This window comes from Bos grunniens, chromosome X (assembly GCF_055505025.1).
Source record: "Bos grunniens cultivar Pamir isolate PY7600 chromosome X, Bosgru_T2T1.0, whole genome shotgun sequence".
Taxonomy (NCBI): Eukaryota; Metazoa; Chordata; class Mammalia; order Artiodactyla; family Bovidae; genus Bos; species Bos grunniens.
The window spans coordinates 63,593,946-63,661,203 of NC_141194.1; the positions used below are offsets into that span (position 1 = coordinate 63,593,946).

General features: G+C 50.7%; 5 protein-coding genes across 35 annotated transcripts in view; 3 read left to right on the plus strand and 2 right to left on the minus strand.

Annotated features, from left to right (window-relative positions):
- Positions 1–4,302: 4,302 nt before the first annotated feature.
- Positions 4,303–11,433, plus strand: FOXO4 (forkhead box O4). Of its 2 annotated transcripts, XM_086389945.1 has the most exons (4): positions 4,303–5,114; positions 8,602–9,306; positions 9,536–9,667; positions 9,992–11,433. In XM_086389945.1, exons 1-4 carry the CDS (start codon positions 4,650–4,652, stop codon positions 10,070–10,072), a joined length of 1,383 nt encoding a protein of 460 aa, XP_086246071.1. In that variant the 5' UTR covers positions 4,303–4,649; the 3' UTR covers positions 10,073–11,433. The 2 variants fall into 2 exon arrangements, with proteins under 2 accessions (XP_086246071.1, XP_086246070.1); XM_086389944.1 differs by having other exon boundaries at positions 8,602–9,667.
- Positions 11,434–11,854: 421 nt separating this feature from the next.
- On the minus strand, positions 11,855–13,761 carry CXHXorf65 (chromosome X CXorf65 homolog). Its single transcript, XM_086387127.1, has 6 exons — positions 13,737–13,761; positions 13,530–13,616; positions 13,182–13,316; positions 12,786–12,854; positions 12,209–12,315; positions 11,855–11,991 (listed from the first exon to the last, which is right to left on the minus strand). The coding sequence occupies exons 1-6, from the start codon at positions 13,759–13,761 to the stop codon at positions 11,890–11,892; spliced, it is 525 nt and encodes a 174-aa protein (XP_086243253.1). The 3' UTR covers positions 11,855–11,889.
- Positions 13,762–14,331: 570 nt separating this feature from the next.
- On the minus strand, positions 14,332–22,190 carry IL2RG (interleukin 2 receptor subunit gamma). Of its 5 annotated transcripts, none has more exons than XM_086389977.1 (9): positions 22,104–22,190; positions 19,650–19,739; positions 17,464–17,617; positions 17,027–17,214; positions 16,688–16,827; positions 16,136–16,298; positions 15,455–15,569; positions 15,123–15,192; positions 14,332–14,812 (listed from the first exon to the last, which is right to left on the minus strand). In XM_086389977.1, the coding sequence occupies exons 3-9, from the start codon at positions 17,523–17,525 to the stop codon at positions 14,636–14,638; spliced, it is 915 nt and encodes a 304-aa protein (XP_086246103.1). In that variant the 5' UTR covers positions 17,526–17,617; positions 19,650–19,739; positions 22,104–22,190; the 3' UTR covers positions 14,332–14,635. The 5 variants fall into 5 exon arrangements, with proteins under 5 accessions (XP_086246103.1, XP_086246101.1, XP_086246102.1 ...); XM_086389975.1 differs by having other exon boundaries at positions 20,846–22,171; XM_086389976.1 differs by having other exon boundaries at positions 21,886–22,153.
- MED12 (mediator complex subunit 12) lies at positions 22,157–44,666 on the plus strand. Of its 24 annotated transcripts, none has more exons than XM_086389951.1 (46): positions 22,157–22,494; positions 23,023–23,127; positions 23,335–23,526; positions 23,663–23,819; positions 24,993–25,174; positions 25,362–25,472; positions 25,599–25,853; positions 26,223–26,369; positions 26,528–26,627; positions 26,758–26,894; positions 27,259–27,390; positions 27,730–27,856; positions 28,318–28,547; positions 29,075–29,155; positions 29,296–29,466; positions 29,669–29,813; positions 29,980–30,030; positions 30,353–30,471; positions 30,663–30,806; positions 31,240–31,403; positions 31,607–31,738; positions 32,159–32,386; positions 32,563–32,707; positions 32,874–32,994; positions 33,352–33,453; positions 33,554–33,667; positions 33,916–34,091; positions 34,272–34,451; positions 35,508–35,579; positions 36,025–36,158; positions 36,327–36,488; positions 36,723–36,834; positions 37,003–37,092; positions 37,527–37,636; positions 37,864–37,999; positions 38,237–38,398; positions 39,279–39,740; positions 39,959–40,109; positions 40,265–40,470; positions 40,629–40,703; positions 40,796–40,850; positions 40,926–41,013; positions 42,738–42,960; positions 43,776–43,907; positions 44,079–44,160; positions 44,387–44,666. In XM_086389951.1, the coding sequence occupies exons 1-46, from the start codon at positions 22,396–22,398 to the stop codon at positions 44,428–44,430; spliced, it is 6,543 nt and encodes a 2,180-aa protein (XP_086246077.1). In that variant the 5' UTR covers positions 22,157–22,395; the 3' UTR covers positions 44,431–44,666. The 24 variants fall into 24 exon arrangements, 21 of the variants coding, with proteins under 21 accessions (XP_086246077.1, XP_086246079.1, XP_086246080.1 ...); XM_086389953.1 differs by having other exon boundaries at positions 43,779–43,907; XM_086389954.1 differs by having other exon boundaries at positions 40,265–40,461.
- A 1,732-nt stretch (positions 44,667–46,398) lies between these two features.
- NLGN3 (neuroligin 3) overlaps positions 46,399–67,258 on the plus strand; it is a 22,606-nt gene continuing 1,746 nt past the window's right edge. The window contains exons 1-8 of one of the 3 annotated variants that reach the window (XM_086389969.1): positions 46,411–46,534; positions 49,037–49,693; positions 50,317–50,376; positions 54,271–54,330; positions 55,972–56,121; positions 62,795–62,980; positions 65,643–66,432; positions 67,070–67,258. The exon at positions 67,070–67,258 is cut by the window's right edge and continues 1,746 nt beyond it. In XM_086389969.1, coding sequence (XP_086246095.1) covers positions 49,237–49,693; positions 50,317–50,376; positions 54,271–54,330; positions 55,972–56,121; positions 62,795–62,980; positions 65,643–66,432; positions 67,070–67,258 — 1,892 coding nt within the window. In that variant the 5' untranslated portion in view covers positions 46,411–46,534; positions 49,037–49,236. Of the gene's footprint in view, positions 46,535–49,036; positions 49,694–50,316; positions 50,377–54,270; positions 54,331–55,971; positions 56,122–62,794; positions 62,981–65,642; positions 66,433–67,069 lie in introns of all 3 variants that reach the window. The other 2 variants (XM_086389970.1, XM_086389971.1) reach the window with 2 other exon arrangements.

Sequence of the window (67,258 nt, forward strand, 5' to 3'; positions counted from 1 at the left end):
GTCAGGGAACTAAGATTTCACATGCCTCAGGGCAACTAAGCCCTCTTGTCACAACTAAGAGCCAATGCAGCCAAATAAATAAATGAAAAAAAAAATTAAAACTCAGTAAATGTTACTTATTAATAGTAGTGCAATTATTATCATTATTCAACTAGTTTGTGACAGAACTACAATGAGGACTCAATCTCCCAACTCAATCTAGAGCTCTTCTCACTACATCAGACTGACTTCCAGGTTTGGAAAGGACTGAAAGCTGCCTCAATCTTAGTAGTAGTGCCAACTCAAATCTACTTGGGGCTAAATCTTAGGATTTTAGTCTGGGGTGTACTTTATGCAAAAGCACGTAGCCTAGTGTCTGGAAATGTAGGCTCTTACGAAATGTTTATTAACTAAAAAGATTTTTAAAAACAACGACAGGGTTGGGAGGGTATTGCTGGCTTCTAAGAGAAGAACATGAAATCTTTCACAGAAACACATAAAGAAGGACTTAGGGAAGAGGGTTACAAAAACATGTATGTTCCATACTCGTCCGTGAAGACCAGGGACAAGTTGAGATTCTTTGAGCTTTCTCATTGTTATTTTTGTTAACCCCTGCATCTTTCACTATAGGTAATAGCAAAAGTCCTGTACAAATCTTAGATAGGAGGGGTTTTTTCCAAAGCTGGGTATGGTAAGAAGAAGTGAGGAAATGTTTATCTCAATTCGGATGAATAAAGCTGGTTTGGCAGCAGGCTTGGGGGGTGGCACCCAGGTAGAAGAGTTGGTGGTAGCGGTGAAAGAGGCAAGAGAGCCAAGCCCTTTGACAATCAAGAGGGAAAAAACAAGTGGGTAAAGGGGAGCCAGTTGAGATCATCAACTTTGGGCTTGCAACTGGGAAAAAGGCCTTCCCCACCCATATCCTGCCATATTTCTGTTCATAATTTATGACTATGCCAGTTTTCTGGGGACCTGGTGTTGGTTCTCTTTTTTTTTTTTTTTTAATTGAAGTACAGTTGACTTACAATGTTGTGTTTAATTTCTGAAGTACAGCAAACTGACTCAGTTATACATGTATCTATTTTTTTCATATTCTTTTCCATTATGGTTTATCACAGGATATTAAATATGGTTCCCTGTGCTATGCAGTAGGTCCTTGTTGTTTATCTATCCTGTATATAGTAGCTTGCATCTGTGTTGGTCTTCTATCCTGAAAGATGTCTCTTCTATTTTCCAAGGTTACCTTGTTAACTTTCTTTCTTGACTACTGCTGTGTATTCCAACACAGCAACAGTAATAAAGTGCATAACTCTGACCTCTCTAGATGCATGCTTTAAAGTCTTAGTGCTCTTACCATTCCATCGATCCTTCAGCTCACCCTCCCAAAGCATCTGGTCCGATGGTTTATGGTCATTTTCACCTGTCCAGAGTCCCAAGGTATACCCTCATCTTAACAGTCAATAAACATTTGTGGATTGATTGCAGAATTTGTATTCTAGTTGGGGAGAGAATATGCCCTCATGAAATGAAGAGCCATGTAACCACCAGCACAAAATGAAAGAATACAGAGTTCATAGAAGCTTGGGAGGTGTAGAGTTGTTAAGTAATCTGTCAGGTTGGGTTAGTTGGGGAAAGTTTCCAAGGCATGTAAGTTTTTAGATTTGAATTTGAAATTTAAGGTGATGGACATGAGTTGGTGGAGAGGTGGACATTTTCAAACAAATGCACAAAGGGAGATAATGCAAGATATAACTCAAGCCAGGACAAGTACCTGCCCCACCTTGCCATTTCCCTATCTCAGCAGCTCTGCATGGTCTGCCACCACACCTGTTTCAGTTAGAAGAGAGCTCCTTGTGACCTAGTGCCCAAAAGGCTCCCCCCTCTACCAAATTCACTGTTTGTGCAGCCCTTACCAAATATCCCAGGCGTGGACAGGAAATGTCTGCAGTCATTGTGAGCAACTGTCTCCTATCTCTAGTCTGGACCTCAGGTGTGAATACACTGTCTTCTGTTTACCCCTTACATGACAAATGCATGTTGGAGTAAAAGAAGGTGGAAATATGTAGAATCAAATGGTTATGTTACCATGAGCAGACTAATATCACTTTGAAGGTCCAATGTGCTGTGGCCTCTGAGAAATTCTGGCTTGTATGGCTCTACAACCTTGATGGGAGGTAGGACTAGTCATCACAGTGCATGTATCAAGCCACACTGCCAATGGTGTAATTCTAGGCACTATATAGATAAGTTACATTACAGTCCCTATCCCTAGGAACTTTATGTCTAAGGAAAAATGGGACACGGCTAGGCGGTAAATAAATATGATACACTTATTAAAACGTTCTCAAATGTACAAGTGCAATGTGATTTGATTCCTTATCTCATTCATTCGACCAACATTTATTGAATGTCTACTATGTGGGGACGCAGAGATACATAAAACTTGTCTCTGCCTTCAAGGAGTTCACAGTTTAGTGGAAGAGATACCTAAAAGCAAGGAATTACAGTATGATACAGTTTATGGTGTATAACATAAGCCTGCAAAAAATGCTTGGGAATGCTTCCAGAAAAGGGAGAACTAATTGTACCTAAGGGAGACCAGGAAGGCTGAATAGGAGTTTTCCAGAATAAGAGACTTGGGGAAAGGATAATGAGAAGGAAAACATTCCAGGATGAGGAGGGAAAGGTATAAAAGGGTATGTATGATATTTCCAAGAAACAGTGCAAAACTCGGACTGATTGGAACTTAATGTGCCCAGTGAAAGAGAAAGCAGGAAAGGTAGCCTGAATCTGAAGAGCCCTGTATGCCTTGCTAAGGAGTTTGAACTTTATCACATAGGGAATAGGGAAAATCAAAGGAAGTTTTAAGCAGGGAAGTGCTAAGATCACATATAAGTGATACTTCAGTTCTCCTGCCTGCTAACTGTGTGACTTTGGGCAAGTCACTAAATCTCTGAGCATTAGTGTCCTTGTCTGTAAAATGGGTATAACAGGGGTATCTACCTCAGGGATGATTTGAGGAGTAAAGGAGCTAATGTACATAAAGCAATCAGCACACTGCCTGGCACATAATAAGTGCTCCATAAATTTTAGTTGTTATTACCAGGAGTGTTTCTTAGAAAAGTTATTTTGTTGACAGCAAAGAACATAAACAGCAGTTGGGAAAAACTTCATGGTAGGAGGTCGGCTTAAGGCGATACTGCAATTTAATCCACTGATAAATAAGATTTTGAACTGGGATTTGGATGTGGGAGGTTAGGGAGATGAAAAGACGAAGGGTAAGTCTAGCTTAGGAGACCGGGTACATTAGGACAACCATTAACCAAATTCAGAGATAAGAGTATCCAGAGGATAGGAGTGTGGGCGCAAGAACAGATAATGAGCTCTGTTTGGAACCTGTTGAATGAGAAGCGAAGCCGCTGAGGATGGGAACCTGGAGAATATCAATATTTGAGAAGAGGCCAGAAGAGTCAGTGGAGAAAACTGATTGGTCAGCAACCGCACTATCGGTGGGAACTGCGTATGCCGAGTGGAGGGCGGTAGGGGAGACACTACGATCAGCTAACCACTCGTTTATGTTCCCCAAGCCCTCTGACCAACTCTTCAACACTAAAACAACTCTATTTCCTCGTTAGTTCTTTGCTTCTTGCTTTTCGGTTTTCTGCTTCTTACAGAGACCGCATTTTTTTTTTTTTTTCCTTTTGCCCTCTTCTGACGGAAAGAGGGAACGGTCTAGCATCTCTCCACACGCTCATCTAGCGATCCTGAATCACTAGGGAGGAGGGAGGAGGGGGGAGGAAAATGATTTTTAACGAAAAGAAAAAGTCCGAGACCACCTCTAATAATAATAATTAATGTTCCCCCTCTCTATATCCTGCCACGCCGCTCTCCTGCCACCCTGATCGGGCTGACCGCGAAGTAGGACGGGAGATGTAGTCCCCATGCCGGACCAGGGTGGCACGACTAGAGAACTCGGTTTCCCAACCCGCTCTTCAGGCGCGTGCGCAGATGGCTGCCCTGGCGAGTGGTAAACAGAGACGTCAGGCGGGGGCCGCTGCTTGGAGCAAAACAAAAGGGAAACCCGGGGGGCGGGGGGTGGGGGGTTTGATAGGGGGATTGGTGCGGGAATTTGAGAGGCTGGGGCCGCGGAGACCTGGACCCGATAAAGAGGGGGGGAGGGGAAAGGCGGGGGGAGAGGGAGTCAGGGGAGGGGCAAGTGACGCGAGGGAGCGGGGCGTGGGGGAGGGCAGTGATCCGGGTGGAGGAAATTCAGGAGGAGTGTCCGGGGGGCAGCAACTTAAAAGGGGGAGGGAACTGCGGCTAAAGAGGCGTTCTGTGATGGGAGAAAGATTTGTGAGGGGATACGGAGCCTCAGGTTTAAAAGAGCAGGAAGCTGAGAGGTTAGGAGAAAAGTGCCTTCGCTAGGCGGAGGTTACAGGTGGTGTCTCAGAAAGAGCTCCGAGGCTGCAGCCTGTAGCAGAGAAGAAACGGAGAACTGTGTGCAAGGGACAGCTTAGGATCAAGCATCCAGGGGTGAGGGGAAGTTCGAGACTTTCTGAGGACTGGCAGGAATGTGCCCCCTGGCCCTCGTTGCTTCCCCCCTGAGGGGAGGCATCGCTAGGGACTGTGGCAGGCTCCTCTGAACGCTGAGCGGCGGAGGTCCAACTTCACGTATGGATCCAGTAAATGAGAATTCAGCCAGAGAGGCTGCCGCGATCGTAGACCTCGATCCCGACTTCGAACCCCAGAGCCGTCCCCGCTCCTGCACCTGGCCCCTTCCCCGACCAGAGCTCGCTCCCGAGCCGTCCGAGGCGTCCGAGGTGGAGTCAGGTCTGGGAGAGAAGGTACACCCGGAGGGGCGCTCGGACGGGCGCACCCAGCCGACCCTGTTGCCCGCCAGGCTCCCAGACTCGGCAGGGGGTCCCCAGCCCGGGATCCTGGGGGCTGTAACAGGTCCTCGGAAGGGAGGCTCCCGCCGAAATGCCTGGGGAAATCAGTCATATGCAGAACTCATCAGCCAGGCCATTGAAAGCGCCCCCGAGAAGCGACTGACACTGGCCCAGATCTATGAGTGGATGGTCCGCACGGTGCCCTACTTCAAGGACAAGGGTGACAGCAACAGCTCAGCAGGATGGAAGGTAACTATGATCCCCCTCAATACCTATCTGCCCCTGGTTCCCACCCGTCTCCTTACTTCTACTCTGCCTCCCCTTTTATACCCCTACCCCAGAGATCCACCTTCCGCGGTCAATTAGACAAGCGTTTACTTAGGACATAGTATATGCTGCTAGGTGCTTGATGCTGAAGGATCACAATGAATAAGACATTGTCCTTGCCCTGGAGAAAACTGAATTCTCTGCTCACTGCTCAACACTCCCAGCACTTTGGCTTGGGCTGCCCAAAACACTTATCCCCACAGAGAAGTCTTTATCCTATGTACAGCGGGAACTGTGTGGATTCCCTGCAGGAACCTAGCCTTCCCTCCTCCCCCACCTCCCACCCCAACACCTTTTCTCCCATTCCTGTGGGATTACTTGGATTCCCTGCTTGCCTCCCAGTACCTCAGGGTAGAAGTACTGTTCTAGGATTCTGCTACCCAAGAAGATGGAATGAATTGGCAAAAGGTAAAGAGTGATACCCCCGTGGGAAGGAAATGGATCTGACACACTAAGAGAAAAAAAAAAGGAGGGGCTGCCTCAGTTTACCCTATATAATGCTAAGAAACTCTCCCTAGTCAGGAGCTATCCAAGTTGTGGGGGGAAGTTTTCATTTGCTGTTGAGGAATATTCATGGGAAAAAATAGGGCTCTGACTTTAGAACACAAGGTCGGGGGTTCCCTTGGCCTCCCATGAGGAAACTGCGAGGAGGGATTGCACTAGATGCTCCGAAAGATTGTCCTGAGAAAGATGGGACTCGAAAAGTTAGGGAGCTTCAACTCCTACTGACGCCTTGTACTCCAGTAGGTGGTGAGACCAGCGTGCAAGGAAATACGGAAGGTTGAGTGAGCAGAGGGTCTTCTTCTAGGTATAAGAGATCGAGGGATTGAGTCTGCAGTATCCCTTGGGGTTGGGCAGAAAAGAAAGCAAGACAGCTGACTGAGACCCTTGGCACTATTTCTGGGTAGACTGCCACGCCACAGTCGCAGCTCATAAAGAGCTCCCCTCCTTGGACCCAGCCTGCACAGCTGTTTTTCTTTTCCCTTAGGTTCATTTTCCAGGGTAGAAGAAATAATCATGAGTTGTTAGTTATGCTGTGGGAGTGTAGTCCCTCCTTATAATTTACACTTATATTGGGTTTTCTTCATTTACAAAGTAGTTAAAAATTTTAATCTTCACAGCAGTTCTGAGATTCCACATGTTACGTATTAGGAAACTAAGGTATAGAATGGTTGGGAAACTTGCCAAAATCGGTAGAATGAGGACTTGAACTCAGGTCTAACTATAAATCATATGCTCTATCTGCTAATCCACGCTGCCATGGAATGATGGCAAAGCCAAATCAGGCCGAGTCTGGAGCCTACAAGGCTCTCACCCCTCACTCCCTACCCCCAAGCCTGAGCTGGCTTCCCTGGTGATATGCCAAGGTTACCACCACCCCACCAGGGGGCGGCACTCACTTAGAACAAGAAGGCTTAATTTAGGTGGCTTGGGGAGCAACCAGCAGGTGCCCTCCTTCCAAGAGGTAAAAACGGTAGGCTTCTAGGGAGCCAACCTCTCCAAGTAAGAGCCTGTAGGAGGTAGTAATTCCAAGGGCTAAAGAAGAAGGGATGAGCAAATGGCACTCATGGGTACCGAGTATAGGGAAGGGAATGAACCTTCTCAGTAGACGCAGAGTTAGAAATTGGAAAAGCAGGGGGGAAGTGGGGAGGGGGTAGAAATCACAGTGCCAGAAGTAACTGTGGCTCTTAGTTACTAAGAGCCCAGGCTGGATGGACAAGTGTGATTCCCTGAAGGAACCCAAAACATTAGTGCGGCCAGAGTAGTTGGAGTGCTGTTACTGCAGGGTCCCAGGGAGACAAGGAGTTCTTCGCTAGAGAGCCCTGGAGCAAGAGGCCACTTAAGAATATTTTCCCAGGCAAAGGCTCTCCTTATCTAGAGCATCTGGCTGAAACACATGAAGTGATTTCTGACTGTCCATAGCCTTAGCCTCCTAGTTGCTCCAAGGCCTCTGGGCTCTTCCCAAGTTTCTAAACACTAAAGAGCTTCATGTGGGAGGTCAAATGCCCCTAAGTTTAGAGTTCCTATGCAGAAGTTCCTGACGAGAAGTGGGGAAAAGGAGGTAAGAAAGAGAAGGGAGGTTCCTGAGGGGTGGGGGTGGGGTGGGGGGGGTGCGGGGGTGGTGGAGTGGGGGGTGGGGGGGTTGGGGAGGCCCTGCGGATACAAAGGGATGGTGCAACTAGCCTGGAGCAGCCAGTAGAAATAAGCTGCTCTAGGGGTTCAAGAAGCTGCCAATCTCAGCTCCCTGGGCCCCTGGGAAAAAAACTTATCTCTAGCAGAATATCAGCAGCGAGGGAGGAAGGAAAAACAGAGCTTCTAGTACCCAAGGCACTCAAGAGCTGACGGAGCTTCAAGGGGAGATTCGCCATTCTTCACCCAAGGGCCACCTGTCGATCAGGCAACAGATATTGATTATGTACTGGGAGCTTGGCACTCTGAGGGGGCCACTGCAGGAGGGCTGCCTACCTGGACAACATGTCCTGGCATTTACAATTGATAATACAAATTACTTGAAACTATAAACAACATAATATAGATTTGGGGAAATTTTGTGTGGAACAGATGAAAAATACTGAACAAGAAATCTGGCTGCAGAAGTCAAGCAACCACTTTAGGAAAGCAAGAGGACTGAAGGTTGATCTTGACAAGCTAGTAGAATTGAGAGAGGGGAGCTCCTCCAGACAAGGAGGGAGGGAGGGGCCTGGTGTATTTGAGGCACAGGGAGAAGCCTGGCCAGAATGTAGTTGAGGGTGTGTGTCAAGGAATCTGGAGGGGGGGGCGGCGGTGGAGGGAATCAGAAAAAAAAAAAAAAGGAATCTACAAATCCTGTAGAGTGCCAGGGCCCAAATGCCCTGTGTAGAGTGGAGCACCAGCCAGGCTAAGGTTCTAGCCCCTCAGCCTGTTCAGAAGACTGACTCAGGACAGGGTGGGTCTGTCCTGGGCTGCTGCTGTGCCACTGTCCTGTAAACTCCACCCAAGCTTGCACTCAAGGAAAGGGGTGGAGCTGTGGAATGCTCTTTCCCACTGGAGCCTAATTCTTGATGAACTAGGAGTGCGTCTTTCCAATGCTTACAAGCCCCAGGCAGCCCCCAGAGACTTGGGTCGGGTAGAGGGCTGTGAGCTTTTCAGGGGGAAGTGGGTGCAGCGCCCTGTGAATAGGTCGAGGCTCTGGTTGTCTCCCCACCCTCTGTGCAAAGAGGTCTGGCCAAGAAGCTTGTCTTCAGGTGGGAATTGTGTGTGGTCGCCTCCCCTGCCACTACTTCCCACCCCTACTGTTGCCTGTTTTCCCCTCAAATTTGACTAACTTTGCATTTCCAGGACTGCCCCCGCCCCGGCCACGCCCCAGTGTCCTTTTTGACTGGACTGCTGACCACTGACCTCCCTTTCTTGTTGCCTCTGCCCCCTCCAGAATTCGATCCGCCACAACCTATCCCTGCATAGCAAGTTCATCAAGGTTCACAACGAGGCTACTGGCAAGAGCTCCTGGTGGATGCTGAATCCGGAGGGAGGCAAGAGCGGCAAGGCACCCCGCCGCCGGGCAGCTTCCATGGATAGCAGCAGCAGGCTGCTCCGGGGCCGCAGCAAAACCCCCAAGAAGAAACCAGCTGTGCTGCCCGCTCCACGTGAAGGTGCCACTCCAAGGAGCCCTGCTGGCCACTTTGCCAAGTGGTCAGGCAGCCCTTGCTCTCGAAACCGAGAGGAAGCCGATGCATGGAGCACCTTCCGTCCACGAAGCAGTTCGAATGCCAGCACTGTCAGCACCCGGCCCTCCCCCAGGGAGCCGGAGCCTGAGGTGCTGGCAGAAGAAGAAATGCCAGCCTCAGCCAGTGGCTATGCAGGGGGTGTCCCTCCCACCCTGAAAGAAGATCTGGAGCTGTTAGATGGGCTCAATCTCACATCTCCCCACTCGCTGCTGTCTCGGAGCAGCCTCTCTGGCTTCTCTTTGCAGCATCCTGGGGTTCCGGGCCCCTTACACACCTACAGCACCTCTCTCTTCAGCCCAGCAGAGGGGCCCCTGTCAGCAGGAGAAGGGTGCTTCTCAAGCTCCCAGTCTTTGGAGGCTCTGCTCACCTCTGATACACCACCACCTCCTGCCGATGTCCTCATGACCCAGGTAGATCCCATTCTGTCCCAGGCTCCAACACTTCTGCTGCTGGGGGGGATACCTTCCTCCAGTAAGCTAGGCACGGGGGGTGGCCTGTGTCCTAAACCCCTAGAGGCTGCAGGCCCCAGCGGTCTGGTTCCCACCCTCCCGATGATAGCACCAGCACCACCTCCAGTCATGGGGGGGGGGCCGGTCCCCAAGCCCCTGGGGGCTCCTGTGCTCACACCTCCTACTGAAGCTCCAAGCCAAGACCGAATGCCTCAGGATCTTGATCTCGACATATACATGGAGAACCTGGAGTGTGACATGGATAACATCATCAATGACCTCATGGATGGGGACGAAGGACTGGACTTCAACTTTGAGCCAGGTATGGCCCATCTTAGTCATGGCAGCATCTCACAACCTATTCCTGTTCCTAGGTGTCCAGCTAGTCCTGTGATCTAGCAAGGGGGAGATTGAGAACAAGGGGTAGCTGGAGGTCCCAGGGAATTAGAGGGAGGACGTCCCTTTAGAGTGGCATAGTTTCCAGATGGGACCCCCAAGGCCCCTCAGCAGTGCTCACCGCTACACGGAAGCGCGGGAGAGATGGGGGACGGGCTGTCTGTTTTCCTTAATGTGGTTCTTGCTGATGGAAAGTTGTCATGCCCCCAGATGAGCCTCTGACCTTGTCCTCTGTTTTTTCTTCCCACAGATCCCTGAGCCATGGCTGGAAGCTTCATTCCCTGCTTCAGAGACAGAACCAGGCGTGCCCATATCCACTCTTTACCCTTGACCCCTCCCAGGGAATTTGGGACCCTGCTTTAGAGCTAGAGTAGGGTCTGCTCACCTGGGTACTGAGAAAATTATAAAGATATAGCTGGGGGGTGGGGAGGGAGAGGGGAGGGGAAGGGGAGAGGGTTTATTCTCACTGTGCCAATTAGGGAGCCATCCTCGGCTCCCCACCCCACGCATTCCCACCCCATAGATTTTGTAGCATGGGCGGGCAATACTGTTGGAAATGTGAAGTCACCAGTGGCCTTACCCCTGCCTTTGGGAGCAGGATTTTTTTGTAGAGTCTTATCTGAGCTGGTCCAGGCTGGATTGAGCTTGAGATTTTTATTCAGTGGCCTCTTGGGCCAGTGGTGTGGGATTGGGGGTGTAACAGGGATCTGGAAGGGCCAAGGTATGAAGCCTGGAGTGGCTGTGGCTCACCAAGGCAAATCACCCTTGGAAGACTACAGATAACAGAAAGGCTTTTTGTAAACCTTTAAAGAAATATAAACACGTAATAGGGAGATGTTTAACAGTGGCAAGGTGTTAGTGATGGGGAGAATGATTTTTTTCTTTTTGGAAGGCTTTGCCATAGTCACCTGATGCAAACACTACAGATATTATTCCTGGAAACACGGGGGAGACAAGGGAGAGAACCCTAGGCCTGCAGAGAGCAGGGGGCAAGGGGAAGAGCTCCCATGAGGACCAGGTCTAGAACATGGTCTGCGCTGAACTAGCTTGGAGTTTCCCTGAGGAAAAGCTAAGCCAGGTGCCTTCATCCTGTCACCTTGTGCCTGGGAGTGTGTGGTGGTGGGGTGCAGCCACACTCTCTCATGACCCCTTGTGGGTTAGTGCTATGGTGGGAGAGTGCAGTTTAGGGCCTGGAATGAGTCTGTGGCCTGGGAAGGGGATGGGAGGGGGGAGAAGAGAAGGAGGGAAGGATTTAGGGTGGTAAAGTTAGGCACAGAGACCTCCCTGTTCCAGGCCCCAGACAGCTGTCCCTGCCCTTCTTCCCCTTGCCTGACTGCAGGGGTTATGGGGAAGTGTGTGTGGTGGCAGGCAGGGGGAGGGGCGGAACAGGGCAGGGGGAGCTGGGGAGCTTGGCTGAGGGTCTGGGAAATGAGCAGGGATGGAGGAGAATGTAGATCAGGTTTACTAGCACCTGCTAGGGAAGGCCATCTGGGGCTCATTCTCCACCCTAGCCCCCAAAGCAGTCCCTCCCCCAGTCCTCTTTGCATTGTCCCCTCCCCCGCCCCTGCTGTGGGTTCCCATCATTTCCTGTGTCAGCGCCTGGCCTACCCAGATTGTTTCGTGTGCTAGATTGGAGTGGGGAAGTGTGTCAAATCAATAAATGAATTAATTCAATAAATGCCTATAACCAGCTCTGGTTTCTGCTGCCTGTCTGTTCCCCTGTGGATAAGGAAGGAGCCGGGATAGGGACTGCCCAGAGGCAGACTGGTGGGGGGCAGGGGAATTTCAGCCGGGGACTTGGTGGAGTACGGTGGGGGAGGGAAGATGCCCATCCCATCACCTAACCCCAGCAGGAGTAGGCGGGCTGTGATAGGCCTCCCAAGGGGAGGTTGTCTGGTCGGAAAAGACCCCACCCCCTACTCTGTCCCTCAAAGGCTTATTGTACTACACTTCGCTGCCTTTCCTCACCCCCCACCCATGTGCTTGCCCCTGCCCTCTCCTGCTCCTACGGATCCTGAGAGCCTCCACAATGCCTGGGGCAGATTTAAGCCTTGGTGTCGATATTGGGAGAAGTCTTTCTTGAAAAAAGGAACCTCACATTAAATGCCAGTGATTTCACTGCAGCTCTCACTTGGTCACTTTATTTTGTTAGCGATGTTTATCCTTCCTACTGACAAAGTCCGCTCTGGTCTTCAAGACGGGAGCCCTGCGAGTGGTCCCCTCTTCATCTGATCGTCCTGATGATTTGGACTGGAAAAGGAAAGGGTCAGTAAGTAAAAAGGCCCCTGCAGAGAAGTTTTCTACAAACTAGGGCCAAAGGCAGGACCAAAGAGGTGAGAGGCAGATCTTGGGCATGAATGTTGGATTTGGGAAGGAAATTTACCCCAGAGAGCTGGGGCAGAGGAGCCTTCAGTAGACAGGTGGGGAAAGGAGGCTCCTGGGACAGACCATGTTTGGTAAGGCTTACTGTGAGGTTCACAGAGGATTCAATTGGAACGACTTTCTTGGCTTCTTGGATTCTAAGCATTTTCACTCGACTCCTCTCCAGGAGGTCACATTGTGTACGCAAGGCATCTAGGAACCAGGGAAAGTCACCCCTCCACCACACACACACCTCTGAGTACTAGAGACCTTCCCTACCCATCCTGGCCCTTCCATCATTCACAGGATCACTTGGAGTAACCGGGCGTAAAGCTAGGCTGAGAAGTAACCCAAAGGTGCCTAAGCTTTACTCTTTTCAGTGGGAAGCAGGACACCAAGATTCCAAAAGCAGAAGATGAAGGGAAAGATGGAAATGAGATGGTGGGGATAGGGAGATGTACTGAGAAGATGGCTGAGAAATGGCAAGGAGGGGTGAGTGAGACACACACATCCACGTGGTTTAAGCCAAGCACCACTCCTGAAGTGGACCTAGATGCTAGACCCCTTTACCTAGGATCCTGTGATCCTACCTGACAGACTACACCAGCCCCAGCCTATATTCTCAATCACCCAGCTGAGTCCAGTACCCTCCACGTTCCTCCTTCCTCCATCATGCTGCTTACCAATAAGCTCGGGTTCTGGGTTCTTCAGGAGGGGCACAAATGCTTTGTAGGCACTCTCAACTCTAGTTCCTGTGAATACAGTAGTGCAATACACCCAGCCCCGTCACCCAGCCTCTCCCTTCCAAAGCCCAAAGTTTCAGGACCCTAATACTCCATACTACCTTGGGCTGGTGTAACTTATTTCCTCCCTTCGGGTCCATCCCTCAGCCAGGTCGGGGTGGGGGTTGGGGGCACAGAATGTGCTAACTTAACCACTGTCACAGAGGCAATGCTCTTAGGCTTGACTAGAGACAGTCAATTTGGATCTGGTCGATGGGGCCCTTATTTGAAGGATTGGATTCACAGTCCAACTGTGGGGCCTTGCTCTACCTCTGGGGAATGCTCCCAAGTCTCTACCTGGTGCCCCACGCTCCACCTTACAAATGTAGTAAGTGTTTCGAGCTGTAAGGAATTTGTTGGCATAGTCTCCAGGAGTCTTCATCAGAAAAAACAACTTCATTGTCCCCGTTTCATCACATAAATCGATGGTTTCTGGAGGGAGGCCACAGAGTAATTAAGGCAGCTAAGGAAGGGGAGCAGGAGTGAAAGGCGCCAGTGATCCTATCCAGAACAGGCTGAGGAAGCTGCAGGGATTCAAGGAGCTCTCTTCTTGCCACCAGGAAGACTCGGGGGCTCGAAGTAGTAGGCTTGATGACCCTACTACTTCAGACCCTTGGCCATGAGTTCCCTCCCCACACTCCTCACCTGTTTTAGGCAGCCCCACTTTACGGCGGGCATAATGCAGCAGCAGCAGGACAGAACAGTTAATATTGGCCAGAAACTGCTGATCATCTGAGAAGAGACGGGATGGGGCATGTGGCCCTTCCCCAGTTACACCATCCCTGTGCCCTCCACTGCCCCTCCAACACCCCCAACCCTACACATAGACTCCAGCTCTGTGATACCCCTCACCTCCATGTTTGATAAAGATGAACATGCTCTCAAGATCTTCTCACTCTTCAAAGAGAGTCTTGAGATGTCATGGCAGAAGGAGGGTGTCCTAGAGGCCTTGAGGGGCCAAGTGGGCCCATAAGATCAGGGGGCTGGAGAGGCAGATGGATTACATTGACTGAGGAGGCCCAGACTGGGCAGACAGGAGAGAGCTATGGGCAGTTGTGGATAACCAACATTCCCAGGGGTGGGGCCTGAGGCTGCAGCTGAGGGATTATGAGGTCAGAAGTGCTATGTGTGGCAGAAGGTGGAGGAAGGCTAAGGGGAGAAGAACCTGGGTAGGGTCTATAAAAATGTGTTGAAAATGGGGGCAATGACAATAACCAAAGAAAATCAGGGCAGCATGGTAAATCTTACTCTAAAATGGGCCCCAGAAAGAGTGTAGGACACCTAGAGTGAAGTCTGTTTCTGGAGCAGCACTCCTTCCCAGGGAATTTGTAGAGCTGTTGCTGCTGTGGCAGAGCCCATGGCTCCTGTTTTGTGCCCTCAGTACTGTGCCTCCCACCCTCATTGGATCCCACGTTTCCCTTGTTCCCCACCCCAACAATAGACATCCTTGATGATTATCAACAGAAATTTTATTTCTCATTAGAACAATTGAAGAGTAGATGGAAATTGGGAGGGAGGGACAGCAGAAGCAATACGGTGAGAAGGAAGGGCTGGACTGGGGGAGATGAGAAACATGGATCGGCCCAAGGGGCATTTCTCAAGTAGGAGATATTGAATGAGGGGGCAGTGATAGGGGGAACAAAATTCAAAATCAGCCATGGGCGGCGAGGTGAGCATTGGACCCAGGTCGGTTGGACAAGGGCAAGTTAGCACAGTTTAGGGCTCCAGGACCCTGGGTTCTTGCCAGGGCCTCAGGGCTCAGGTTTCAGGGTATAACATGGAGGAGCCCAGTAGGGGCTGTGCTGGCTGCAGGGGGAGCCCCCAGGCCCTTCCCCTCCTTTGGGGGGAATCTCACTGACGTGGCAGAGCCGTTCACTGTAGTCTGGCTGCAGACTCTCGGCCAGTCCCTTAGATACACCACTCCAGGCCTAAAGACAAATATCTCCAGGTCAGGGGTCTGTGCCAAGGGAACTCTCCTGATTTGCAACCACTGTGATTACAGAAGGGACACACATACTCCTGGCCCCCCAATACCACTGTTTCCATCTGCCTCAACCAATCTAGGATCAGTTCTTCTCGGTGTCTCTCTGTGTCGAGCCCATCCCCCAAATGGTCGGCCACATCCTGACTGTTAGTGCAGGCCCCTCTCCCCTCCCTTCCTTCCCCCATGCTCTGTCTAGCTGGCAGGCAGTTGGTGGCAGTTGACACACTGAAGTCTGCGTATGACAGTGTTCTCACCGAGAAGTTTCCTTGGTATTCAGTAACCAGATCCTCTAGGTTCTTGAGAGTAGGAATTCGGGGCATTGTCCTGAGCAGGGAGAAAGAGGGAGTAGGACCACATCAGTCACACTCTTTTATTATCCTTCTCCCCCTTCTCCCACATGGAATGAAATGATTCTGTGTTGCCTGTGCCTGCATCTTCCTTTCATCCTCATGCCCTCTTGGGTGATCCTCTTGGGTGATTCCTTACTGTCTGCCTTCTACTTCTGGAGACCCTGTAATAACCCTCCTCTACTATTCCCAGCACCACCACCCCCCCACCTCATTTTCCTGGGATTCGGAATTCTCACCGTTCCAGCCAGCAGTACACACAGATGAGGCTCACAATCAATCCCATGGAGCCAAGAGGGATCAGCACAGCTTCCAATGCAAACAAGGAAGGATTTTCTGGATTCTCAATATTCTCTGTCAAAAAGAGGAAAGGAAAAGAGACCTAACGTTTGTAGTACCCCTACTACGTGCCAACATTTAGAGTGCCAACTTGGTGCCAGACACTGTGCTAAACACTATCTGTGTGTGTATTCAATCCTCACAACTCCTGAGGGGCCAGGGAGCAATTATTATGTCCATTTTACAAACAAAGAAACAATCAAAATGTGAGTGATGTGCCCAAGGTCAAAGAGGTAGGAAGTGGCAGAGGCAGATTTAAACCTTACATTTGCCTGGTTCCAAAAGCCATCTTTACCATGCAGGCTTTTGGGGAATGCTGCAGGGAAATCTTACACATTCTGTATCCCCTTTGAATACCCCCTCAGCCTCCTTCTCAACCCACTCCTCCTACTCTAACAACACACTGATCCAACACTACACAGAAAAATCCTGCTTCCTGGGAGTTGGAGTTGAACAGTGAGGGGAGATGGGCCACCAAGTTTGGGGTCTTAGTGGTAGGGAGGCAGGGCAAAAGACAATGGTGCAAGAAATGTTGGGGTACTCGGCTCATGGGTCAGGGTGATGCGTTAGGTCCATTTTACCTTTTGAAGTATTGCTGCCCCAGTGAATTGGGTAGCTCCAGTCACTCCAATGCTGAGCACTTCCGCAAAGTGGGTTATAACGGCTCCGAACACGGAACGTGTAGAGTTTCTGTGCATCCACGCTAGGCAGAGAGAAGCTATGCCTGTGGTCCACGGATTGTTCCTTGAGGAGAAAGAGAGTGAGAGAAAGATGGGTGTTTATAGAAGAAGGGAGAATGAAAACTGCTGCACCCACTCCCATCTCACATCATCTTCTGGTTCTTCTCAGTTTCTCCCTCCTCTCTTGACTATTCAAGTCACACTGCTACCTTCACTGACCAGAACTGAATGCTTTTGTTCACTTGTCTTTCTGGTATTGGGAAGAGTATGGGTAGGGAAACCTTAAAGAAAACTCAAAGATGAGGAGAGAGAAAGGAGTCAGAGGAGGAGGGTGGAAGGTGGGCAGGGGAACTGAGAGACAGAGAGCAGGAGCTGGGGACCAGCATTCCTATTGGCTAATTGAATCCTTTAACCCTACTTGCTGGGCCTGGGCTGCTATCCCCACTCACTCACCGTCCAGCTTCGGTCCCGGTCACTCCGGTACTGCACCAGGTGCTCCAGACAGTGGTCCAAGTATCTGTTGCTCCAGCTCAGTTCTAGCTGGAATTCACTCAGGTTGCGAAGCGTCAGGTTCTCCGGAGCCCAGGGGATTACTGGAGATATGTGTGCATGTGTGGTCATTTCCCTGGCCTAGATAAGTCAGGATCCTGAAGGTAGTGCCCCTGAGCCCTCCTCCCTTCCCCATTCTATCCCTCACCTCCTCTTTTCTGCCACATACACTGATGGTGAAAGAACACCACTTTAAATACTCCAATATCCCACGATATCCTTTGACCTTCCTTTCCAACTTACCCAGATCCTGCAGTTTTAGCATCTGTTTGGGCTGCTTCCGGTGTTCCCGTGGGTCCTGGAGCTGGACAACAAACGTTTCGTAGAGACGGATCTCCTTTTTTCCAAACCAACAGCCAGAAGTGATTCCTTCAGAGAATAGATAGTGGCCACACTCCTGGAGTTTATCATCACCATTAAAGTTCCTGTACCTAGAGAAGGTTTTCAAGGGAGCATAACAGTGAGGTAAATAAACCTGGGTACTCCAGATTTCCACAGCCCAGCCTCGGCTCCTCTAAACTGATTTATGACTTACCCCACAAGAAAATAGTGGAGAGCTTAGGGTGCTGGCTACTCTCTTTCTTGGTCCCCACACAGTCTTTTCACATCTAGTCTTTCACATCACCTCCTCCTCCCCCCACCACCCCCCGCCCCGCCCGTCTCCTCTCCCCTTCTCATACCCATAATGCAGAGTCAGGTTGTTGGGCTGGGGCTCAGAGCTGCTGTTCCAAGTGCAATTCATATACTCCACATTGAACACAAAACACTGAACCTTTGGGAGGGGCAGAGTAGAAACATCAAGGGTCCCAGCGGGTGTTGAAGTCAGGAATAAGTCTAGGTTGGAGACAAAGTAAAGTGGGGGAGGGGAAGAGAAGACAACATGGTAAGAAGCAGAAGCAGAGTGAAGCAAGGAACCCTTCCCTTGCCCTCCCTACAGTACTTTTAAATTCTGCCCGCATCCTTCTAATGCCCGGTGGCAGGTTTCAGGATTCTGTGCGACCCCCTTCCCACAGCTTCCCTTCTCACCAACCTCCTCCAGTCCCAGGTTTCCCACCAATGTCTTCATTGCCACTGGGCGTGAGGAACTTTGGGTTCAGCCCCACCCCCAGCAGAGGTAGCTGGAGAAATAAGAGGGATCTGAGTGGCAACGGTGGCTTCAACATGGCGCTTACTCTTCGTTCCCTGGGTGTTGACTGTGTCAGGAACCTGGGCCCCTTACCCACTACCCCTCCCCACCCACACATTTCCTTCTGTCATAACTTCCGGTGGAAAGAACCTTAGAAACCAGGGCTTTACGGAGGGTGTGGTAAATGTCTGCTATGACACAGGCTAAATCCTCCAGGAGATTAGGTGTTAATCTAATCTGTAGGTATAACACCACCACTGTAATGTGGTGTTAAGTAGAGACTAAAGCTGGGTATCCACTATTGTCACAGACTCAAGAATCCTCAGACTACCTAGATCCTGGGAAGGATCTGTTCACTACCACCACCATTCCCCATCACCTTCTCATCTAAATTGTTTCATCCCATAGAGTGGAGGGTCTGAACCTCCCCTCATTTGATGCTAAGCTTCTTCCTTGACTCAGTTACCCTGAAACTGCTATCAAAGCTCTACTGTCTTAGGCTGGACAGAAAATGCAGTCTTGGCTCCCATGAGCACATCTATAGCTATCTTTCCTCTGACCTAATCCAAATCAGAATATCCATCCTTAGCTGTTTCTAGAGCTGGGTCCCTGTGAAGACTGGCAAGGAGGTCTGACTTACAAGAAGATTTCGGAAATGAAAGAACAACAATGCTACCTTCAAACTCCTCATCTTGCCCTGCATCTGCTTCTCTTCCTGTGTCTGTATCTCATTTAATGGTATCATCACCCTTTCAATCACCCAAACTTGAAACCTCAAAGTCATTATCAGTTTCTCCACCTCCCTCATCCTGAGAATCCAATCAGCTCTCCTGTTGTGTGTCTCCTAGGCATGTCCTCCTTTCTGTGACCACAGCCACTGCGCTAAATCAGCCTTTTATTCCCTCTAGTTACCATTAGTACTAGAACCCACGAACTGGCCTCCCTTTCTGAAGGCCCCCTGCTCTCAAAGCCATTCTTCATTCTGTTGCCAGATGTACCTTCCCCCAAACACAGATCTAACTGGAGACTCATTTACATAAATTGATTATTTAGTAAATATTTATTGAGGCTTTCATATGTGCCAGGCACTGTGCTTATTTTCTAAACCATGTTAATTTTCTGTGGATCAAAATTCCTCAGGGTTAGCTCAAATGTTACCTTCTCCAATATGTCTTCATCTCCCCAACCAGAATTAGTCTTCCCATTGATTCAACAGCATTTTGTTATTGTTACTTTTATTTGTTATTTGCTAGTTTTATTATTTTCTATTTATTGTTGACTGACTGAGATCAAATCAGTCAATCCTAAAGGAAATCAGTCCTGAATATTCATTGGAAGGACTTAGGCTGAAGCTGAAATTCCAATACTTTGGCCACCTGATGTGAAGAAGTGACTCATTAGAAAAGACCCCGAAGCTGGAAAAGATTGAAGGCAGGAGAAGGGGATGACAGAGGATGAGATGGTTGGATGACATCACGGACACGATGGACATGAGTTTGAGTAAGCTTTGGGAGTTGGTGATGGACAGGGAAGCCTGGCGTGCTGCAGTCCACAGGGTTGCAAAGAGCTGGATACCACTGACTGAACTGAACTGAACTGATTTATTGTCATCTGTTACTTTTATTACAGCACTCTATCTTTTCTCTAAAAGGCAATATCATTATAGAAAGAATGTCAAGAGTCAAGAAAAGTACAATATCATTTATATGTGAAATCTAAAAAAATACAATAGAAAATTACCTGGCAGTCCAATGGTTAGGGCTCAGGACTTCCTCTGCAGGGGGCACAGGTTTGATCCCTGGTCTGGTCGGGGAACTAAGATCCTGCAAGCTGCTTGGTACGGTCAAAAAAGAAAGAAAGCAAAAAATACAACCAACTAGTGAATTGTTGGTTCAATTTATTTATTTAAAAAATAAATTCAACTCATTAAAAAAAGAAGCAGAGTCATAGATACAGAGAACAAACTAGGGGTTACCAGTTGGGAGAGGGAAAGAAGAAAGAAAGAAAGAAAATGAAGTCACTCACTTGTGTACTGACTCTTTGCGATCCCATGGACTGTAGCCTACCAGGTTCCTCTGTCTATGGGATTTTCCAGGCAAGAATACTGGAGTGGGTTGCCATTTCCTTCTCCAGGAGATCTTCCCAACCCAGGGATTGAAACCGGGTCTCCCGCATTGTAGGCAGGCGCTTTACCACCTGAGCCACCAGGGAAGTCCTGGGAGAGGGAAAGGAGAAGGGAAATATAGGGTAAGGGAGTAAGAGACACAAGCTTATGTATAAAATGAGCTACAAGGATATATTGTACAATATGGGGAATATAGCCAATATTTTATAATAACTAAACTTTAAAATTGTCAATCACTATATTATACATCTATAACTTATATAATATAATGCAGGTCAACTTTAAAAAGCAAGAAAAAAAGAATAGCAATGAGATGATACACTACTTAAAAAAAGAGAGAGGAAGAGAGAGTTGAGAAAAAAAAAATCCTAATCTCAAATGTTACTCAGTAGCCTAGTTTCAAATGTTACTCAGTAGCCTAGTCTCAGTTGTTACTCAGTAGCCATATAACACAGGGCAAGTGAACTTCCACTCTGAAAATCAGCTTCCTCAACCACAAAATGGATACAATAATATCCCTAACTTTGTTTTTTTTTTTTTTTGGAGGGGGGGTGGATTAGAGACAACGTCTGAAAAGCATCTGACACTTAGTAGGTGCCTCTCTCGATAGAGCAAGGATTCTTAACCTGAAGTTCATGGACCCTTAGAGGATATGTGAATAAACTTCAGGAGAGGGCCTAAGAATCTCCCTACAAAGTATCTAGTCTGTATCAGTTCAGTTCAGTTCAGCTCAGTCCTGTCTGACTCTTGGGGAACCCATGAACCGCAGCATGCCAGGCCTCGCTGTCCACCACCAACTCCCGGAGTTTACCCAAACTCATGTCCATTGAGTCGGTGATGCCATCCAACCATCTCATCCTCTGTCGTCCCCTTCTCCTCCTACCCTCAATCCTTCCCAGCACCAGGGTCTTTTCAAATGAGTCAGTTCTTCCCATCAGGTGGCCAAAGTATTGGAGTTTCAGCTTCAACATCAGTCCTTCCAAAGAACACCCAGGACTGATCTCCTTTAGGATGGACTGGTTGGATCTCCTTGTAGTCCAAAGGACTCTCAAGAGTCTTCTCCAACACCACAATTCAAAAGCATCAATTCTTCAGCGTTCAGCTTTCTTTATAGTCCAACTCTCACATCCATACATGACTACTGGAAAAATCATAGCCTTGACTAGACTGACCTTTGTTGACAAAGTAATGTCTCTGCTTTTTAATATGCTGTCTAGGTTGGTCATAACTTTCCTTCCAAGGAGTAAGCGTCTCTTAATTTCATGGCTGCAATCACCATCTGCAGTGATTTTGGAGCCCCCCAAAATAAAGTCAGACACTGTTTCCACTGTTTCCCCATCTATTTGCCATGAAGTGCCATGATCTTCGTTTTCTGAATGTTGAGCTTTAAGCCAACTTTTTCACTCTCCTCTTTGACTTTCATCATGAGGCTCTTTAGTTCTTCACTTTCTGCCATAAGGGTGGTGTCATCTGCATATGTGAGGTTATTGGTATTTCTCCCGGCAATCTTAACTCCAGCTTGTGCTTCTTCCAGCCCAGCGTTTCTCATGATGTACTCTGCATATAAGTTAAATAAGCAGGGTGACAATATACAGCCTTGACATACTCCTTTTCTTAGAAAGTATCTATTTTGTATATCTCTATGCGCATTTTTTTCTGGGAAGAAGGGCCTTAGCTTCCATCAGCATTTTAATGGGATTGTGAAACACAAGAGGTTAAGAACCTCAGTGATGTACCATAAAGACCTTGAGGGATTAGAGCCGACCTTTCAGGGTTTAACACGTGCTTTCTCATGCATATATAGTTTCTAATCTTCGCAACAGTCCCTTAAAAGAGGTGTTAGTAGTATACCTATTTTTCAGATGCGAAAACGAAGAAGCGGTTGAAAAAGGCAAGAGTTCCTACAGACGATCTAGCCCTTATTCGAGGCCGAGAACTGAGAGAGGCTCCGAGAACCCAGTTCCAGTACGAGCTCATTGCCTCGGCCGCCTCCCACCTCGCAGGTTCGTATCCCCAGTACAGCACACGACTGGTGGTCGCTGCAGGAATCTTGACTGAGTGAAACCCACCTCCCGCGGCGGGCGCCGAAAAGCTCCGGGGGCGCGGAGCTCCGCCCTACGCCGGGCTGGGCCCGCCCCTGCTGCGGTCGGTATTGTCAGACGGTTCCCGGCGTCCCTCGGTTTCCCTCGGTAGTTTCCGGCAAAGATCGGGAGTTTCTAACGTGCCCCTTGTAGTCTCTCGGCTGCCGTCCTCGCCACCGCCGCCCCTCTTTTCGGCTCCCTCTCCCCTACCCTCCCCCCCTCCCCCCCCCCCGCCGCGATCGGGCCCGGCTGGCGCCTCTGTCGTTACGGGCTGAGCAAGATGGCGGCCTTCGGGATCTTGAGCTACGAACACCGGCCCCTGAAGCGGCCGCGGCTGGGGCCTCCTGATGTGTACCCTCAAGATCCCAAACAGAAGGAGGTGAGTTCAGAAATTCGGGCTCCCAGGGGGCCAGGGGCCAGCAATCGGCATAGGAGGAAGCACTGATGGCTCGGGGAAGCGGGGGCGGGGCGGCTCTGTGGGAGCGCAAGTCCCGAAAGGGGGAAGAGTAAAGTGGACTGGTGTCGGAGAGTAAGACCTGGGGGAGGTGGGGGCTGGTTTCTGAGCTAGAACCGGGAGTGATGTTGGGGCCACGCTGGAGGCGCCCCCTCTACACACACAGATCTCAGAAAGTTGTCTGAGGCGGCTGGGTGAACTAAGGCTGCTTGTAAACTCACAGGGGAAGAGTGCTGTTGAGCGAGCTCTGGGGATTGGGAATCTTAGTACTGTGGGGGTGAGGGTGGGGTCCAAATGAATATGAGATTATTTTTAAATAATAATGTGTTATCTACTCCCCAATCATTTTCCTATTTTTTTCCACCCTTGTTCCCTTCTCTTCTGCCCTCTTCCACCACCACCACCATCTCCCCCAAGGAAGAAAAAAGCTAAAATGTTGTTTTCCTGCCTCAGGATGAATTAACGGCCTTGAATGTAAAACAAGGTTTCAATAACCAGCCCGCTGTCTCTGGGGATGAACATGGCACTGCCAAGAATGTCAACTTTAATCCTGCCAAGGTGAGACAACCCCATCAGGCTGAAGGAAAAGGCTGGAAGAATCTGAGAGGGAGCAAAGGCCCTAGGCTGGGAAGACGTAAAGGGATGACCTAACTGGCAGTGTTTTCCTTTGTAACCTAATGCTACCACATTGGCATTTGCCCATCAAAGGCACAGCCACCTTTCTGCCCCTTCTTCCCACCCTGAGGTGTAGTTTTCTTCCCTCAGATCAGTTCCAACTTCAACAGCATCATTACAGAGAAGTTACGTTGTAACACCCTCCCTGACATTGGGCGAAGGAAGCCCCAAGTGAACCAGAAGGACAACTTCTGGCTGGTGACTGCACGATCCCAGAGTGCCATTAACACTTGGTTTACTGATCTGGCTGGTACCAAGCCACTCACACAACTAGCCAAAAAGGTGAGGTACTGTTTCCTGTTCTTCAGGCCAAAGAGGGGAACGTGAGTACCAAGTACCCTCTGATTCTCAGATTGAAGTACACGGGTGTCAGCTCACTGGGGTGAGAGAAGTCTCACTGTTTGCAATGTCCATTCAGGTCCCCATTTTCAGTAAGAAGGAAGAAGTGTTTGGGTATTTAGCCAAATACACAGTGCCTGTGATGCGGGCCGCCTGGCTCATTAAGATGACCTGTGCCTACTATGCAGCAATCTCAGAGACCAAGGTTAAGAAGAGACATATTGACCCCTTCACAGGTGAGTAACTCCTAATACCAGGGATCCTTCCACTGATCACTTCAAAGAGTGGTGGAGAAACCTTGAAATTACTCTCCTTCCTCATCTATATTCCTTGCTTCTGCTTGTATCTTGCATTCACTCAGTTAGTAAACATCAAGTGTCTTGAGTATCTACTGTATGTGTGCTGCTGCTGCTGCTGCTAAGTCGCTTCAGTCGTGTCCGACTCTGTGCGACCCCATAGATGGCAGCCCACCAGGCTCCGCCATCCCTGGGATTCTCCAGGCAAGAACACTGGAGTGGGTACTGGGCTATAAAGATAATCACTACCTAATCCCTACACTTAGGATGCTTATAGTCTAGTAGGGATGCTAAGGCCACTGTATAAATCCCATAATTAAATATAGAAACATAATGTCAAAAATGGAGGCAGGGGCTTCCTTGGTGGCTCAGTGGTAAAGAATCCACCTGCCAGTGCAGGAGACATGGGTTCGATCCCTAATCTGGGAAGATCCCACATGCCTTGGAGCAGCTAAGTCTGTGAGCCACAACTATTGAGCCTGTGCTCTGGAGCCCATGTGCCCCAACTACTGAAGCCTGCACACCCTAGAGCCTGTGCTCTACAAGAGAAGCCACTACAACGAGAAGCCTATACTCCACAACTAGAGACTAGCCCCACTTACACAACTAGAGAAGCCTGTGTGCAGCAATGAAGACCCAGAGCAGCCAAAAATAAATAAATAATATTATGTAATATTAAAAAAATGGAGGCAGAAGTTTCTTTGAGAATTCTGTGAACATAAAGGTTATTTTCTTTTGGGGATACCTGGAAAGGCTTTAGGAAGGTGATATTTGTTTTTGTTTTGTTTTAATTTATTTTGTTGAAGTATAGTAGATTTATACTGTTGTGTTAGTTTCTAGTGTACACCAAAGTGATTCAGTTATACATGTGTGTGTGTGTGTGTTTATCTACATTCTTTTTTGTATTCTTTTCCGTTATAGCTTATTATAGAATATCGAATGTAGTTCCTTGTGCTATACAGTAGGACCTGTTGTTGAAGGTGGCATTTGACTAGAGCCTATATGGGGATGAATAGGATTTAGAAACATGGTGACTGGGAGTGGAGGTGGGAGACAGAAGGTGTTCTAAGCAGAGGGACATTGTAAAATAGCCATCTCCCCATCTTTTTTTAGAATGGACTCAGATCATCACCAAGTGCTTATGGGAGCAGCTTCAAAAGATGGCTGAATACTACCGGCCAGGGCCTGCTGGAAGTGGGGGCTGTGGCTCCACTATAGGCCCCTTGCCCCATGATGTTGAGATGGCAATCCGGCAGTGGGACTACAACGAGAAGCTGGCCATGTTCATGTTTCAGGTAGGAAGGAGAGTGTGTCGTGTGGCATGGAAATGAGCCTGACCTCATACTCTGCCAACATGGAGCAGAGTCCACCTGCCACCTTGCCCCACTCGTGGTTTTCCTCATCCTTTCATTTACTTTCTCTGCCTCATCTCTAATAGTCCCTATTTGAAACTCATCCCCTTCCCACCCCTGGTGTCCATAGGACGGAATGCTGGACAGACATGAGTTTCTGACCTGGGTACTTGAGTGTTTTGAGAAAATCCGCCCTGGAGAGGATGAATTGCTTAAACTGCTGCTGCCCCTGCTGCTTCGAGTAAGGCCTAGGATTTGGTGTGTGTGTGTGTGGGGGGGGTGTCTCAGGAGGATTTGAGGAGATATAAGGCACAAGAGCTGTGTCCCTCGGAGAGAACTGGGGGGTTTGATTGTCATGTCTTCACAGTACTCTGGAGAGTTTGTTCAGTCTGCGTACCTCTCCCGCCGCCTCGCCTACTTCTGTACACGGAGACTGGCCCTGCAGCTGGATGGTGTGAGCAGTCACTCATCTCATGTGATGTCTGCTCAGTCGACAAGCACACTGCCCACCACCCCTGCTCCTCAGCCCCCAAGTAGCAGCACACCCTCTACACCCTTTAGTGACCTGCTTATGTGCCCTCAGCACCGGCCCCTAGTTTTTGGCCTCAGCTGTATCCTTCAGGTAGGTACTGGGTGGTCCCATGAAAGTATTAGTATTAAGAGGCATCTTGAGAAGAGTCAGGTGCTTGTCCTAGAAAATGGGAGTGATTCTAACTTGGGGCCAAAAGTAGGCACTGAGAATTTGCTTGGAAATTGTTGGCTTCTCATTCATGGGGTGTTAGTTCCTTTTCAGTTAATACCCATCCAGACCTAAATAGCAGACCCAAAGCCTTTAGGAGGGTAGATGAGGAGAGGGGCTCAGAGATGGAGTGGTGCCACCCCAGGGACTCAGAATGACTTTGGATCAGAAGCCAAAGGGTAGGGTCTTATAGTGGGCTTCTAGAAGGTAGCCATGGAAACCGAGTTTGACTTAGCTATTTCTGTCTGGCAGACCATCCTGCTGTGTTGTCCTAGTGCCCTGGTTTGGCACTATTCACTGACTGATAGTCGAATCAAGACTGGCTCACCACTTGACCACCTGCCTATTGCCCCCTCCAACCTGCCCATGCCAGAGGGCAACAGTGCCTTCACTCAGCAGGTAAGTCTGACCAATAGCCTGGTACCTCCAGGGGACTGGGATGTGAGAAGTTACCAGTTCAGAAATAGTGACCTAGTGCCTGCTACTGTTCTTTTAGCCTGAAGCCCTGGCCTTTTTCTTTATGCTTTACTACATCCTTAAAGCCCTCCTTTTTGCAGGTCCGTGCAAAGTTGCGGGAGATCGAGCAACAGATCAAGGAGCGAGGACAGGCCGTTGAGGTTCGCTGGTCTTTTGATAAGTGCCAGGAAGCTACTGCAGGTGGGTGCCAGAAGACAGACAATAGGAAGAATGTTTGGGGAAAGGATCAGGATGGTAAGGACATACAGATCTGAGAGTTGGCGTAGACCAGGCCTCTAGTTAAGTCCCCTTTACCACTTTTCCTCCTTAGGCTTCACCATTGGACGAGTACTCCATACTTTGGAGGTGTTGGACAGCCATAGTTTTGAACGCTCTGACTTCAGCAACTCTCTTGATTCCCTCTGTAATCGAATCTTTGGATTGGGGCCTAGCAAGGATGGGCACGAGGTAATAAGCAAGAAGGGGAAGAAAAGTGAAAAACAGAGCAAAAGCAACAGTATATATGAGGGGAAAGTGTGGTGAGGCATTGAAGCCAGAGGATGTCTGAAGAGACAACCCATCTTACTGAGCCTAGGATATTTTAAGATGGAGTCTGCTGCAGCTGCTAAGTTGCTTTAGTCGTGTCTGACTCTGTGTGGCCCCATGGACTGCAGCCTACTAGGCTCCTCTGTCCATAGGATTTTCCAGGCAAGAGTACTGGAGTGGGGTGCCATTACCTTCTCCAAAAATGGAGTCTAGTTACTAGGAAATTGGAACTTGTTTCTTTGTCCTCAACTCTACCTTACTTACCCTATCTTCCTTTGGTCTCCAGATCTCCTCAGATGATGATGCAGTGGTATCGTTACTGTGTGAATGGGCTGTCAGCTGCAAGCGTTCTGGTCGGCATCGTGCGATGGTGGTAGCCAAGCTGCTGGAGAAGAGACAGGCAGAGATTGAGGCTGAGGTTAGGGGCAGCCCATGGGGCAGTGGCAGTTGGGATCGAAGCCAGATTGAGCTGGTAGTGGGACCAAAGTTGAAATTGTGAGAGTGAAGAAGTGGTAGAAAATGTACAGGGAAATTTGAGGACATAAGGCAAAAGTAGAAAGGAGCGGAACCATGTCAGAGTTAAGAGAAGCGACCAAGGTGCAATTGGGAGATGGTAAAGAAAATGGGAGTCAGGGGAGGGGAGTGGAAGTAAAAACCTTGGGAATGGAGGCAGAATAGTCAGTAGTTCAAGGATTGCACATGGCGAGTGAAGAAATAGTTGAAACCCAATCTTATAGTCTGTTCTTTCATCTTACAGCGTTGTGGAGAATCGGAAGCTGCAGATGAGAAGGGTTCCATTGCCTCTGGCTCCCTTTCTGCTCCCAGTGCTCCCATTTTCCAAGATGTCCTCTTACAGTTTCTGGATACACAGGCTCCCATGCTGAGTATGGACCTGCCACTCTCTGGTTCCCTCTGCCTAGACTCAGCCATCCTGTCATCAGAAAGCATAGTGAAGGGCCTTCTGGAATATATTTCAGTCTTGAGCTCTAAGCATAATGACTTATGGACATAATTCTAGTCTTTGATCATCTTACAATTCAACAGGGTCGAAAAATAAAGATAAGAATAAGAATGAGAGCATGCAGTTGACGCATTTTCACGTATAAATAGCAGAGATGCTGTATTCCTTTAGGAGATGGTGTGTGGGGCAGAAGGTGGGGTAGGATAACCAACCACACTTTGTCCCTCCATAGCTTTGGTTTTGTTGGTTTTTTTTTCTTTTGAGTCATTCCTATTCTTGTCTACTTCAGGTACCTAGGAGCACCATGCCTTCGGTGTATTTCTTTCTTTCTGCCTGTCTCTTTTGTGCTCCTCTAATTCATCTTTTCTCCTTCCCTCTCTCCAGCGGACCCCCGAAGTGAGAGTGAGCGAGTGGAATTCTTTAACTTGGTACTGCTGTTCTGTGAACTGATTCGACATGATGTTTTCTCCCACAACATGTACACTTGCACCCTCATCTCCCGAGGGGACCTTGCCTTCGGAGCCCCTGGTCCCCGGCCTCCCTCTCCCTTTGATGACCCAGCTGATGACCCAGAGCGCAAGGAGGCTGAGGGCAGCAGCAGCAGCAAGCTGGAGGTGAGTGAGCTTTTCCTTGTCCTAGATTGTTTCTTCTTGACAGCCCCATCTTCCTGGCTCCAGGAGTCCTCTGAGAATCCTTTACCAAATAAGGAGGGTAGGATTTGCTTAGTGCTTTGCAGTTTAGCAAGCACTCTCAAGTTATTTATTTTTTTTTCATTTGATTCTCACAACAGACCTTTGAGGTATTGTTTTTCTTTTTTCACGGGGGCTGTGTCACACAGCTTGTGGGATCTTAGTTGCCCAACCAGGGACCATGGCAGTAAATGTGCCGAGTCTTTGCCACTGGACCACTAGGGAATTCCCCGCCACCCCCTGCCCGCCACCCCCATGAGATATCCTTATCCTCATTTTAAAGCTGAGAGAAACCAAGGCCTGCAGAGGTTAAGGGACCAGTCAAGGCTTGGATCTGGAACCAATGCTTTTCCCAGTATGGGCTCCTCTCTTCAACTCCAGTCAACCTTTCGAGATGGTGAGGAGCAGCTCCTCAGGGCTAAAGCAGCTTCACTTCTGTTCTCTACACTCAGGATCCAGGGCTCTCAGAGTCTATGGACATTGACCCTAGCTCCAGTGTGCTCTTTGAGGACATGGAAAAGCCTGATTTCTCAGTAAGTTAAGTTACATACTGGTGTGGAAGCATCTAGCTCCTGAGGTCCTTCCGTTATGCCACTTTGGGGAGTTTCTTTATGCGCCCCCCTCAATCCTTTTGTCTTCCTCTAAACGTTCTGCCCTTTCGCCTTTCTCTTAGTTGTTCTCCCCTACTATGCCCTGTGAGGGGAAGGGCAGTCCATCCCCTGAGAAACCAGATGTTGAGAAGGAGGTGAAGCCCCCACCCAAGGAGAAGCTAGAAGGAACCCTTGGGGTTCTTTATGACCAGCCACGGCATGTGCAGTATGCCACACACTTTCCCATCCCCCAGGTACCGTTCGCCAACACCTTCCGACCCTCTGTTCTGAGCCCAGGTTTCTGTCCAAGGACTTTGCCGAGGGGTTGGAGCTGTTCTTAAGGGTGTGGTATGCTGGGAAGGGTTGGAGTGCTGGGGTGCTGAGGGGCATGGAGCATGCTTTTGAGAGGAGGGAGAGTGATCCCTGCTGGAGTCTGATGGTGCTGCTGGGATGCAGGAGGAGTCATGCAGCCATGAGTGCAACCAGCGGTTGGTCGTACTGTTTGGGGTGGGAAAGCAGCGAGATGATGCCCGCCATGCCATCAAGAAAATTACCAAGGATATCCTGAAGGTTCTGAACCGCAAGGGGACAGCAGAAACTGGTGGGTTTGAGGCACCTGAAATAGATCTCCCCCAAAGAGCACCTTAGTCAGTCTTCCCTTCCCCAGCATAGGGAACTCCCAGTCATGTCCCAATGTCCTGTCTCTTGGAGTCTCCTGAGAGCTCTAGTCCTTTTGAAACTTCCCCCCTCATTCCCCCCCTCTGCAGACCAGCTTGCTCCTATTGTGCCTCTGAATCCTGGAGACCTGACATTCTTAGGTACCTCACAGTAAGCCCCATACTACCCGCCCTCCCTCTCCCTTCCCTCCCTCAACCTAGCACTTCCCTGTACGTACTCCTCTAAGGTCCACATAGTCTGTGGTCCTCCAAACCTTTGCTTCACTGTTCCCTTCCCTTCATCCCTCCCCCACCCCTTCCTTGACCCTCCCTTCCCGTCTTCCCTCTTCCTTCCTTCCCTTCCTCCCTCCCTCCCTTCCTTCCCCTTTCCCTCCCCACCATAGCCTTCTCTCCATACCCCCCCACCCCCAGTTGCCTGGTTATCTTCCCTGTCCTGACTCGTCCCTTTCAACTGTCCCCTCAGGTGGGGAGGATGGACAGAAGCGGCGACGAAACCGACCTGAAGCTTTTCCCACTGCCGAGGATATCTTTGCTAAGTTCCAGCACCTTTCACATTATGACCAACATCAGGTCACGGCTCAGGTGTGGGCCTAAGTCCAGCCCCCTTCCCACATTCTGGCCTCCTTGTCCTGTTTTCCTTCTCTCCTTATCTTTTTTCTCCCCCAGGCAGGCTAAGCCTCCTGTTCTCACCCCTTTTCCCCATCATCCTTTCCTGCTGCCCTGGTTCTTCTCACCTCTCTCCACTCCCATCTCACTCCCACTGCCCTTATTAGGTCTCCCGGAATGTTCTGGAGCAGATCACGAGCTTTGCCCTTGGCATGTCATACCACTTGCCTCTGGTGCAGCATGTGCAGTTTATCTTCGACCTCATGGAATATTCACTCAGCATCAGTGGCCTCATCGACTTTGCCATTCAGGTGGGGGAGTTGGGGAGATGAAGGAGAGGGCGTTTGTGCAGTACAGGGTCACAAGGACAAGAGCAGAGGCTCAAGCCAGTGTCCCATGTTATTTGGAGGGACCAAAAGGCTAGTGTCAGGGGAGTGGCCCATGAGCTAAGCCAGCAGGAATAGAGACTCAAGTACTCCCTGGGGAGGCCTGAGAGATGGATTAGAGCACTGGGCACAGACTGTCCTTCCACTGTGGACTTCATAGGATTATATCCTGGACACTGGGTAGATCATTTATGTGGCTTGTTGTTAATAGAATAAAGGGCAGTGGAATATGCCACTGGAATCCTTCCAGGCTGAGGCATCTCTAGCAGGAAAGGGCTCCAGTTTTCTCACAGGAAAAGGAATGATGTATAACATTTGAGGCCTCTTCTTGTTTCTCAACCCCCACTCACTCTGCTAGCTGCTGAATGAACTGAGTGTAGTCGAGGCCGAACTGCTTCTCAAATCCTCAGATCTGGTGGGCAGCTACACCACCAGCCTGTGCCTGTGCATCGTGGCTGTCCTGCGCCACTATCATGCCTGCCTCATCCTCAACCAGGACCAGATGGCACAGGTCTTTGAGGGGTAAGTGGAGCTTCAGAATAACCAAAACCCACGGGGCCCTGGTGAAGGCCGTTGGAAATGACTTGCAGAGAACACATAAGGCTCTTGCAATGCAGAATCGCATGCCTTCCTGGTAGGGAGGGGACAGAACATTGCGGAGGGACAGGAATCTTGGTGCCCAGACCCGCCATTGCTCCAGGTGCGACCTTGTCCCTTCTCGACAGGCTGTGTGGCGTAGTTAAGCATGGGATGAACCGATCTGATGGTTCCTCTGCAGAACGCTGTATCCTTGCATATCTCTATGATCTGTACACCTCCTGTAGCCATTTAAAGAGCAAATTTGGGGAACTCTTCAGGTAAGAGAGGTAGAAGGTAAGGGGTAGAGAGTGGGACCTCATCCCATCTCCTCGCTATCACCCAACTCAGGAGCAGAGCACAGCCTACCACCCTGCTGTGTCTGCAGGGTCATTTGGGGACAGTGTCCTCTAAGTGTTCTTGGTCCCCAGAGTGGGCCTCCTTCCTCATCAGCCTTGCTTCCAGCCCACGCCTGCAGGGCCCACGCTCCTCCTCCCTGCCTCCTGGGGCCCCTGTGCCTTACCCTCACTGGGTTTCTCTCCCGCCCAGTTGGTCTGCTTTGTCCCATTTCCCCTCTTCTTGCCTTAAGGCCCTTGGTCCCTCATTTTCTCCTTTTTGTTCTTTTCTCCTCTTTCCTGACCATCCCTCTGGCTCACTAGCACTTCCTCAATACTGCTCTCTCCTCTCCCCTACCCCTGCAGTGACTTCTGCTCCAAGGTGAAGAACACCATCTACTGCAACGTGGAGCCGTCAGAGTCCAACATGCGCTGGGCACCCGAGTTCATGATCGACACTTTAGAGAACCCCGCCGCTCACACCTTCACCTACACGGGGCTAGGCAAGAGTCTTAGTGAGAACCCTGCTAACCGCTACAGCTTTGTCTGCAATGCCCTTATGCACGTCTGTGTGGGGCACCATGATTCGGATAGGTATGGGGCGTACTGAGTGAGGCATGGGCACCACGCTCCCGCCTGATGTTGGGAGGGATGACTTGCCCGGGAGGTACCACAACCTTGGTTATAGCTGGGGTGGCGATGAAAAGTTAATGAGTCTGAGGTTTTGCTGGAACAAGGTTTTTGCTGAGGGCATTTGTACTTTTCCCCAGGGTGAATGACATCGCCATCCTGTGTGCAGAGCTGACCGGCTATTGCAAGTCACTGAGTGCAGAGTGGCTGGGAGTGCTTAAGGCCTTGTGCTGCTCCTCTAACAATGGCACTTGTGGTTTCAACGACCTCCTCTGCAATGTAGATGTGAGACTGGGGGTGGGGGCACACCGGGCAGTCCCCAGGGCAGGAGTCTGCTCCCAGCGACTGTGAGAGTGGAGGGATAGCTTTATGCAGAATGGAGGCCCAGCACTCAGAGTAGGAGAACTCTTTCCACACTGAGTCCTGGTGTGTGTCTGCTTTTTTCCTCCAGGTCAGTGACCTGTCTTTTCACGACTCCCTGGCCACTTTTGTTGCCATCCTCATCGCTCGGCAGTGTTTGCTCCTGGAGGATCTGATTCGCTGTGCGGCCATCCCTTCACTCCTTAATGCTGGTGAACTACCAATTTGTGACCCCTAGAAAGTCTAGACCCGCAATGTCAATACACACTCAATGGCCATACTCTCCTTGTTCACTGTGGGCCTCCTGGTGGCACCAGAAGCCAGTTCTGTTGTGTGCCTCAGGCTGGGAGGGGCCTGTTTCTGACCCTGCACCTGTATCCCCAGTCGTTCCTGTTCCTGACCCTTCCAGGTTCTCCCCTCTACACTATAGAACAGTTGGCTCCCTCACCTCTTCTCCAATGTGTTATCTCCTTTTGCCTGACCTCAGCCACCGTTTTAGTGCCTCAGCACCCACAAACCCACATATAGCCCACCTTCATCCTTTCCCCGCCTCTGTGTCTTCTCTGTAGCTTGCAGTGAACAGGACTCTGAGCCAGGGGCCCGGCTTACCTGCCGCATCCTCCTCCACCTTTTCAAGACACCTCAACTCAATCCTTGCCAATCGGATGGAAGTAAGTGACTCCATCCAAGCCAGGCTGCCAAGGATAGTGTGGCTACCCTACCCCCACTGTTTCTACTTTGGCTTCCCCTGACTTTAGCTCTCTCCACCAGACAAGCCTACTGTAGGAATCCGCTCCTCCTGTGACCGCCACCTGCTGGCTGCCTCCCAGAACCGCATCGTGGATGGAGCTGTGTTTGCTGTTCTCAAGGCTGTGTTTGTACTTGGTATGGGGGTAGAAAGAGTGGTGCCAAAAGTGTGTATAGGGTGGAGCGCCAGCTAAACTACAAAGGACAGTCTTTCTCCCTCCTAAAGGTGGTCTCTCTGACCTTTCTGGAGGATAGGAAGGAGGGAAGTATGTCTCTGTCCCATAGGGCAGGATTTGGGGAGTGCTGCTTCTGTGGCTCTGGGGCAGGTCTCCACACAGCATTGGGATCTCACTTTGCACTCCATATCTCCCGCCCGTGAACCGCAGGGGATGCGGAACTGAAGGGTTCGGGCTTCACTGTGACAGGAGGAACAGAAGAGCTTCCAGAGGAGGAAGGAGGAGGTGGCAGTGGCAGTCGGAGGCAGGGTGGCCGCAACATCTCTGTGGAGACAGCCAGTCTGGATGTCTATGCCAAGTACGTGCTACGCAGCATCTGCCAGCAGGTCAGTCTCACCTTCTCCCGCAGACCTCTTAAATGCTGCTATATAATATAGTCTCGTTTCCTGTCATGATCACACCACCTCCCTGCCATACATTTTATCCCTCACCAACCTCTGGTCCATCCCCCTTATTCCTAAGCCCCTCACTGGTTGGCCCAGTCCCCTGATTCTTGGCTTCCTCAGGAATGGGTAGGAGAACGTTGCCTTAAATCGCTGTGTGAGGACAGCAATGACCTGCAAGACCCAGTGTTGAGCAGTGCCCAGGCCCAGCGCCTCATGCAGCTTATCTGCTACCCACATCGGCTGCTGGACAACGAGGATGGGGAAAACCCACAGCGGCAACGCATTAAGCGTATTCTCCAGGTAGGCCAAGGTGACGAGGGTCTTGGAGGAAGTGGTGGGGCCTGAACCTGGGGTGAAATGATGGGAACCTTGAGAGAAAAAGAGAGGGAGAATTAAGTAGGAAGATGAATGAGGATGTGGACAAAAGGTGGTGAGAGAAACAGCTCCAGCATGGGTTTTGAAGTCAAGCCAATATGGTCTAGACGCAAGAGTGAACCATTGGGTGAGGGCACACAAGTGGCTGGAGTAGGGCTTTGGCTTATCAGTGGGAGACAGAGCATCTGGGAGGTCTAGGTTTTGGTCTTATGTGTCTAGCATGTCGGTCGTAGCTCAGTGATGAGTAGTAATGCTGTTGGAAAGCTACTGCTTATTGAATGGCTGCTTCATGCTGGGTACCATGCTCAGTACTCTATGTAGATTTCCTCAGTTAGTCTTAACAACCCTGTGAAGTAGGTATGAATATCCTTGTTTTAGCATCAATGAAACTGAGGCTTGAAGAGGTTAAGTAACTTGACTGAGGTTCAGTAACTCACGCAGCTGGTAAGTTTAGAGTCAGTATAGGAGCCCAGGTCTCCCTGCACCCTTCCTGCCTCACCACACTGCTGCAGACATTCATGTGACTGGGGGGTGGAAAAATAAAGCTGTTGAGGAGAACCTAAAGGAATGAGGCCTCTTCAGCTGAGAGAAGATAATGCCTCAGAGAGATTAACTAAGACTAGCCCTCGGGTCTGTAAAGGACTTTGAAAACAGGAGTGGCGAGCTTCAACTTCAACATCAAAGATTTAAGTTAAGCGTTAAGCAGAACTTCCTGATACAGAGGAATGTGAGGCTCTGGAGCAGGAAACTGGGGAAGATGTGAAATTTTTTCAAAACCACTTTTGAAATAGGATAGTTTTATTTTCAGCCATTTTGGATTATTTAAGTGTGATCTTTCCTAAAGAGGGGAAGTCAAGGGCCCTTTCAGACCTCCAGGCATATGTGATTCAAGGTTGTGAGAGATCAGGGGCTGGCATCAGGGTACTAAGTGGCTGGGATGACACAATGTTGACTAGCTTGCTGATGGGGTCTCTGTCACAGAACTTGGACCAGTGGACCATGCGCCAGTCTTCATTGGAACTGCAGCTCATGATCAAGCAGACCCCTAACAATGTGAGTGGTTCCCAGACCCTCTCTCATGCTCACTTCCAACAATATGTGTCAGAGAAGGGGGCTGCCATAGAGGAGCCTAGGTTCTATCTTTGGGTTCTGGAGATAAGAGAGGATGGGAAGATGGCGGATGTGTGGAACCGATGATAAGGGACATGGGTTGAGAGTGTTGGGGCTCTGAGCTGTGGGGAAGGTTCACAGCTGTGGTAGTAGAGGCTGTTTCTGTGGCCACAGCTGTAAGGGGGTATGTAAAGGAGAAGACAGTGGGGCACTGGAGAAGTACTGCAAGGTGGTGGAGGGCATGATGCCCAACAGAGTTGTGTTCCTACCCTCCCATCAGCCTCCACAGGTGCCTTCCTCTGTCTTCATCTCCTATCTCTCCTACTATCTCTTTGCCTTTGCCACCAGCTAACCTATTTACCTCCCCTGTGCCTTTCATCCTCCTTAGGAGATGAACTCCCTCTTAGAGAACATCGCCAAGGCCACAATCGAGGTTTTCCAACAGTCTGCAGAGACAGGGTCATCTTCTGGAAATGCTGCAAGCAACATGCCCAGCAGCAGCAAGACCAAGCCTGTGCTCAGGTTGAATAGAAATGTGTTAGGACCCACCCCCTTTTGAGTTTTCTCTTCCAGTAGTGTAAATGATTTCAGCTGCCCAGAGATGTCAGGCATGCCCATCTAGAAAAGAGAGGAGGGGTTGTTCCAGCCTTGCCTGGCTCCTCTGTAACCCTGCGCGTGCCATCTCTCCAGCTCTCTAGAACGCTCGGGTGTATGGCTAGTGGCTCCTCTCATTGCCAAACTGCCCACCTCAGTCCAGGGGCATGTGTTAAAGGCTGCTGGGGAAGAATTGGAGAACGGCCAGCACCTGGACTCCTCTTCCCGCAAAGAACGTGATCGACAAAAGCAGAAGAGGTAAAGTGGCTGTTGTGGGGCTAGGATTGCGGAGTGGAATGGAGAGGAGGCCCAGGGAGGAAGAGAAGTTGGGTCAAAGAGGTGAGGGTCAAAATCAGAAAAAGGTACAATTGGAGGAGAAGAAAGATGGTCAAACAAGAGGCTACATGTTAAAAGAGTAGAGTCGGGGGCTTGGAGGAATGAGGTTGGAAGTCGCCTGACCTGGTCCTGCTCTTTTTCTTGTCCCGTCTCTAGCATGTCCCTGTTGAGCCAGCAGCCCTTCTTATCCCTGGTGCTGACATGTCTGAAGGGGCAGGATGAGCAGCGTGAGGGACTCCTTACCTCGCTCTACAGCCAGGTCCACCAGGTATGGGTCTTTCGGCCTGGAGCTAGGCAGGAGGGCAGAGGAGGATGCAGCCAAGAGGCTACTTATGTACTCTTAATCTTCAGTATTTTCTGACAAGAACACCCTGGGTGCTTTGGCATGGACACGACGAAATCCCTGAGCTGTGTGTTGTACTTGTTTCTGTCTTAGATTGTGACTAATTGGAGAGATGACCAGTATTTAGACGATTGCAAACCAAAGCAGCTAATGCATGAGGCACTCAAACTGCGGCTCAACCTGGTGAGAGAGGGAGCCGGGAAGAAGGAGGAAAGGGGTGGAGCTAGGACCGCAGACAAAGAAGCCCCAGCCTGGGGAGGCGAGGATGCAGATGAGGGCCCAGGTTCGCCTGGATCTTCACGTATTAACCCATCTCTCCTAAAGGACGTGGGACCTGGAAGTGGTTAAGGAGACTGTATCCTTGCAGGGACCCTGCCTCAGTATTGTAGATTTTGGCTGGGCCTGAGAAGCCCTAGACACCTATTGTGGAGTGTTCAATGAGATCCTGGACATCCTTTGGTCTAACTTCATCATTACATAAGTAAGGAAACCAAGGCCCAGAGAGGTCGAGAATTAAGTCGTTGGCCTGAGATCATGTAGCCCAGGTTCTAATCTGAGCTTCCAAAGGCTGGCCTCCGCCCCTGAGCCATCTGACTGACTTGATGTGGCCCTGGCAGGTGGGGGGCATGTTTGACACAGTGCAGCGCAGCACCCAGCAGACCACGGAGTGGGCTGTGCTCCTCCTGGAGATCATCATCAGCGGCACTGTCGACATGCAGTCCAACAAGTAAAGCATCCCCCTCCCCTCCCTCCACTTTCGCCCCCAAGAGGAGCCCCTCCCCCAAACCAGGTGCATGACCCTGGCAGTAGATGTGGCTGACACTTTGGGCTCTGAGGTCCAGGGTCTGGGGTTTCTCACACGGTTTGGGTGCCTGCTCCCTGCTCATGTCCAAGCCGGCCATCTCTGTCTGAAACTCTTTCTCCTCTGGTTTTCTCCCTGGTTTCCTGCTATAGCGAGCTCTTCACCACTGTCCTGGACATGCTAAGCGTGCTCATCAATGGGACCCTAGCTGCAGACATGTCCAGCATCTCCCAGGGCAGCATGGAGGAAAACAAACGTGCCTACATGAACCTGGTGAAGAAGCTGCGGGTGAGCGGAGGGAGCGAGGCCTAGAGGCCTCCTCCCTCTTCCTTGAGGGAGTCCAGCCTCAGTGACATCATCCTGCCCCTCTACCCTTCCCTCACACATCTGTGTCTTCTTTGTTACTTGTTTAGTGAGGATTTACTGAGGGTTTTCTTCGGGCCAGCTTCTGTGCTGGCCCCTGAGAGGTCCCATTCCTTGTTTCCTGTGTTCTGAAACTCTTGTCCCATCTTCTTGTGCCTGCAGAAAGAGTTGGCGGAACGCCAGTCGGATAGTCTGGAAAAAGTTTACCAGCTGCTGCCACTGCCCAAGCCGACTCGAGATGTGATCACATGTGAGCCGCAGGGCTCCCTTATTGACACCAAGGGCAACAAGATTGCTGGCTTTGACTCCATCTTCAAGAAGGAGGCACGTTCCATTATCTTCCCCCCCCCCCCCGCTTCCTGCTTCCCACCTTTGTTCCCCTTTGGGCCAGAGCCTCCCCTGCTTTAAACCTTATAGCTGCAACAAGTTCATTGGGCTCCATGAGGAAGCAAGAACCATCCCTGGGGTGTGAGATAATCACTTATTTTCCTCAAGTATCTTCTCCCTGTCTTGGGAATCTCATTCTCTTTCCTTGGTCTCTCCTTTTACCCCTCCCCACTACCCATCATCCCCACCACCTTTGTACCTGCCACCCATTTCTCAGCACCCCAACCTCTTTCCTCTGCCCCACCCACAGCCCATCCTGCTCCAGCCCAGCCTGCACCCCACCTATCTGCCTGGCCGATGGCCCGCATCTCTTTAATCCCTGCATCTCTTTCCTCCCATCCACCTATCTCAGCATGGTTTTCTCTGTCCCCTCTTTCTGTGAGTTGCAGTATTTATTGAGTAATCATAATCATTGTGTGTAGTAGAGGGAGAGGAGAATAAGGATGTGGGGTTCCAAATCAGAAGCCCAATCCTTTCCTATAGGCGTTCTCTTCATTGTTTTCCTGCTTATTTGTCTCTATCTTTCTGTGTATCTCTCTCTCTCTCAGCCTGTCTCTCTCTTCCTGTTTTTCTCTCTCTCCCTTTCTCTGTCTGTCTCTCTGGCTCCCTTCAGTCTCTCACTGCCTTTTCTTTCTCTGCCTTCCTGTTTCTATATCTGTCTTCCTCTGACTGTCAGTGTCTGTCTCTGTCTCCCTCTGCTCCCTACCGTCCCCTCTTCATTCTCCCTCCCCTGTGTGTATATCCGTGTCTGTCTGTCTTCCTCTCACCATCTTCCCTGAATCTACCCATGAACTTTTTTTTCTTTTGTTGCCAACAGATACTTTTCCCTCTCCTGCAAGCCTTCAAGGTCTGTGTTGTATTTTCCAAGTTTCAGCAGCTCACTATTTCTCATTTTCTGGAGCAGGGTCTTCAGGTTTCCACCAAACAAAAGATCTCTCCCTGGGATCTTTTTGAGGGCTTGAAGCCATCAGCGCCACTGTCTTGGGGCTGGTTTGGAACAGTCCGGGTGGACCGGCGCGTGGCCCGTGGAGAGGAGCAGCAGCGGCTGCTGCTGTACCACACACACCTGAGGCCCCGGCCCCGCGCCTACTACCTGGAGCCACTGCCACTGCCTCCAGAAGACGAGGAACCCCCTGCCCCCACCCTGCTAGAGCCTGAAAAAAAGGCTCCAGAGCCCCCCAAAACTGACAAACCTGGAGCTGCTCCACCCAGCACTGAGGAACGTAAGAAGAAGTCCACCAAGGGCAAGAAGCGCAGCCAGCCTGCCGCCAAGACGGAAGTGAGCACTGCTGCTGCCATCCCCGTGCATGCCATCCCTGTGCACGTCTTTCCCAGCCCCACTCTCTTCCTGATCCTGGTTGTGGGAGGGCTAGGGGCATTTGAGGAAGGAGTACTTTTAGAATTAAAACAATGAGCCACATAGCTCCACCTCCTGTTCTGCCCTCCTTTCCCACTTGACCCCAACCCTCTCACCTTCCTCCCCTGCCGTTCATATAGGACTATGGAATGGGCCCAGGCCGAAGTGGCCCCTACGGAGTGACAGTGCCTCCAGACCTCCTGCACCATGCCAACCCTAGCTCCATCTCCCACCTTAGCTACAGGCAGAGCTCCATAGGCCTCTACACCCAGAACCAGCCACTGCCAGCAGGTGGGTACCAGCCACTGGGTGCGAGGGACTGACCTGAATATTCCTCCCATCTGAAGGGCAATGCCACTTCTCCCAGGAGCTATGGATGCACAGGGTGCTGAGCAGGGGATGGAGGGACAAAGAGCCTAAAGAGGTCAGTTGGCTCCCCTTTCCAGGTGGCCCCCGTGTGGATCCATACCGCCCTGTGCGGTTACCGATGCAGAAGCTGCCTACCCGCCCACCTTACCCTGGAGTGCTGCCCACGACCATGACTGGTGTCATGGGACTGGAACCTGCCTCCTACAAGACATCTGTGTACCGACAGCAGCAGCCTGCAGTGCCCCAAGGACAGCGCCTTCGCCAACAGCTCCAGGCAAAGATAGTGAGAGGGGCCGTAGGGAGGGCCGTCAGGGAGAGGGGCTTTTGAAGGTCACAGGAATTTGGGGTCTTCACAAGTACATGGAGAGTGGGAGATGCAAGAAACGAGGCAGCAGAAAGCATTTCCAGAGTTTGAGTTTGTTTCCTTTTTCCCTCTAACAGAGTCAAGGGATGTTGGGACAGTCATCTGTCCATCAGATGACTCCCAGTTCTTCGTACGGTTTGCAGACCTCCCAGGTAAGGGTGCAAGATGGGGAGACTTGGGGAGCTCCAGGCACGCTGGTCTGCACACCCCTGGCTCTGACACCCTCTCTCCTCCTCCCCTCCAGGGCTATACTCCTTATGTTTCTCATGTGGGATTGCAGCAACACACAGGCCCTGCAGGTACCATGGTGCCCCCCAGCTACTCCAGCCAGCCTTACCAGAGCACCCACCCTTCTACCAATCCTACTCTTGTAGATCCTACTCGCCACCTGCAGCAGCGGCCCAGTGGCTATGTGCACCAGCAGGCCCCAACCTACGGACATGGGCTGACCTCCACTCAAAGGTACCCAAGTGAGCCAGGCATGGCGGAGACACTGAGGCTTTCAATTTGGGAAAACCTGGGCCTGGATGTGGTGAGACTAGTCAGAACTTTTGGAGGCATCAAGAGCACATACCTGGCCTGTCAACACAAAATGCCAGAGCTGGAAGGGGCACTGGTGCCAGTACTCTCATGCTTGCTTCCCAAAGTTTCTTTGAGAACCAAAGAGGATAAATCACTTATATGCTTATGAGAAGGAAAGACCTGGAGTTCATAGATGCAGTGTGTGGGAAGGAGTCATCTAGCTACCATTAGAGCAGTTTAGTGCTGAAGTGGACCAGCGAACACATCCTCCCATCTTACTGAATGTCAGTTAGGCCTTACTAAAGACATTGTAATCATGTCTTGAGGTTCTGCAGCTTAGGGTTGAGAACACTGTGGGGGTGGACCGGAAGAAAAGTCCCTTACTTAGAGGTACTGATTAAGTGCCCACTGTGTGGCCAGCACTGTGCTAGGACCAGGTAGGGTGAGGAAAACTATTGGAAAAAAATCCAAAGTCCTTCACCACATAGAATTTTTACTCTAGCTGGGAAGAAGAGACTTATTCAGAAAAGTACTTAGAGAATGTGGTAATGAAAGATACAATCAGCTGTGCAGTTGGGTGCTGTAAAATAAAACGGGAATTCAGGAAAAGTGGGGGATGATATTATTGTGGGCCTGAATCATCAGAGAAAGTTTCATGAAGGAGGTCAGACCTGAGTTGGCCTTTGAAGGATAGCTGTGATTTGGATTTGTGTGGAGGAGGAAAAGGAGGGGGATCCCAGGTAGAGGACATAGCATTAACAAAGACATGTAGGGTGGCTGGGAGGACAGGCAGGAGAAGAGCTTGGCTGGAATTTAAGATTCGTGACAGGGAAGGAGTAGGGATAGGTTGGGAGTGGACAGGTTGAGAGAGAGCTTGGAATGCTTGGCATGGGGTTGAGACACAATCCGAAAGCGCTCTTGGTCAGGAAAATGATGTGATGATTTGGGCATGTTGAGAAATTAACATGGGTCTCGTGGAGAGGATGGGCTTCCCTTATAGCTCAGTTGGTGAAGAATCTGCCTGCCAATGCAGGAGACCTGGGTTTGATTCCTGGGTTGGGAAGATCCCCTGGAGAAGGAAATGGCAACCCACTCCGGTATTCCTGCCTAGAGAATCCCATGGACAGAAGAGCCTGGCAGGCTACTGTCCATGGGGTCACAAGAGCCGGACATGACTTAGCGACTAAACCACCACCACGTGGAGAGGATGCAAAGGGAAGGTGACAGAAGACTTGAGACAAGGACCCAGCCAGTAGCCTGTTGAGGTGAAGTACCGATTGGGGTCAGGAAAGTGTAAGGAGCAATAGAACTCAGCAGTCTTCAAGACCCTGACAATGGTAATAAGCTGAACAACCTTAGTGAGTGTTTATAGAATAGCTAGCCTATGCTCAGGCTGTGTTTCATCTTCATAAGAGAAAAACAGCTACAACAGAATTGAAAAATCCCTAACCATGAAGGTTAGGAGACACTAAAGTAGGGGGTTGTCTTTGCTTCTCATTCCCCAACTTAGTAATCTGTCACAAGCCAAAAAGGCTCTTCTGGTTGGTGACAGAAGTGAATGAAATGGCCTGTTGGTATTTCTTTGGGGTCAGAGACCTGGGGCTCATCTGCCCCTCTCCCCCCACAGCCCATGCCTTGATCTCTGCCTCTCCTTGTCTTTGTAGGTTTTCCCACCAGACACTGCAGCAAACACCCATGATAGGCACCATGACCCCACTGGGCCCCCAGGGTGTCCAGGCTGGCATCCGGTCGGCTTCCATCCTGCCTGAACAGCAGCAGCAGCAGCAGCAGCAGCAACAGCAACAGCAGCAGCAGCAGCAGCAGCAGCAGCAGCAGCAGCAGCAGCAACAGTACCATATCCGGCAGCAGCAGCAGCAGATCCTGCGGGTAAGGCCCTGGGATTTCATCTGGGACCTGGGAGACCTAGGAGGAGGAGGAGAGGAAGAGGGCAAGGAGAGGCACAGGCTCTTCTGGGTGGTTCTCCTATTATATAGAGTGAAGTAAGTCAGAAAGAGAAAAACAAATGTCATATATTAATGCGTATATGTGGAATCTAGAAAGATGATACTGATGAACCTTTTTTCAGGGCAGCAGTAGAGATGCAGGCATGGAGAACAAACTTGTGGACACAAGCAGAGGGATTGAGAGGGTGGGATGAATTGAGAGAGTAGCACTGAAAAACATACATTACCACATGTAAAATTAGAGCCAGTGGAAATTTGCTGTATGACTCATGGAGCTCAAACCTGGTGCTCTGTGACAGCCTAGAGGGGTGGGAAGGGGGTGGAAGGGAAGTTCAAGAGGGAGGGGATATATGTACACCTATGGCTAATTCATGTTGATGTATGGCAGAAATCAAACAAATATTATAAAGCAATTATCCTTTAATTAAATAGATTAAAAAAAAAGACAAAAAGATAGAATGAGGCAGTGCAAGTACCTTAAGTACCCGCAGGGGAGTTGGCATGTAGTGGGGCCTTGAGAAGCTAGTTCCTTCCCTCCCCACTTTTCCAGGGGTCCCGGTTGGAGAGAGTTGGGGGTTATCTGCTGGGTGCTCCAGATTAGATTTTCTCTGCAGCTCCCTGAGCAGGGAAGGCAGCAGACCCAGAGTTCCCTGTGCTTCCTCTGCTCTCCCTGTCCCTCCACCACTGAGGTTCAGCCCCTTGCTCTCCTTACATGGATCTCTTCTGTCTTCATGGCAGCAGCAGCAACAGCAGCAGCAGCAGCAACAGCAGCAACAGCAGCAGCAGCAGCAACAGCAGCAGCAACAAGCACACCAGCAGCAGCAGCAGCAGGCGGCTCCTCCTCAGCCCCAGCCCCAGTCCCAGCCCCAGGTAGCTGCTGGACTCCAGCCCCTGCCCCCCGCCCCCACTGGGGCGGCAGCATGTGCAGCTAGGGAGAGGCAGGAGGCAAGCCCAGGCCCTCTACAGATGGGTGGGGACGTGAGGATGGAGAAGGATGGGGAACATTCAAGTTCCATCTTCCATGTCCTGTTTTCACCTCAGTTCCAGCGCCAGGGGCTTCAGCAGACACAGCAACAACAACAGACAGCAGCTTTGGTCCGGCAGCTCCAACAACAGCTCTCTAGTAAGCCTGCCTTCCTGCCCAAGGAGTGCCTCCGCAGAATAACTAGGAGGGGAGGGGGAGGGGGGGAGGGTAGAGGTCAAAGTGGCTGAGGTGATTGCTTCAAGCCCAGCTTGTGGGGGGAAGCATTGCCTTCTACCCCTTTCCCTTGGTGCCTGAGTGGCTCTCCTCTTGCAGACCCTCGCCCCTGCTCAGCTGCCCATTCCTGATAGTCTCTGGTTTTTCACAGACACCCAGCCACAGCCCAGTACCAACATATTTGGACGCTACTGAGCCACCTGGAGGAACTGCTTGTACACTGGATGTGGCCCCACCATTTCCTCTTAATTCCCAGTCCTCTTCCTGGGCTAGCACCAGTAGTGGTTGGGGCTCTTCCCTTAGGCTCCATTTTTAATGAGTTTTTAGTATTTTTGTTAATGTGAGGCATTGAGCTGTTGGGTTTTGTATATTATTTATATAGAGACCCCAGAGCTGTTGCACCCAATACACAGAGCTTCTTTGCAAAGAAAGTGTGTGAATCTGCGTGTCCGGGAAGGGTGGGCTCTTGGAAGGGTGTCGGGGCTGGACCAGCAAGTCGACACCTTCATTCTCTTCAGATCATCTCTCCTGTTCACCTTCCACCCCCTACATTTCTGAATTCTAATTGGGTTGCTACCATCTCTTCCTTTTTCTAACCTGGTAATACGTTAAGACTTGGAGCCTTAGTCTCTCAATAAGGGCAGCTCATATTCTCATCTAGATGGTGTGGCTTCTGTATAGCTTGTCTCCATGGAGGAAACACTGCTGGGATTGGGGAGGAGCCACTGGACCAGGGGAAAAATCACTGGAACCTGATTCTTCTTCTACCCACCCCACACGCTGGGTTTTGAATAAGCTTCAGGGTGGGGGGTGGGGGTGACAGACACTGCCTATCCTTTGGGCCACCTTGTATGGTCCCCATCATGCACCAAGTGATGTCCTAGATAGAGAAGTTCCCTGAGTCACATTTCTGGGACAAAACATTGTCCTCCATTGGTAAGTGTTGCCATCACATAGGTGGTGGAAGGGCAGAATGGTTCCAGGAGGAAAAGAAACCAGTGAAGGGAAGCACCCTTTTCTCTCTCTGCTGTGTTACTGGAACTGTTTGTTTTCATACGACCCATCTTCACAGTTACCCAGAGTGACCTCCTCACTCCCATCTTATAGTAGAGAAAACTCAAAAATGTTGCTCCAGAGACATTTGGAACTGTGGCAGGGCCATTTTCAGTACCCTTGCCTTCAGGTTTGGGGCTCAAGATCTAAGACTATCCATGAGAGGCAACTGATTTACTATCATGGAGCCCTCTGGTGGGGCTGGAAGAGGCCAGTCCCAACCTCATAGGTGGGTGGTACCTGATGATTGGACAACTTCAGGATACCATCCAGGCCACAGTTGCACTCTAGCACTGGGAACTGTCAGTTGTGCTGGTAAAACCAGGAGCACCAATCAATACCCAAGTTACAAAAAAAAAAGTCCCTCTGAGGTCCATGAAGCCCTTGCTCAGATGGGACTTACTAAATTTAAGGGTAGTGTGCACAAGGAGAGGAACTGTCCAACAGGATAAAGTTGAACATAATTGACTGAAGCTTTCTTCTGCCCTGTGTTATCCTGACAGAAACGTTCTGAGGAACTATACGGGTAGAGGCTTGGCTGGGATAAGGGACACTCAGAGGGGCTTCGGATGGGGGGCTAATGAAACTGGACAGGTGCCCTACACACAGAACACAAGACACTGAGACAGCCGGGTCTGGAGTGGGAGAGACTGACATGGTTGGACAACTGGCATGCTGACAGCCAGAGTCTGACATGCCCCAACAGAAAGGAACAATGCTGACCTTTTTGAGAGTGACAGGATGAGGGCAAAGTGCACCCCACACTACACACCTATTGTTGGTGCTTGAGTGGTGCTGGTGCTGAGGAGAGGTGAGGGATACCAAGTGGGCTGGAGGCTGGTCTTCATGGAGTGTGACTGAGGACTCCTGCAGGCAGTGCCTCAGTTTCTCCCTTTGTTTTGAGGTCTCAAGCTTTGAAGGTAAAGTTTGAACTAGCTGCCCTGGAAGATCATCTATCTGTGATTTGAGGGGTGTGTGAGAGAGAGGATGGGGAGAGTGTGTTTGAGCCTGGGAGGAATTGGGCCATGCCCCAGGACTTGAGCCATCTCTGGCGCAAAAGGAGTTAATGGAAGGGACCGCGCCCCCCCTTGTCTGGGTACGCGCAGCGCGCCCCCTCGGTGCGCGGGCACAGCAGCCAGGCTGCCGGAGAGCAGATCTCGGGGATTCGGGTGCGGAGCCCTTGGCCTGGAAGCGATATGGGTGGTCCGTGGCCCGGTTCAGTCGCTCGCAACAGCCCGGGGAACAGGTGAGGCCGCCTGCTCCGGTCTCTCATCCTCTAGCTGCCCATACCTTGCCCCGATCCTATCCCTTCCCAATCCTGGGGTGCTCCACTTCCCAGCCAATGCACCCCATCCTCAACCCCATGTTCTCCATCGGCACCCCTGACCCCCCCCCCTCCAATCCTCCCCCGCATTTCCCCTCCACCTCCTTCCTCCCTGAATCCCGCATCCTTATCATCCTCCCGCCCATGGTCCCTCTATTTCCACTGCCCTGCCCGCATGCTCATCAAAATACCCCTCTTGAGGGCCCCCTGCCCCGTTTCTGTTTTGCACATTGCCAGTCCCCCCTCCCCCGCAGTGCAGCCCCATCCTTCTTCCATCATAGCATCTCACAGCCAGACTCCCTCCCCCACTCTCTGCAGCCCCCCCCCCCCAACGGAGGCCTTTATCCTATTCTCCCCCATTCCATTGCAGCTCCATCCCCCAATACCATTCAGAACCCGCAAAGCCCCCAGTACTGCAGTTCTAGACACCAGTCCATTCCTGCACAATGCCCCCCGCCCAATACTGCTCCAGCCCAGAATACCCCCCAGATGCTTTCTGAATCCCCGGCTTTGCCACCTCCCCTTGTCTTCTCCCAAATTGCAAGTTGGACCAGGATGGAGATCTTGGCCTTGGGGACTCACAGTGGGTCCTAGGGTACAGAGGGCGTTTGGGGGTCGGTTGATTTGTCTAGGTGTTCATGGGGAAGGGCTGCAGGAAATTGACTCACAGGAGAACAGCATTTGGTGCTCAAGGGTTACTGGAGAGGGAGGCATCTCAAAAGGGTTAATGGAATTTGCGGGGAGGGGCAGCACCGAGGGGGTTAATGGTGTGGGGTGGGGGGGTTGCTGGCGGGGAAGCCGTGTGAATGAGCGGTCTGTACCCCGGAGTTGCCATGGAGACGGTGAATGGGGGGATTGTGTGAACTCAGCTGCGGACTAGCCCCCCCATACACACACGCACACCCACTCCCTCCTGCCCCACCTCCCTACTCCTACCCCTTCCCCTCCTCCCCCCACCCGGGTGCATTCTGGGCAGTGTCTGGGATCTAACCACCCATACTTTTCTCCCCATTTCCTCTGAGCCCCCCCTTTAGTCTCTTTGCCCGCCCTCCCTCCTCCTCCTTTTTCTCTTTCCCTCTTCCTTTCTCTCTCTCTCTCTCTCTCTCTCTCTCTCTCACACACACACACACACACACACACACACAGACACACACGCTCTCATTCCCCTCTCTCAGTGGCGGTGGCCGGGCGTTCCCATTCTCCCTCCCCCACCCCTTCAGCCAGTTCTTAAAGGAGCAGGCCTACAATCTTGGAAGGCGGGAGAAACAGGGGGAAACTCAATTGTGTGTGTGTGTGTGTGTGTGTGTGTGTCCATGCGGGAGTGTCTGTGTGTGCCTGTGTATGTGTGTTGACTGTACAGCTGTTGTATCGGAAGGCCTGTGTGCCTCGAGTGTGTTGCTATTTCTGCTTCTGTCTCCACCTGTGTGTCACCATTATGCTGCCTGTGTCCCTGGATATTTACCTATGTGGTATGTGTGATTAGGTTTCAGTGAGTCTCTGTGTGTGTCTCTGAATGTATCTCTCTGTGAGTCTCTGGCTCTGTGAAGCTCTCTGTCTCAGAAGGTGGGACTATATGAGGGGGTCTCTGTGGGTTTGAAATGTATGTCCCTGAGTGAATATCACAGTGTCTGTGATTCAGGCTTTCTCTCTCTCACTCCCTCTTGAGTCTTTGTGAGTTTATTTCTGTGAGTCTCTGAGTGTGTGTCCCCCGCCCTCCGTTGTTTATTTTACACTGGCTGAGCATCAACAATGCCTAGGGTGCTAGGCAGACTTCTTTCTGCCTCAGTTTCTGGCACCCCGTGTGAATTAGAGATAACTACCAGAAAGGACTGATGTTTAAGTATTCGGAAGCAGTGAGGGCTGTGGAGAAATGTACAGGAGGGCCTGGGGACTCTTGTGAATGTCTGTCCTGCCCCCTTCCCTGCCAGAGAGAGAGGGGATCTCTCTAGAGGCCCCTTTGCTTATGTGATGCATATTCCCTTATTCTGCCTTAGTCCTGGAGTGAGGTGCACAATCCTACCCTCTCCTGACGTGGAGGACCCTATGGGGGTTATGGGTCTTGGAGGCTAGGAGCCCAGTGTCCAGGAAGAGTACCCAGGAACTTGAGCTCCACTTCCTGTTCCCCCACATGCTACTCTGGCTCCAGTTGACCCCGATGAACTCCATTGGCTGAGAAGTTGAAGTTGGGGACTGGCAACTTACAGTGGCAACAACTGTCAATCTCTCCATCCCCTTGGCTTTTCTAACCACTTCCCTGGGTGCAGCGAATGGCTCTGAATGGCAGTCTGAGGGTCCTTGGAATCCCGGGTGTGAAGAAACCTTTCTTAACTATAAGAGAACAGCCCGAGCACGGTAGGGCCCCAAAGACCCACTCCACGATCCTCCCAACCATCTTGGATGACGCATACTTCCCTCTTTCCACAGGCCTGTCTGGCCCTGAGGGAGTCCCCTTTCTGAAGCTGTGGTGCTCGGACGACCTGCTCTGTACGTTGCCGGGCACCTGTAGGTGTCCCTCGGGAGTTCAGTTTTGAGGTTCAAGTCAGTGTGGCCATGAAGGGGCTGCCTGTTGGGCTGATGCTGTGACCCTGGAGTCTGCCTCTCCTGCCAGTCCCCCGGCCCGGAACATGTGGCTGTGGCTTGGCCCACCTTCGCTGTCCCTGAGCCCCAAGCCCACAGTTGGCCGGAGCCTGTGCCTCACCTTGTGGTTCCTGAGCTTGGTGCTGAGGGCCAGTACCCAGGCCCCAGCACCCACAGTCAACACTCACTTTGGGAAGCTAAGGGGTGCCCGGGTACCATTGCCCAGTGAGATCCTGGGGCCTGTGGACCAGTACCTTGGGGTGCCCTACGCAGCTCCCCCGATCGGCGAGAAACGTTTCCTGCCCCCTGAACCGCCCCCATCCTGGTCGGGCATCCGGAACGCCACACAGTTTCCCCCAGTGTGCCCCCAGAACATCCACACAGCTGTGCCCGAAGTCATGCTTCCTGTCTGGTTCACCGCCAACTTGGATATCGTCGCTACTTACATCCAGGAGCCTAACGAGGACTGCCTCTACCTGAACGTCTATGTGCCAACGGAGGATGGTGAGTGTGGCCAGGCGCTGTGCCCTCCCTGCTTCCCACCCGCCCCACTGTGTTTGTGGCTGGCATGTGGTCGTGTGCCCTGAAGCATGCATCTGTCTGTCTGTGAAAAGGCTTTTAACCATCACTTGGCTTGGCCTCCCTCTTCCTCCTCCCTGTTCTTTCCTCTCCCAGCATTGTCTGAGCTCCCATGTGTGAGTGACACTGTTACCACAGGATGGGCCTGGCCAGGCCTGAGAGCTTTGACAGGTCTAGGGCCAGATGCTGGATGGGGGTTCCCCGGGGGAGTATGGGTCACTGCTGGCAGCTTCCCCGCGGGAGGATGCTGGCTCCACCGGGCCCCTCTGTTGCCATTCCACCTGTGTGTGTGTGGCCAAGGGAGCTGGGTGTGTGTGGGGGGAAGGGGGCAAGCCTGGTGGGCAGTGCTTAGGTGCCTCCTCTTTCACTAGCTGATGCCTCCTCCCGCGGGGGTCACACTAAGGTAAGTGACAGAAACAAGGAGATGGTGGGACAGGCTCTCTGCCATGTGCCGCCTGCAGAGCAGCTATTGGGGCCTGGGGGGTGGGGGGTGCATGCCCCTGGGCAGAGGCCTCCTGTTATTTTTTAGTTTTTTATTCATTTTACAGTAAAGCGGATTTCCAAGGAATGCGCCCGAAAGCCCAACAAGAAAATTTGTAGGAAAGGAGGTAGGTAGCCAGCCGGCGGGGAGGGAGAGAGAGAGAGAGGGAGGGCTACCTGCCCACCTGCCCTTGCCCCTGAGGACCCAGCCTTCCTTCAAATAGCCCAGGCTCAGGGGGCGGTCAGTGAGCAGGCATAAGTTCCACCTCATCCAAGGGCCCCGGCTCCCCTCAGGGAGGCTCTGGTGGCCTAAGGCAGGTTCAGAGCAGAAGCAGCAAAACCCCGTTTCTTTCAAACTTCCTGGCCCCCAATTCCACCCTAAAGTGTGTGCCGAAGACCAAGCCAGTGCTTTCCTCCAGGTCACCTCAGGAGAAACTCTAAGCCACCAAAATGGAGCCAGAGGCTCTGCCATTTTCCTGGTGAGGGAGCTGCCAACTCATCCTTCCGTGCTCTTTCCCAGGTTGAAAGTTGAGATTCAACTCTCCAGCCCTGGAGCTTAGACCAAACTGTACCCAGGCGTAGCAACCCTGCCACCCTGTCTACCGCCTCTGGCCAGGGCATAGCTGAGTGCCCCCGGCTGGCCTGATGGCAGACCTTGGGAGGTCTCTGGGAACTGTGGACTCTAAAGGAGGCACAAGATCTCAAATTTCAAATTGGCACTCTTGCCAGGAGGAATTTGTCCCCCCACCACCTGGATAATAACTCTTCCTGTTCCAACACCACTTTGTGTTTTTTGCAAAGTATTTGCATACTTACCTCAGAAAATCCACCCCCCCTCCCTTCTCTGGAAGCTTATAAGGCACGAGTTGGCTTCCCAATTTTACAGATGTGGAAACAGGCCCAGGGGAGTGACTTGCTGCTGCTCAAGGCCCCTTCCTTGTTCTGTGGCAGGGCCTGGACCAAAACCTGGGTCTCTTGACCCTCAGGGAAGTGTTCTTTCCACTGTAGCATGTGAGGCAACTCCCATCTGGTCATTCCCACCTCCCCTCTGAAACAAATGGTGAAATACAGATGGGGTGAATCAATTGGAAGCAGTAACAGACTAAGGAACAGGTGGAAAATCACAGCCTGGTCCCTACAACCCTTTGGCAAGCTTGGAGTTTGTTTTCCTTTGAAATCATAGGGCAGGATTCCCCCAGGTGGGGTCCTTAGGGACTGGATATTCCCTACTGAGTAAGAATCTCCTGGGAGAAGAGCCCAGAAATGTATATATTGTGCTTTTGATGCACACTGAAGCTCTGAGGGAGGTCCCCTGCCCCAGAGATAAGCTTTCCACCACCTCCCCACACCCAGCTCAGGGCTTCAGTAAAGAGCTCAGAAGGCAATCAGTAAAAACGCTTTTGCATGAATGAAGATAGGAGATGGAGGTACTGCATAAAGAGTATGGGTCTGGGAGCCACAAGCCTGGGTCCCATATCAGCTGCTAACTCACAGTGAAACCTTAGACAAGTCTTTTCCTTTGAGAACCTCCGTTTCTGCATCTGAAGGTGGTAGAGGACTATTCCAGTCTTAACATTCCTTTTAACATTCCTTTAACCTGTAAAAGAATTCATGAAGAGGGTCTGTTAAACCTGCTTCTAGTAGTTAGTTGCTTGCTTGGGTGTGGGGATGGAGGGGGAGGCAATGACATTAACCATTTCCTAGGAGCAGTTGATCCCCCAGAGCACCAGTAAGAGCCTAGGGCAGTCCAGTCCAGTCCTAAGAATGCAGACCTGGAAGCACCAGTCAAGTTCGAACATTTACCAATCATGATTGTTGACTATGGGCAAGGCCATGTGCTAGGTGCTGTTGGGATGTGGAGGGATATGAGGTAGAGGAAAGATTTAGAAATAACTAAAGACTTGATCGCTATTCTGAAGCTCATAGGCTAGTGTTGAAACTCAGCTGGTTTAGTGAAGCCCCACAGGCCAAGCTGGGAAGTGGGTTCCAGACAGCATGGGAGAGGGCATCTGGTCATTTAGCTGCTCAAATTAGTTCCCTATCCAGGGCCTGTTGGCCATTTGAAACAGATTTTAAAAGCCTGCCTCTTAGGGGAGACCCATCCCCAGAGATGGTTATGGGGGTGGTGTGTTCAGAGCAGGCAGGGCTGGTTGAGCACCTGCAGCAGCACAGTACTGGACTCGGGGATGGTGGTCTAGCTAGTCCCTGGAGGGGCGGGGACAGGCATGGCAGTGAGGAGTTGCTCAGTGAGTGCTATGCAGAGGGAGCAAAGCATCTGCACAAAGGAGGCTGGGACTGTGCAGCAAGCCAGGGACATTCCCAGAAGGGGACAAAAGGGATGCATCTTTTAAGTCAGGGTCCAGAGTAAGTGAAGAAATTCCTGGGGAAGGTGTGCCCTGTCCCCCCACCTCCACCTTCATCAAATTGGAGGGAATTCATGTTTAAGGATGAGTGATTTCTTGCTGTTTGAGGACGGGGTGGGGCTTTCTGCTGCGTGGGTGATGATGCCCCAGGCCCCACAGGGTTTCTGAGGGCAGTGCTGTCATCAGGTGTTAAGACGGTAGGCACCACTAGAGGTTCAGAAAGCCAGAGGCAGTTTCTGCCCCTCAGGCTGGGCTCTTGCCCTAGTTGAAAAGTTATTTTATAATTTGAGGGCGGCTCCTGTTTTGATTAATAGCTGTAAGGGAACCCAGACCAGCTGAGAAAGAAAGCTATTTGCTGCCTCCAGGCCAAGAGTATCTGATGTCTTAGACAAGAGGATAAGCCCTGGGGTACCGTAGAATGACCTCTGTTTCCACACACTGATCAGCACCTGGGTGGTGGGTCTTCTTTCTCAAAGCCATTTTCAAGATGAACTTCTTGTCTCCTTAGAATGGGAAGGAGAGTTGGTGCCAGCTCAGCCAGGTCCTAAACTTCTCTCCTCTAGTTTCTTCTTTTCTCTTATTCCCTCCCTTCCCCCTTCCCCATGATCCACCTCTTTTCCTGACTTATTTTTTCCCTTCCCTTTCCCCATCCCAGAAAGGTGGCATGGTGCAGTGGAAAGACCATTGACTTTGGAATCAAGCAGACCTGGGTTTGGATCTCACCTCTAGCACTTCCTAACTGTGTGATCTTAAGCAAGTCACTTTGCTTCTCTGATCCTCAGTTTCCCCATCAGTGAAACAGGAATAAAGATAGTCCCTCCCTCACTGGGGTGTAAGGATCAAACAGTATGGCAGAAGTAGAGTGTCTGGCACATGGTAACCATTCGGTACATGGTAGGAGCTGCTACCATCATTCCTATCTCTGTTTCTCTCTCTCTCATGTCCCTTTCTCCTTTTCCCCTTCCTTCTCTTCCCTCCCTCCCTCTCTGGCTGTCTTTTGATCTCAGAGCAATGCTTGCTGCTCTCAGGCCTGGTTCCTGTGGGCAGGAACCCCATTTGCCATTACTCAGAGCAGGTCCCAGCGAGGGAAAGCTTCATCTCCCATTTTCTCCTGTGGGAATCAGGATCAGTTGAGACCCAGCTTGAGGCTGCCCACTGGGCCCAAATAGCTTAGGACTAGAGTCCCTGGCTCTGCCCTGGCAGCTCACGTCTGTAGCTACATGGTGGTGATGCCACCTCTCACCCTTGGTGCCTGCCCCCACGCTCCAGCTCAGCTGGCCTGTGTACGCATGTGCAGCCCCTTCCACCTGGGAGAAGGCCTTCCCCTGAGATGGTCTCCAGCTCCATGCCCTGGCCCACCTGCTGCTGCCTCCTTCCTAACTGGGAAGGTGGTTGGCTGAGACAGGCTGTTGGGGACAGAGAGGCAGGTAGGGAGGTGCAGTGAGGCCAGCACAGCAGGGGCCTGCAACACCATCATCCTGATGAAGGTCTGGGCCTCAGCCCACCCATTCCCTCAGTTCTTGCCATCCCTCCTGCCTGTCCTGGGCCCAGGCCCAGAGCTGGCTTGCTGGGCCACACTGCAGTCATGCTGTTTTTGAATTCTCTCTCTGTTTTGTTCTCTGTTCTGTGCTGTTGTGTCTCCCCGTGTCTGGTCCCCAGGATCCGGCGCTAAGAAACAGGGCGAGGACTTAGCGGATAATGACGGGGATGAAGATGAAGGTATTTGGGGGCTGCAGGGCGTGGCGGCTGGTGCATGGCACAGAGCCCCTCCCCCTCTCAATGGGGAGAAGCCCCGTCTGTCTGTCTGTCTGTCCGTTGGTGTGTTTCTGTTCCTGTACAAGGCCGTTGGGCTGTTCATCCATCTTTGGCCTGGTCAGCCACTGGGAGTTCCAGGGTGATGGACACGGCTGGCAGGAGCAGGGGACCACGAGCAGAGCTACGGGGTCCCCCACTGCCCGGAGACAGCTTCCTTCCCCATCTTCTGTGGTTCCTGGGCACCTGCCCTGACTGAGCAGCAGGGAGAGTGGAGAGAAAGCAGGACTGAGGAGGGCGGGGGGGTGAGGAGAGGCACAGAGAAACCTGAATGGCAGGAGCCCCTGTGTTTTTGTGGGGAGGTTGGCTCCTGGGAGAGGGAAGTGAGGAGTGAGGCAGTGATGACCCCAGGGGCTGGGGAACAGCGCCACCTAGAACCTCCTTGGCCTTCGCCCAGAAAGAGAGAGATGGCCTGGGGTCAGGGGCTGTATTAGGTTCAGGACGGCCACAAGAACCAGGCTGAAACACCAGGCTGAGGCCAATACGCCACAGACCAGGCAGTGGATGGCATAAGATCTTTGGGTGACGGTTGAACCAGTCTTCCTTCCTCCTCAGGAAAACAGGTTGTGTTTGCAGCAGCAGAGAGCATTCCCTTCTACCTCCATGCCTTGGCCCCCACCCCTGGGGGCCACACAGCTCAAGGGGGCCCACTGGTGGCTGGTAGGGTATTCTGGGGCAGTGGGGTGCAGCCCAGCTCCCAGGCCGGGGGTGGGGGTTGTGCTGCAGGTCTAGGAGATCAGCCCTGTCCCCACTTGGGACAGTCACGGCTTGGGAGCAACCACTTAAAAATCCCTTGCTGAGTGGCCTCTGTGGAGGCTCCATCTTCATCTCAGAGCTGACTCGGGGTGGGCTCTCTCATTCTTAGTTCTGCCCCAACTCTTCCTCATCCCCAGTGTTTGCAGCTAAGTCTGCCTGATGTCCAGGGGGAATGGGGTAAATGAGCACATGGTTGAGAAACCATGTCAGTAAGGTCCCCCCAACCCCATCTCTGCCATTCTCTCCCCTGTCCCCACATTTTCCCTTGTTCTCTTCCTGTGCCGCCCCTTATCCCCACACCTCTTGTCTCTGTCTGCACTGGGGGGCCAGCTGCTGCCAATGGCCGTATTTCCATGTAACTGGTCTAGCCTTGGGGGTTTCAGGGCTCCCCAGCTCCTGCTCTCTAAAGCCATGTCAGGTCCCAGGACTCCTGGGTGCCCAGGGCAGGGACTCACTGATCCAGCTAAGGGACCAGCCCTTTCTCTTCCTCCTGCCCTCTGTCCCCCAGGGCTCAGCCACAGCCTCTTAGAACTCACTGTATCAGGCACACCTGGCTGCCTTCAGCTGGGAGGCACTTGAAACCAGTCTTTAAAAACATCACCAGAATCTGACTTTCTCTGGCTGATGGCCCAAGCTCTGGGCTGAACAGCCCCCTGAGTCCTGCCCTCAGAGATGGCAGTGGTGTCCTGGAACCTGGGATAGCTTTGCTGCCCGCACCCCACCCCAGGGCTAGCGGGGGTGGGGGAGGAAGGGCAGCCTACCCAGCCTGTGTCTCAACCCTTCTCCTTGCAGACATCCGGGACAGTGGCGCTAAGCCTGTCATGGTCTACATCCATGGAGGCTCTTACATGGAAGGGACAGGCAACATGATTGACGGCAGTGTCCTGGCCAGTTATGGCAACGTCATCGTCATCACCCTCAACTATCGGGTTGGAGTGCTAGGTATGGTTCCCTGTTGGATGCCTAGAAGGAAGCCTGAGCTCTCAAAGGAAGGATAGAAGGCTGAGGAGTTGAGAACAAGCCCCTCGGTTCTCTAGCTGGTGCTAATGACGGTGGTCACAAGGTTGTTATCCCATGGTTTTACCCAACTGCTCGGAGCTTACGCACATCCCTAGGTCCTTTCCTGGAATGTTGAGATGCCATTTGAAATTCAGTTCAAACTTCATACCTTCTCTTAGGCCTCAAGCCAGGTCTCTGCTTCCAGATTTTTGCATGGCTGAGTTTTGTAAAATCAATTTATTTTCTGGTGTCCTGTCCTTATCTCTATTCTCCCACCCTCACATCCCTAAACACCCTACACATACACAGGATATTCCTTTTAGTCAGTCACACATCTGCACACCCATATACCCTCACATGTCCACATGGCCCACATCCATCCCCATGTGTCCAACTATTTCTCACCTCCACAAACATACACACACACATCCCTACATCTACATCTACAGACCCCCTCACATATATGCACCTTCTCCCACCACTCCATACACACTCCACACATATATTTTCCCCAGTGCACATATCCAGATACCCGCATACCTCTCTATACTCCATATCCATACCCCACATCTACACAGATTTTTCTCACCTTCCATGCATACACACACACACACACAGGTTCCCTCCACATCACTATATCTACATCTATGCCCATATACACCACACATGCCCACCTCATGCTTCCCTCTACCCCCATAATGCACTCTACACAAAGACCCACACCCTGGGTCCATGCTGCTACTGCTGCTGCTGCTGCTGCTGCTAAATCACTTCAGTTGTGTCCGACTCTGTGTGACCCCATAGACGGCAGCCCACCAGGCTCCTCTGTCTATGGGATTCTCCAGGCAAGAGTACTGGAGTGGTACCCACACCCAAACACCGCACATATGTATATGGGCACAGGTGTAGATATAGCAATGGGGAGGGAACCTCTGTGTGTGTGTATGTGTTTGTGTGTGTGTACACATGGGAGGTGAGAGAAATCTGTGTAGATGTGGGGTATGGATAAGATGCGGGGTATGGGTAAGGAGTGTAGAAAGGTGTGGGGTATCTAGATATGTGTGTTGGGGAGACTATATGTGTGGAGTGTGTATGGAGTGGTGGGGGAATCTTCTACACATACACAGATCTATGTCTCCCTACATACCCCACTTCTGTATCCACTCTCCTGTAACATTCACACACACGCATATGTCCCTCAGCTTCCCTACATAAGCATGAACCACTGTTCCCCTCCCTACACATATAGGAGCCATACCTGCAAGTCCACACCTCCCCACCCCAAAGTACACAAATACTACATATATCCCTCATATCCCTGCTTCCACGTGTACATACACATTCCATGCTCTACATATAATATATGTTCCCCCCCTTATGCTACTGCTGCTGCTGCTAAGTCACTTCAGTCGTGTCCGGCTCTGTGTGATCCCATAGACGGCAGCCCACCAGGCTCCCCGTGTCCCTGGGATTCTCCAGGCAAGAACACTGGAGTGGGTTGCCATTTCCTTCTCCAATGCACGAAAGTGAAAAGTGAAAGTGAAGTCGCTCAGTCATGTCTGACTCTTAGCGACCCCATGAACTAGAGCCTACCAGGCTCCTCCATCCATGGGATTTTCCAGGCAAGAGTACTGGAGTGGGGTGCCATTGCCTTCTCCGGTTCCCCCTTATACATCCCCCCTTATACACAAACCCACAGACCCCCATGCACATACCCACATGTACACATGTACATATGCACACATACTCTTCCTATACACATCTAGCATATGTATGTCCAATACATACATGTATACATATTCCTACCCTACAAATATACATGCATCCATATACCCACACCTGGTCATCCATATCCATACAAACTCATGCACACCCCACACTTACATACCCCATATACATACACTACACATTTCTTTTACTCTCTCCACACATATATCTCCATATACTCCTATCCCTTACACCACTGTGCTCCCAGACATACACACTTAGTTCTCAAATACCTCCTCATACACACCCTTATCCCCTTCCCACACATACTTTGTTGCCTACGTGCTTATTTTGGAGATTTAGGCTGCCCCTCTGCCCTGTGCCTTCCTTGATAACTGGTAATGCCTAACTGTGGCCAAGGTCTTGAGGTAAACAAGTGCCTCAGAGAGGGCAACCAAGCACACAGGCCTCTGAGGGCGCATGCAGCCCCATACCCTTGGAGTGGCACAAAGAAGCCAACTTCCTGCTTGGAGGGCTGGTGTCCTCAGAGTCCCAGTGTGGGTCAGGGCTCTTTGTCAGGTCTGCAGGCCTGGGTGCTGAACCAACAGTAGGCCTGGCTTCTTCTGGGCTGGTTGGCTGATGGGACCTTATTTTCATATACTTGTGAATATGTGGCTTTGCCTGTTCGAACCTCAGAGACCCCAGAGCTGCATTTCACTTGTGGGTGCAGTTCCATACACAGAAAGGCCACCTCCTGTTGACTTCTCCTTAATACTACATGGGATAGCAAGACATCTTTTGGAGGTTCAGGCTGGAGAAATTATATTCTCTGAAAAAAGTGGAGCCTGCGTCCCCTTCAGCAGATCCAGATACTAGATGTGACCTGTGTGGGGCATCTCCCTGGTCTCTCCACAGACTAGTGGGCTTCGGGTTTTATAGTTCTGCCACTGCTCCTGTGGCTCTCGGAGTTGCTCCAGACATTATGGCAAGGCTCTCGTAAGCTGTTATGTCCCATTGAGAAAGAGGATTGGAGTCTCTGACAGTAAAAATGGTACCATGCAGGTGGCTGTAAACCCACACACTTGGGCTGCCCAGTGCCTGAAGAGTAATGAATATACAAATGTAATCACACACAGATATGCAGGCACACATGCATGGTTGTTGAAGGCCAGAAGTAATTTTGTTACTTTATTTTCTGAATGAGAGTGATAGAAAATGTTCAACTCAGCTGCTTTTAAAAATGATCAACACAAAGCTCCATTCTCTAAGGACCAATGGAAAGCACAGAGAATACTAAGAATATGCTTCAGTTCCAAATTATCTGACCAGCTGGAATGAAGGCAAAGAGAGAGTGGAGAATTGGGGAAATGAGGGGAGAAAAGTAAGAAAGGGAAGGAAAGGATGGTAAAGAGAAAAGAGGATGAGAGTGACACAGAGAAAGGAGGCAGAGGAGAGACTCAGGATTTGAAGTGTCACTTGGGAGCTGTGGGCTGCAAGCTCCCTGTGATATCCTGGTTTGATGATTACTTCACAACCCTTCAGTTGCTCTAATCCTTAAGCTTGTATATCAGAAATTTTTAACCTTTTGGGGAGTCTTGGACCCCTTTGAAATGATGGCCCCTTATCCCAGAAAATCCTTGCATGCATACATACACACACACACACACACCACACACACACACAAACTTACAGAAATTATTTCATGGATCCCACTGAAACTCATCCATGAAATTCAGGTTAAGACCCCGACCACCACCTTACAACCTCCTCTCTTTTGCATAACCAGAACAGCACATCTTGGGGTTAAAAAAAACAGCACATTTTAAAAAATATTTATTTTTAAAAAATAAACATTTGTATTCTTTGGACTTAAATAGTTAATGATCAAAATAATACTACTCAAACCTCAGAAGGAGCCATAAAGTAAGATTTGGCCAGAAGTTTCCCACCACCTCCTGTGTGCCCTTCAGTGCCTGCTCTGGAACACAAATGTAATCAATAAGCCACTGATTGGACTCTGGATACATACGAGTTGTTTTTGTCTCTTGGGGCCAGATATAGAAAATGGGTTTGTCCCTGTTTCTTGGGGATTTTGTTGTATAGCTGAGGCTTTGTTGTTTTGTTTCCCAAAACATGTGACCAGTTTTGGACCTCAATTATATGCATTCATTCACTCTCCTTCCATCAGCTTCTCTGAGCCCTGAGCCCAAACAGACGGTTCCCTCCAAGGTGCTTCTTTAGACATCTTAGGTGATGCACATATTTTATTAGACAATGTCACAGGCGAGTCCATGGATCCCATCCAAGGCAGAGAGGTATCTATAATTTGAAAAGCCCCCACTGGGCTTGAGACCAACAAAAGAAAGGGACCTCAGCAGGATATAGGATGTGGATATCCCTAGGGCTGAGGAAGTAAGGGCTTGCTGAGTTTTCTTTCAGGTTTCAGAACTGAATCCTACATCCTTGCTCAGGTACCTTCAGGCAAACTGAAAACCTGGTAAATGTCAAGCCTTGGGTGACATGCTATCTGGTTTTGATACAGTGTACCAGATTCCCTTGTCTTCTGTTGACAAGCAGCTTACCATGTACTGCAGTATAAACTCGGGCCCAGGGAGACTGGCTCAGATTTGCTCTAGCAGTTTATGGAGTTTGGTGTCTCAGCCCTCATTCTCACATGGTTTCACTGGATGACTGAGTTACTGGGGAACCAGCAGCAAATGCCTGCTCTTCCAAACTGCCAGGTTTTTTGTGTTTGTGGTCAGTGACGTTTACTGTATCATCTGCCTGAGCCTGTTGTATAGAGCACTTCAAGCAGGATGCTTGCAGTAGGATGGTTGACATGACGTCATCCACTAGCTTCAGTGCCTCTTATCTTGAGGTTCATGGGACCCAAGGGAGAAGACAGTGATGCTCAAATCCTCCACTCAGCCCTTTCAGGCCTTTGTTCCCAACCCAGGAAATTGGTACATTTTGGAGAAATCTACTTTACTACATCCAAATGCAGGCTCTCCCTGCTGATTAGGACAGGTGTATTTGACACATTTCACTGAATGATACCTTGGCAAAGACCAAAGCCAAGTCTGCTATTGCCTAAATAAAAGACAAGGCAGAGAGAAAATGGGGGAAAGAGAGAGGAGGGAGGGAGGACAGGCAGGCTAAGAGAAACACAATGATTTTTGCTGGAGGGTCTCAAGGCTTGGACAGCCAGGTTGGATCTTGGTCAGCATACTTTTCAAGACTTGCAGGAGCAACTTCAGCTTGTGAATGGGCCAGACAAGAAGCTGGTTCCCTTGTCTAGAGGCACAAGAGCTCCTCCATTCATCCTCATTCAGGCTTTCTCTAATTCCTTCTCATTTCCTCATTGGGAACCTGGGGCTAAAGAGGGCTTGTGACTAGATCCTGAGAGGAATAACTAAGTACTTTACATACTTAATTGCACCAAAGGTAAATTAATAACATACTTGAAGAGGGTGAAATGAGCTCTTTCACAGTAGCTAGATTCAGAAGGACTCAAGAAAGACAGTGATGAGGTCTTGTGCCTGCTTGAGTCTGTTTGAATTCAGCTTTTGCTCGTGGTCTACCAGGCCCATTGGAGAACTCTCTGTGAGCTGAGGGAGCCTCCTCAAACATGGCCTCCCACAAAGTTCATCCCAGGGGCTGTGGATGAGCTTTTAACTGTGGAGTTAAAAAATACTGACCCAGGTATAGGTTTTCAGTGTGTAAGAGCACCACAGCTATCCACCTGGAAAGAACCTTTCCAAAAGCCTAGGGCAGGAGATGATAGCCTTCCAAGGAGCCTAAATATCAGGGAAGAGGATGAAATGAAGCAGCAAGATCAGACTAAAATGGAAGCAGGGTGGAGTAGGGGGAATATAGGACATCTCTGTGGGATAGCCAGCAGGTGGGTGGGAAGGTAGTCGCCATGGCAACAAGTCTCCATAGCAGCAAATCCCAGCAGGTGGGTGGGAAGGTAGTCTCCATGGTGACATGTCTCCTCAGCAGCAAATCCCAGTGGGTGGGCGGGAAGACCTGTTTCTGTGGTAATGAGCTGCACTGACTTCCCCATTTCTCCACCAGACGAAAAAGATGGTCTAACCCAGTGGTTTTCCAACTTTAGCAGGCATCAGAATTACCTGGAGAGCTTGTTAAACATAGAGATTGCTGGGCCCCACCCCCAGAGTTTCTGATTCATTAGGTCTTGGAGGATGGGGAAATGAGGACTTGCCCTGAGAATGAGGAGAAGGGGGCATCTGAGGCCCTGGAAGGAAGTGGAAATGGACAAGCTTGGACAGGGGGTGCCAGGAGGGCTTAGGGATTATAGTCTCTTCGAATGTTAACTTCCTCCAGAGACAGAACAAAGCAAAAAGAGAAGTAGCTATTGATGTATAGTGTGCTGAGCATATCTGATATGCCTATGCTCATTTTATCCTTGATACAACCCTTTGAAGTATTTTATCCCCATTTTACAGGAGAGGAAGCTAAATCCCAGGGATTTTCAATAAGTTGCCTAAAACTACATGGCCAGTAAATGGTAGAGCCAAGGTCCCTGCTCTTTCTACTCTATCTTGACAGGTGCTAGAGTAATGTATCAGTTAGCACATCAAGGCAGAGGATGCTGGATACTGGCCATTTACAGTTCCTGCAGTTTAAGTCTCCCAACTGGAGGCATCCCTTTCAGACAGTCTGGAGACCCCGCCTTCCAAACTGGGGAATGAGTAGGAAGTAGGAAACTGATCTTTCCCAGAGTGATGGTGCTGGACCTTGCAGAAAAGAGCAATGGTTAATGCTAACTGGGTGAAAAGAGCTACACTGCATGCTCATCCTCCATCCTTATGCCCCTGACAGTCATCGCCATCCAAATGCTCCATCCCTCCACCTTCACTGTCCTTGTGCCCTTTATTGAATTCAGGTTTCCTGAGCACTGGCGATCAGGCTGCCAAGGGAAACTATGGGCTCCTTGACCAAATCCAGGCCCTCCGCTGGGTGAGCGAGAATATCGCCTTCTTTGGTGGTGATCCCCGCCGTATCACCGTCTTTGGCTCAGGCATTGGTGCATCCTGTGTCAGCCTCCTCACACTGTCGCATCATTCTGAAGGTGAGTAGCTCTTGGAACAGCACAAGAACTAGCCAAGTGCTGGCTGCCGACCCTGACCCCAGGCCCTCCAGGCTCCAGGGTGCCCAGCTTCATGTCCCAAGAGCACCCAGGGGAATCAGCAACCCTCGCCTACCAGCTCAGTGTCCCTTTGGGGAGAAAGTGAAAGTGAAAGTCGTGTCTGACTCTTTGCGACCCCATGGACTATAGTCCATGGGATTCTCCAGGCCAGAACACTGGAGTGGGTAGCCGTTCCCTTCTCCAAGGGATCTTCCCAACCCAGGGATCAAACCCAGGTCTCCCACATTGCAGGCAGATTCTCTACCAGCTGAGCTACAAGGGAAGCCTTCTTTGGGGAGAAGTGGAAAGGAAGTGTTTCTCTAGGGGAAGATGTATATTTCCCAGTATGAGAGAGAAAGGAGAGAATCCCATTTATATCTTGAGAAAGGAAGGTTCTCCTTGTGATGTGGGAGTCTTATTGAGGAGTGTGGGAGTAGGATGTCTCTCTCTCTTTCTGAAGGGACACTGGCTCTTTTTGGGCCGGGGAAATCTTTCTGTGTGGGAAGGACACGTGACTTCGGGTAGAGCTCTAGAGTGGAAATTAGTTTTTAGGTGTAAGAAACACTCATTCTCGGCCTTCATCTCTGAAGAGCAAGTCTGTGTAAGACAGGAACTGCCCTTGACGGGGGAGACAGGACCAAAGCCAGCATTAAAAACCTGTGGATGAGCTTTGTTTGAGGGGTGGCAAGTTCTTATCACAGTCCAGACCAAACCTCTCCCACCCCCAAGCTGTATGACCCCAGCTAAGGGAGACTTTAATTTTTAGCCTGATGGGAAGCCTCTGCCAGTGACCCTTCCAAGAGGGCCAAATGGACCCTTTTTTGTGTTCAGCAGGAAATGTTCTCTTCACCTGTGGACTATGAGTACATGCTAAGTTGCTTCAGTCATGTCCAACTCTTTGCAAACCTATGGACTGTAGCCCACCAGGCTCCTCTGTCCATGGGATTCTCCATGCAAGAATATTAGAGTGGGTTGCCATGCCCTTTTCCAGGGGATCTTCCCGACTCGGGGACAGAACCTGTGTCTCTTACATCTCCTGAATTGGCAGGCGGGTTCTTTACCACTAGCGCCACCTGGACTGTAAGAGCCCTTTCTACCTCTGAGAGGCAAAGATGAGCTTCTCAAAATAAGTGTCCTTCTCTAAAGTAAGGAAAACCATGAGAGAGAACACAGTTTTTCACTGAAATCCACCTTATGAGTTAGTGATATTCTCACAGGAAGACTTGCATTCTCTCTTTGAAGAAGGCCTGTCTCAGGGAGAAAAATCACCTTTTCTGACCTAGAAATTCTGCCTCTGTCCCTCCAGGGACTCCATGAGGGAAGACTAAGGTGGGAAGTAGGCAACTTAGAATGTGTTCCTAGGTGATGGTACAGGAAGAGGAATTCCTTTTTTCCATCAAGGAGAGTGAAGTGACGAGTGGTGAAGGTGCCTCTGTTTGGACAGAGGAACAGTGCCTCCTCTGACTGGGACTATTTCCCCGGGAGGAGAAAGCCTTTCTTGGTGTGGTGGTAATTCTCTGTGTCATAGTGGGCCTGTGTCCCTGGAAACCTGGCTGCTTTAAAGATTTATTCTCTCTTTCTGTAACTGATTAATGGAGAATAATCTTTCAAAAAATGAGGCTTTCTTATGTAGTCATCTATATTTCTCTCCCTCTCTTTTTTACCCATGCAGACTCCCTTCAACTTTCTTTCTTTCTCTCTCTCTCTCTTTTTTTTTTTTTTTTGTGGCTATGTCATATGGCATAAAGGATGTTAGTTCCCTGAGCTGGGCTCAAACCCGTGGCCCCTACACTGGGAGCACAGAGTCTTAACCACTGGAGCACCAGAGAAGTCCCATAAACTCTTTCTTTTAGAGGAATAGAACTGTGCACCTGTGGGCCAGATTTCCCCTTACTTGGGAATGTTGAGGTCAGAGAAAGAATGATACCTTTTTTCCATAGAGGGGAAGAATCATCTATGTTTTGAGTTTGGGGGACTGGCTCCTTCTTAGCAAGGGGAAAATCTGGACCTGAGGCATCAGTAGCTTCAGGAAAAGGAAAGTCCCTGTGGAGGCTACAGTTTGGGAGGGCACATGCCCTGGAGACCTTCAGACCACAGGGCCTTTGCCCTCAGGAATCCTTCCCCAAACTCCCAGAATGTGAAACTCTCTCCTGCCTGCATTTCTCATCCCTCATGAAAAAGACCCCTTTGTGGTGGAAGCGCCAGCTCCCTGGTGGTGTGCTGGCACAGAGCTGGGCCCAGCTGGGCAGGAAGCAAGAGGGGAAGAAAAGGAGAGATAAAGAGAGGGAGCCTAAGGAAACTGATGTTTGGGACCCAAGGGGTTAATTCTTCCTGGCATTTCCTTAACCCCGAAGTTACCAACCATCATCCTAGAATGAGGAGATAAGAAACAGGCGGGGGACCAGTCAGGAAAAGAGCCCAACAACCTCTCCTCTGGTCCTAACCCATCATTCCAGCAAAAGGGTTATTCCTTCTTCACAGCCCATTCAACCCAGAGGGCGACCTCAATAAAAAAGGAATGAAGAGGTGTTTGATCTGTCCCACAGGGCCAGGCCTAGGCCACGAGTGACATGATGATCTGACTTGGTGCTGTCTATTTTCTAAGGGCTTTTCCAGAGGGCCATCATCCAAAGCGGTTCTGCTCTGTCCAGCTGGGCTGTGAACTACCAACCGGTGAAGTACACCAGCCTGCTGGCAGACAAGGTGGGCTGTAATGTGCTAGACACAGTTGACATGGTGGACTGTCTTCGGCAAAAGAGTGCCAAGGAGCTGGTAGAGCAAGACATCCAGCCAGCCCGCTACCATGTGGCTTTTGGCCCAGTGATTGATGGTGATGTCATTCCTGATGACCCAGAGATTCTCATGGAACAGGGCGAGTTCCTCAACTATGACATCATGCTAGGTGTCAACCAGGGTGAGGGGCTCAAGTTTGTGGAAGGGGTGGTGGACCCTGAAGATGGTGTCTCTGGCACTGACTTTGACTATTCAGTCTCCAACTTTGTGGACAATCTGTATGGCTATCCTGAGGGTAAGGACACCCTGCGGGAGACCATCAAGTTCATGTACACAGACTGGGCAGACCGTGACAATCCTGAGACCCGCCGTAAGACATTGGTGGCACTCTTCACTGACCACCAGTGGGTGGAGCCCTCAGTGGTGACGGCTGATCTGCATGCCCGCTATGGCTCGCCTACCTACTTCTACGCCTTCTACCATCACTGCCAGAGCCTCATGAAGCCTGCTTGGTCAGACGCAGCTCATGGGGATGAAGTACCCTATGTTTTTGGTGTCCCTATGGTAGGCCCCACTGACCTCTTCCCCTGCAACTTCTCCAAGAATGACGTTATGCTCAGTGCTGTTGTGATGACCTACTGGACCAACTTTGCCAAGACTGGGTAAGGAGAAGGTGGGGGTTCTTCTACTTTGGGACCCTAGCGTGCCCTCCCCTTTGCTCCTCTACCTAAACCTCTTCCATCATCTCCCTTCCTAAAACAGTCCCCAAATCTTGATTGGTAACCCCTTCATCCTTCTCCATACATCCCCTTATCTAGTCTTTCATGCCATTTCCTTCCCTTAAAAATTTTTGTGGAGGCTCAGAACTTGGTCAGCATAAGGATCAAGCAGGAATGAGAATTACTGGCATAACTATGGGATTCGAGTTTAGATGGTAAGAAGCCAGGTGAAGTGGGAATAAAGTACATTCAGAAAGCCTTTAAAGGGCTCTTGGAAAAACTGGGCAGCTGAAAAGATGAATGGATGCTCTATAACTTGTGAGAAGAAGCATCCTATAGCTTGATCTCAGAGGATGGGTGCAGGGGAGGATGTGATGGTTTCCATGATGCCATGGGCAATAGGAGTTCAAGGTCTGGGGAAGATGAGGGGTATGGACAGGGTGAGGGACCCCAAAAAACATGGAAATGGTAGGACATTCTGGACTGGGGAAGGGGTTTAGGGCTGGGTGTTAAAGGAAGAATCTGGGCCTTTTCCTCATTACATAGAGTGGTGACCCCAGATTTCCATGTGGTATTTCAGGGATCCCAACAAGCCGGTCCCCCAGGACACCAAGTTCATTCACACCAAGGCCAACCGCTTTGAGGAAGTGGCCTGGTCCAAATACAATCCCCGAGACCAGCTGTACCTTCACATCGGGCTGAAGCCAAGGGTCCGCGATCATTACCGGGCCACTAAGGTGGCCTTTTGGAAACACTTGGTGCCCCACCT

Excerpts from the sequence above, each read along its gene's own strand:
- MED12 (XM_086389946.1), top strand. The coding sequence starts at position 22,396 with ATGGCGGCCTTCGGGATCTTGAGCTACGAACACCGGCCCCTGAAGCGG. Across the intron at positions 27,391-27,729 it reads AGGCAGAGATTGAGGCTGAG|CGTTGTGGAGAATCGGAAGC; the intron begins GTTAGGGGCAGC and ends TTCATCTTACAG. Across the intron at positions 29,814-29,979 it reads CAAGGGGACAGCAGAAACTG|ACCAGCTTGCTCCTATTGTG; the intron begins GTGGGTTTGAGG and ends CCCCCTCTGCAG.
- FOXO4 (XM_086389944.1), top strand. The coding sequence starts at position 4,650 with ATGGATCCAGTAAATGAGAATTCAGCCAGAGAGGCTGCCGCGATCGTA. Across the intron at positions 5,115-8,601 it reads ACAGCTCAGCAGGATGGAAG|AATTCGATCCGCCACAACCT; the intron begins GTAACTATGATC and ends TGCCCCCTCCAG.
- IL2RG (XM_086389973.1), bottom strand. The coding sequence starts at position 18,027 with ATGTGTGGGTGGGGAGGGGTAGTGGGTAAGGGGCCCAGGTTCCTGACA. Across the intron at positions 17,215-17,463 it reads AACCTGACTCTGCATTATGG|GTACAGGAACTTTAATGGTG; the intron begins GTATGAGAAGGG and ends AACCTTCTCTAG. Across the intron at positions 15,193-15,454 it reads GTGTACTGCTGGCTGGAACG|GACAATGCCCCGAATTCCTA; the intron begins GTGAGAATTCCG and ends CTCCCTGCTCAG.
- CXHXorf65 (XM_086387127.1), bottom strand. The coding sequence starts at position 13,761 with ATGTTCATCTTTATCAAACATGGAG. Across the intron at positions 13,617-13,736 it reads CATCTTTATCAAACATGGAG|ATGATCAGCAGTTTCTGGCC; the intron begins GTGAGGGGTATC and ends GTCTCTTCTCAG. Across the intron at positions 12,855-13,181 it reads GGTGGAGCGTGGGGCACCAG|GAACTAGAGTTGAGAGTGCC; the intron begins GTAGAGACTTGG and ends CTGTATTCACAG.